At 45.2% G+C, this 72,089-nt stretch overlaps 1 protein-coding gene across 1 annotated transcript; it reads right to left on the bottom strand.

Annotated features, from left to right (window-relative positions):
* Nucleotides 1-30,054: 30,054 nt before the first annotated feature.
* On the bottom strand, nucleotides 30,055-62,882 carry LOC108921838 (matrix metalloproteinase-17-like). Its single transcript, XM_029259553.1, has 10 exons — nucleotides 62,226-62,882; nucleotides 44,146-44,278; nucleotides 43,925-44,060; nucleotides 39,911-40,197; nucleotides 36,727-36,903; nucleotides 35,484-35,583; nucleotides 34,894-34,976; nucleotides 34,041-34,193; nucleotides 30,591-30,848; nucleotides 30,055-30,488 (listed from the first exon to the last, which is right to left on the bottom strand). The coding sequence occupies exons 1-10, from the start codon at nucleotides 62,322-62,324 to the stop codon at nucleotides 30,139-30,141; spliced, it is 1,776 nt and encodes a 591-aa protein (XP_029115386.1). The 5' UTR covers nucleotides 62,325-62,882; the 3' UTR covers nucleotides 30,055-30,138.
* Nucleotides 62,883-72,089: the final 9,207 nt, after the last annotated feature.

The following is a 72,089-nucleotide window of genomic DNA, read 5'->3' as shown; positions in this document are numbered from 1 at the left end:
CAACGCAAAAGTTCCCATATGAGGTTCTGGTGTCGCTGTCATCTGTGCTGACGGTCTCTTCGCGTGGCACCCTTTCTGAACCGTCTAACTGAGTTGAGACTTCCAGTTTTTCTCAATATAGCTTTATGCGATAGGCTTTAACTAGGCTACTTTTATTATAAAAAGAAATAAAAACCAAGAACAATGGCAGCTGGAGCTGGGCGCTTCCTCCTCGGGGGTATTAATGTTCATTGCGATATTGCGTGTTGTTGTGCTCAAGCTCTTTTCCCCGCCGTATTTCATCAGTGGCTAATTGCGGATGTTTTCGGGATATGGATGTGGATCTTTGAACATATCTCGTTGTTTTTTTTTGTTCAAAGCGCACCCAGACAGTGGGGATTTTCATATCTTTTAATCCCCCCCCGTGCTGCTTGTCAGCAACTTACTTGGAGGGAAGCGGAACGTGATCAAAACGCCTTCGGGCAAAAGTGCACCGAGGCAACTGCTTTTGTTTACACAGAGATGGGTTCGAGAAGATTCCCAGAGCTGGGAAATGCATCTGATTTGTGATTTATAGCTGTTTAGGATGGAAAGGATGGATCTCAGAGCAATCGGAAGGCAGTCAGTTGTGTTCTTCTGTATGACTAGACAAATTGAAGATTATATTTCCGTCTCTCACAACAGGCCCCGGCTGTGTCTGCTGTCTTGGCCGTAACCTCTTTGCACGCTGGCTCCTCGTGCTGCTCGCGTTCTTTGCAAATATTCACACCGGAAAACATTTTCCAGATTATTTATTTGGTTATTTATTTATTTTTATTAGTCATAATTTTTTTTACTTAATTTCACACAATGACAGTAGGTGTTGGATAACTTTGTGTTATTTGTTTTCTCGTCCCATCCAAGGTGTACCCTCCTCAGTCTTACAGTCAGGGCTTCCGGGAAAGGCCAGATTGCATGGATGGATGGATGGGTGGATGGATATTTGTTCACTCAGGTGCCACATTTGCTTTGAAACCTGAAAACATTCACTGTGAAAGATTTGCAACTCGAGAAGAAATCAGGTAAATACCTTTTCACGACACTAAGTCATCAGCTCATGAAGGATGGAGGTGTTGCACTCTTCCTGCTGCGATGCCCATGTTTTGCGTAGAAGCTCCGGTCAATGGGAGCCCATAATTGACTCATCGGTTCTCATTAAGAGCAAAGGCCAGAGCTTTAGTGCTTAGCATTTAGCAATGTAACGTTTTGCATTAATTTTCAACAATATTGTTTTTGCTTGGCTTCATCACACAGAAAACAAATTGATTTTCTGCTCTCCCCTTTGTTCTTTATCACCTGTCCTCTAGTGACACAAGACATTTTTCAGCCAAATAATCCCATACTCACATTTCAGGTTTCATAAATACACACATGTGGTTCAGAAGGAGCAGCAGGGAGCACAGCTGTTAGAGCTGCTGTCTTTGGTTTTGAAAGTCAGAGGATCAAATCTCATGTGTTGCTGCAGTGCCCTTGACCAAGGTACGTCCGCCCATGAAAATAATGGCCTCCTTGTACAAATGGGTGAAAACTTGTAGGTAGGTCACTGCTGCGATTTGCTTAGGAGAAAACTGCGGGATGGATATAAGTCCAGGTAATGTTTCTCAATAAATCCAGCCCACATGGCCTCAGGTCCAGTCACTCCCTGAACGGAACACGCTTAGCATGCCGCAATTTCCTTGACGGTTATCAATCTGGACTCAAGATCTGTCGTCCCAAGGAGACCGCCCTCCCCGCAGCATCAGAAAAACTCGAGCTGGACGGAGCTGTTTCCTTCTCCTCGGACCTCATTCCACTCCTAGATCAGCCTGGAATCAGAGAATTTCCATGGATGTGGTTTGAGTCTCACCTTCCTGTTTGTGGTTATTGGACAGCTTTTGGGTCAACAAGTCTAAAGCCCCTCTCTTACCAGGCATCAGGAGGTGAATCAGCCATGACTAACCATAACTAGCTCTTCCTGTGAGTCTTTTCCATTCCTTGCTTGGGGTGGTCAGATTGTCACAGTGACCTTTGCAAGAACACGGATTCTATCACATTGGAAAGGTCTGCGTTTCCTAATTGGGGGTTGGGGGTGGAGGTGCCGTCCCTGACCCCACCACGAATCTTTGAGCTCCAGAGATTCATCTGGATCACGTTTCCCACCTGATGGCTGGAGACCCTGTTTCCGGGAAGCCTGGTGAGCTCGTGCAAGCTCTTATCATATTTTCTGCTCATAGAATCAATTGTAATAGATTCCTTCAAGTGAAACACTGAGTTAAAAAGTGACATGGGAAAAACTATACCCATAATTGTATTAAAAGTATGTTCTTCCTGTTTACTTCATTATCTCTCTCTGTTTCCAAACTGTACCATAAACAGATCCAAGCTGTGAACAAATTAGTTTCTAATTTTTCTGGGCCAGACTGCATATTATGATTTTTTTCCCCCAATTTTCATAATAATAGCCTGATAAGTTTAATTTCTTTAAAAATGAGAAGTGGACTGTTAGCGGTGATGCTGCACCGCTAATGAACAGTTTCCCACATAATGTGTTTATAATACAATAGAAGCCTCTTAAGCGGCAAGATAATGGCAACAATAAATATGAATCTCAGAAAAGCCATAATGGCTTTTTAATACATTCATCTAGTGTTGCACACATGAACAATGTTACTCAACAAAACTATTTTAATTACATTTTGGAGTCATTTTGTCAAGTGTTGTGTTTAGCGTTGTTCTATATGGGCGACTGACTCTATGTATGAGTGCAAGACGAGTCTCATTGACTTGGGGTACAAAAGGACACAAAGAAATCAAGTAGAGATGGACAAAAAGTCTTTGACCAGTAAAAACACTGTCTTGTGGGATATGAAAAAAAAGGATCTTGGCCCCTAAATCTGTGATAATTAAAAAACCATTTCCAGTAAATCCTACTGTACATAATGTGCACTATTTACTGTAGGTCCAGTCATCCTGCTAAAAACATTAATGCACTTCAATTAGAGCATGAAAGTCCACTTTGTATGGACTGGCGCAGTGAATTTATCTGGTGTTTTTGAGCATATACCGGTGCATTAATGCCATCGGAAGTTTATTTTCCCGTAGATTTAGCGCTGTTCACCTTGGCCTTCGGTGCATGTCTGCCTCCAGCATTTTATTATGCCCTTTATATGCGTTGTGCGATTTATGTGACCAAGAGCAAAGAGATTCTGTCTGAGCTGGAAAGCCTTGAGGAGAAGGAAGTGTCCACTTTCCTGCGTTCTCACAACACCGTGGTCCCAGGAGTCAGATGCATAGTCACGCTTTGCATTAAAAAGCCGATTTGGCATTTTTCTCCAAACTTGGGAGCGAACCATTGTGGTATGTGACACGCGTCAGCTGAAAGCCTAACTTGGTACACAAATTTCCTCCTCTTTCCTCAGCCAAATCGTACCACACATCTCACCATGGTCTACGATGCCAATATTTATTTCCACAAAGATGCGTAGCTGTTCTCCTCAAGGGCTGCAGATTCAGCTCATAATCGTATGTAAGTAGTGAACTCTGTAATTTACTGTATCATCTTACCTGGTGTCACAGGAGTGGGTGAGGAGTGAATTAAAATGAATCATTAAAGACCTGCAGCAGGATCAGAGTCCCCCGAATAACAAAGGGCACTCATATCAAGAGATGTCGAGACACTTCCCTGATTCTTTGTAAAGGTGGACGCTTGGACTCGTCCTCCTGGAGCTCAATACCGCACTTTATTTTCAAAAAGACACAGTGGAACGTGGTTTGGGGAAAAAAAAATCTAAATTAAACATGCAGAGAATTGAACTTCTCATCTGTGGTTTCCAGCAGTTCTTTTTCTCCACGTCACTCAGCACTGTGGGACCCGATCCTTTTCACGCATGTTCTCTGGAGTCTCAATAATGAGGCACAAATAAAAAATAATCTATTGAATTTTTGCTGAGTCTCTCCAGATGTGTCCGCTATGCAGATGGCCACCCCACAGTCACCCCACTGCCCCTTACGCACCCCAAACTATCCCTCATCCTCCTGTACCCATGAAAGAGACCATCCACAGAGGAGCATGGTATTCCAGAAATTTCTGAACCAGACAAAGGGAAGGGACCAAGGATAAGGGAAAGCTTACAGGTAAGATATGATGGAGCAAACTTAAAAAAAAAAACATAAATGAAAACCACACACACACACATTTTCAGAACCGCTTGTCCCTTACGGGGTCACGGGGAACCGGAGCCTACCCGGCAACACAGGGCGTAAGGCCGGAGGGGGAAGGGGACACACCCAGGACGGGACGCCAGTCCGCCGCAAGGCACCCCAAGCGGGATTCGAACCCCAGACCCACTGGAGAGGAGGACTGTGGTCCAACCCACTGCGCCATCGCACTCCCTAAATGAAAACCATATAATGAAAAATATAAAAAGGAGTAGGTGAAGAATATTGCATGTTCGGAACCGCTTGCCCCATATGGGGTCGCAGGGAACCGGAGCCTACCCGGTAACACAGGGTGTATGGCCAGAAGGGGAGGGGACACACCCAGGACGGGACGCCAGTCTGCCGCAAGGCACCCCAAGCGGGACTTGAACCCCAGACCCACCAGAGAGCAGGACCCGGTCCAACCCACTGCACCACTGCACCACCGCGCCCCCCTTAAGTAAAGAATGATTTAAATTAAATCATAATTAAAGAAATTGTGAAAAACATAAGGGTTTAAATAGGATAACTGGGAGGCATGACAACTAGATGTTTGTTAACAAGGTGCATGTGTTAGGGAGGCATGGGAACCAGGTGCAGGTATTGGTATGTGCTGGTGTCCCATTGCTGCATGCCACAATGAGTTTATTAATGGATTCCATTATATATACAAAAAATATTAATAGGAATCAAGAACTTCTGAAGTTTAGAAAAAATGCTGAAATAGAGCAATGCAGCACTGGGAACTTGATCCTTCCCAGGTTTTGGCTTTATTCACCATTTAATATGTAATAAACAGCCTTATACTAATTCAATATCAGTATTTATTAGTACTGGAAATTTAAAATTAATTTGGAAAGGTTATTATTAGTGTTATTCCGTATATATTAAAATGATTTCCTGAGTTGCTTCTCATCTGGTTCTTTGGACTGTTAGGAAAGAAAGAAGATGCTCAGAAAAGATGCCGTTGGACACTCGCACCATTTATATTTAAAAGAACAATCAGCCGAGAAGCAATCCTGTGGTAAAGTGGGAGGAAAGGGGGAAGTCTGTCTAATGAAGCTTCAAATCTCTGTTAAATTCTCAGGTACCGCTGGGACATTTGAGCCACTGCCGATTACCCACTTGCCAGGCCTCTAATTGCTTTTGGTCACCATCTGAGCACTTGGCTCATCCTGTCTGCAGACCCCAGATACCACTTTGTTTGTTGGACAACACCTCAAATGCTCCCTTCCTGGATTATAAAACATGGACTCCTGATGTCTCAAGAGTTACATTATTATTTTTTTAATCAGTGTGATGGGATGTTGAGTTGTCTTTGGTGTTTTTATGCAACAAGAGCTCAGCCAACGGTGATGGAGAACAAGCCGGAGTGTGTGGTACAGAGATGATAGTTACACAACTCCAGCAAAAACATCCACTTGACACATCACACAGGCGGATTCAGGGAGGTGATGACAGGGCCGAGGGAGGAGGTGTAGCTTGAGAAGAGCAGAGGGCCCAGGACCGAGACCTGTGGGACACCGGTTGAGAGAGGCAGAGGAGAAGCATAGGAGGCCTACCGGAGCACTTAATAGGATCTGTCGGATAGGTAGGACTCAAACCGCCCTAACGCCGTTCCTTTGATCCCAAACTGACTAAGAGAGGAGAGTAGAAACTGGCGATACCTCACTATAAAAGGACAACAGGTGGCGTAGTGACAGTTCAAGAACATGGGTTCAAACCCTACCTCCTGGTACAGTACCACTGGTCAGGGTACTTACCCTGAATTGATATGGTAAAAATCACACTGCTCCATAACTGAGGAAATGAGTGTTTAGGGAACATACTTTGTGAGTCAACTTGAGGAAAAGAATCGAGTAGATTTACTGTATTACGAGAAAGCGTTTGCACTCCGTGCTGTCATCCAAACAGCCACAGTGGACGTGTTTGAGCGATTCGCCCCAAACTGGGTCGCCTTCACGTTGGTTTTGCTAAGACACTTGTCACGCCCCCATTGGCAAGTCCATCAGCGACACCTGGTGCCACGTAGGCTACTCGCCAATAAAAGGCTGCCCCGGAAGCTCCCCCATCGCGGAACCTCTGCAAAGAGAAACTGCCGTCTTTCGCCAAGAGTACTTTCCCTTGTCTTGTGATTGTTTTGGATTTCCTGACTTGTGCCCGTTTTCCCGACTACGAGTTCATGTTTTCCCTAGTGCGACGGTCGCCCATCGCCTGATCCTTTGCCTGTCCCCGACTCCTCTTCCACCTGACCCCCGATACAATAAAGAAACCCAGAACCTGAGCTCTGCGCCTGTGTCCGATCCGTCCTCGCCTACACACCGGCATGACAACACTGAGGATTTCATACGGATTGTTTCCCTATCCCTGTCTGTGAAAATAAACTCCTGAGCGAAGGCTTTTAGGCTCCAAAGTAAGACTCAGATATCCAGCTATAAGACCCAAATTATCTGCCATTCCAATTGGCTTAATTGTTTAAAAGACTCACTTTCAGATGAAACATGGGAATAAATACTGGAATTTACTGAACACGCTCACTTCATTTCATCATGCTTTATGATGACAGGTGGTTTACTCTACATGAGTCAGTCTGCTCATTGCGTGAGGATGGTTGTTCGGAGGAAAGATGTGGAACCCAAGCTGATCTAGCAGGACGAGCTGGCTGACGATGGAGAAGTTGATTCTGGAGTCACCAGTTCGCTGGAAAGTGGTGGTGCAGTGGGTTTGGCTGAGGCCTGCTCTGCGGTGGGTCTGGGGTTTGAGTCCTGTTTGGGGTGCCTTGTGGTGGACTGGTGTCCCGTCCTGGGTTTGTCCCCTCCTCCTCCAGCCTTGCGCCCTGTGTTGCTGGGTTCGGCTCTGGGACAAGCGGTTGTGATCACTGTACGTGAGTTTGCTGGAAAGGTGCTGAAGATGCGGCTGGTCGGGGAGCGAAGCTCAGGATACCTGTTAGGTTTCGAGTGTCTTTCAAGTTTCAACAAAATACCGATACCGTATGTCCCGAAGCAGGGCTTGAACTTAGCTGGGAGTCACCAGGGTCTGTGGTCAGTATAGGGAACATGGTATTCTCACTGTCATGTCGCAGGAGCTGGGAAGTCAGTAGGAAAATGTATTTGACATCACCTCAGTGCTGTGTGTAAGAAACAGAAAAAAACAAAAATCCATACTGCTGTTTTTATGACCATTTACGTTTATTCATTTAGCCGATGCTTTTCTCCAAAGCCTTATTTCCCTCACCTTCCAGTTTCCTTTTTCCCCATCAATGACGATGAAAAGTTCAGAAAATTTGAATACCTGAATTTAATTCAGTTTCGAGTAGGTGGCCCACTTGACATCAGGAGAAAGTATTTTAGGGGATATGAGTTTGCTGCTTAGGAACCCCCCCCCCCCCAAAATCATGGAGCTTGAGCACACACTGAGAAGTTAAGTAAAATAAAATAAAATAAATGAATTAAAGCCCTACGAAATCTCAAAGTGTTCATGACAGGGTTCTTTTTTTCTTCAAAGTTCTTTTTCTCCAAGCGCTGGCTCTCCGTGCGAAATGGGAAAACACACAGGACCGAACAGAGCGATTGTCCTCAACGCTTTCGGAGCACACAGAATAAACCCCGGCGGAGAAGCAGACGAAGGCCAAACTGCCATCCGCGTCCATTTAATCTGCACCGGGCCTTAATGAAGTGCCAGCTATTAAAGTAATTAGAGGAAAATTATTTATTCTCACACCAGCTGAGCAGCTCAGTCCTGAAAAGTCCACAGTTCGCGGTCTCATCTGCAGCCTCTGCACGAAACACCTGAGAGGCGCAGTAAAGGTGGTTAAATTGAGGTGCGCCCGATAAGACGAGACCCACGCTGCAGTCGGCGGTCGGATGCTGTCGGGATGAAAGGTCCTTCCTCCTCTTCAGCTGCGTCTGCCTTTGTGTCCTCAGGTACGTGTTGAAACACACATGTTCTGTCTCATCTCCTGTGAACCACCCAATCAGATGAAACAACACGTTTACAGGTCAGTTTTTTTTTTTATTTTAAATCTGAAAGTTTCCTTTTTCAAAGTCACTTACAGAGATTGGTACAGCAGGGTAATTTTTACACTATCCATCCAGGGTAAGTGCCTTGATGAAGGGGGGCTACAGCAACGGTTATGTGAATTGTGGGTAATGCAAGGAGGACTTTGCTGCTTTTCGGAATCAGTCGCTGCATCTGGTTTTATCGATATCGGTTTGCTGCTCCCTGTTGAAACACCGGTGACCACGACCACACATTTAACTGCGCTCTTCACCGAGTGGGGAAAACAGCGTGTACAATGTGCAATTAGCTTATGTAAGAATCTCCCCCGAGTGGAACATGCCAGAATTATTCCCAGCAAGACGAGCCCTGAACACGTATCGCTTTACATAACTGCCTCAATAAATCCCGATGGCCAAGGCATGAAGCGAAACAATTTTTCAAGTGTTTAAAAACAAAGCATAAACTGTGTGCTCATCCTGGTAAAACTTATAAAGCGTCTGTCCCGGAGGAGCCCCCCCTCCAACCGTCTTTTCTATACTTCGGTGGAATGTTCGTGCTAAAGAAAACAAACACCCACGGTTGCGGGGAACCAGAGCCTAACCCAGCAACTGAGGGCGTAAGGCCTGAGGGGGAGGGGACACACCCAGGACAGGACGCCAGTCTGTCGCAAGGCACCCCAAGCAAGACTCAAACCCCAGTCCCAGCGGAGAGCAGGACCCGGTCCGACCCACTGTGCCTCCTATGCTAAAGAAATCATTTATTCAAATAACCTAAAGTATAAAAATGAAAAAGTTACATTATTCTTGGGCCTGATGAGGAAGTGAAACATATTTAAAAGATGAACATAAGCATCATGTGACAGTTTTCAGTAAAAACAATAAAAAAAAAAAAAAAAAGAGTTTAACCCAAATTCAAATATTGCCAGTGGTGGGCTGTGATTTGGGAAACACTGAACAGCCAAAGCTAAAAACACACCATGTGCTCATTTTGTCTCCAGTACCACTTACACACCTACCACCATATTTCACCGCACTAAGTACCTGGTTTCATTCAGTAGAAATTTGTACCAAGTTTTGGAGAAATTAAAAATACAACGAAGGCTTATTTTTATTATTTTATTTGTTTCTATACACAGTGGCCTGCATAATTTTTTTATGAACCAGTATATTTGCATTTATCCCTTTTGTTGATGAATTTCTCCAAAGCAATTCATCATACTACCTATAATTATTCATACATTTATAGAGCTGGGTAACTTTTTAACATGAACAATTTAGAGTAAATACCTTGCTCAAGGGTACAGCAGCATTAGGTAACATTCGAACCTATGACTTTCTAAGCCAAGAGCAATAGCTGTAACCACTACAGCATTAGCTACCCCAACAACAAGAGACATTTTTATTAAAATTTTGGGTTGTGCAGTGAGTAGCACTACTTTCTCACAGCACCTGGATGGTGTGACAGGACATGGGTTTGATCCCGGCTCACTCTGCGTGGAGTTTGCATGTTCTCCCTGTGTCTGCATGGGTTTCCTCCTGGTGCTCTGGTTTCCTCCCACACTCTAAAGACATGCTGTTCAGGTTCTCCCATTGTGTGTGTGTTTGTTTGTTATTCGCTGATGTATGAATGAGTGACCCAGTGTAAGTAGTTTATCTAGCAGTGCAAGTTACCCTGGTGAATAAGGTGTGTGGGCTGATAACACTACATAGAGTTTACTGGAAGTCGCATTGGAGAAAAGCATTTGATAAACAAATAAATGTAAATGTCACTGTTCAGGGGGTGTGGTGGCGCAGTGGGTTGGACCACAGTCCTGCTCTCCGGTGGGTCTGGAGTTCGAGTCCTGCTTGGGGTGCCTTGCGACGGACTGGTGTCCCGTCCTGGGTGTGTCCCCTCCCCCTCCAGCCCCTGTGTTGCTGGGTTAGGATCCGGTTCACTGTGACCCTGCTTGGGACAAACTGTGTGTGTGTCACTGTTCAGACCAGCTACATTAGGCCTTGAGTTGATTCTCCTTCTGACAACCAGCAAATGGTGTTTGAGACTAACCCTATAGAAAAATCATAATATAATCCAGGCTGCAATGATTTTGTTACTTCTGCAGCAGAAAACCACCTTCTTGTGATTTTACAGACAACAGCAAGACATTGAGAGGGCACCTAGTAGTGTAAGGCTCTGCGTTGCTGCCTGTGGACTCAAAGGCTGCGGGTTTGAATCCCTCCTCCAGCTGTAGTACCCTTTAGCTAGGTACTTACCCTAGATTACTCCAGTAAAATTATGGGATAAATAATTGTAAGTAGCTGAACATTGTAAGTCACTTTGGAGAAAAGCACCAGGCAAATGAATACATGGAATGTGTGATTATATCAAACTGGCAGTAATGCCAATAAATACACAGAACAGTTATGGCAGACACTGAAAAGGATGTGGTTCAGTTCGGAAATGGTGAGAAACTAGATCGAGGAAAGTGCCAGAGGGGTACAGAATATTTCCACATGAACCGCAAAGGGTTACGCCGGTAGCTCCACCATCACCTTCAGCAGCTCTCGGTATATTTGTGCAAGCGCAAGTGTGTTGTGCACATAGTGGCTGAATGTGTCGTGAGGAGCTCCCCGAGGAAACATGGACTTTCATTGGGCGGGAGGGAAAATGAGCTGCGCCGCTGAAGGCGGAGAAGTGAAGCACAGTAATTCAAAGTCAAGTACCCCTCCCGTCGGGAAAACAGGGTGACATTGTACGAGGCGGCGCTGCCGCCGACCGGAGGTATAATTGCCTTTGTTAATGGATCTGTTTGCACCTCCTCTGCCATTATGTATGGATCAAGACCGAGCAAAGATTACTCAGCTCGCTCGCATGGCAAAAACTCGATGGCTGCCGGGAGACCGCAGCTCTGCTGGGGCGCGTCTCGAAGAGCTGAGCTGCGGTAAAATTTTATTAGGTGGTATCCATCAAGAGCGGCTCATCGTGATAAAACGGAAGCATTGCTGGGGGGGCGGGTTTCGATGAGGTGCCCATCTTCTGCGCTGCACATGAGAAGCTGATGGATCTGGACAGGCACAAGGCCCCTGACCGTTCACAGACACACAAGTGCATCAGCGTATTCATATATTCACAAAGGACGTCACATTTTATCAGCTGTAATGTTTATTTCAAGGACAACAAAATACTGACAAAAGAACTAACGCATCGCAGCATCGTTGCTTCGTGCACAAAATGGTCTTTAGATGCGAGTTTCTCCTGGGCTCTTAGACGTTGGTGTGCCGTATAGCACTTATCTTCACTACACATTTCAACTTTTTTTTGTTCCTGCGCATTTATGTCTAAAATACTGTTTGTGCATTTTGCAGCATATATATCTGAAAATTCCATCCATCCATCCATCTTCCTCCGCTTTTATCCGGGGCCGGGTCGCGGGGGCAGCAGTCCGAGCAGAGTACTCCAGACCTCCCTCTCCCCGCACACCTCCTCCAGTTCCTCTGGGGGAACCCCAAGGCGTTCCCAGGCCAGCCGGGAGACATAGTCTCTCCAACGTGTCCTGGGTCTGCCCCGAGGCCTCCTCCCAGTGGGACAAGCCCGGAGCACCTCCCCAGGGAGGCGTCCAGGAGGCATCCGGAACAGATGCCCGAGCCACCTCAACTGGCTCCTCTCGATGCGGAGGAGCAGCGGCTCTACTCCGAGCTCCTCCCGGGTGACTGAGCTCCTCACCCTATCCCTAAGGGTGCGCCCAGCCACTCTGCGGAGGAAACTCATTTCTGCCGCTTGTATCCGCGATCTCATTCTTTCGGTCATGATCCAGAGTTCATGACCATAGGTGAGGGTAGGAACGTAGATCGACCGGTAAATTGAGAGCTTCGCCTTACGACTCAGCTCCCTCTTCACCACAACAGACCGGTACAATGACCGCATTACTGCAGACGCCGCACCGATCCGTCTGTCGACCTGCCGCTCCATTTTTCCCTCACTCGTGAACAAGACCCCAAGATACTTAAACTCCTCCACTTGAGGGAGCAACTCCCCCCTAACCCGGAGGGAGCAATCCACCTTTTTCCGACTGAGAACCATGGCCTCGGATTTGGAGGTGCTGATTCTCATCCCCGCCGCTTCGCACTCGGCTGCAAACCTCCCCAGTGCACGCTGCAAGTCTTGACTTGATGAAGCCAACAGGACCACATCGTCCGCAAAAAGCAGAGACGAGATCTCGCGGCCACCAAAACAGACACCCTCCGTTCCCTGACTGCGCCTAGAAATTCTGTCCATAAAAATAATGAACAGAATCGGTGACAAAGGGCAGCCCTGGCGGAGTCCAACATGCACCGGGAACAGGTCTGACTTACTGCCGGCAATGCGAACCAAGCTCCTGCTCCGGTCATACAGGGAACGAACAGCCCGTAGCAACGAGCCCCGAACCCCATAATCCCGAAGCACCCCCCACAGGATGCCACGAGGGACACGGTCGAATGCCTTCTCCAGGTCCACAAAACACATATGGACTGGTTGGGCAAACTCCCACGAACCCTCCAACACCCTAGTGAGGGTATAGAGCTGGTCCAGTGTTCCACGGCCAGGGCGAAAACCGCATTGCTCCTCCTGAATCCGAGGTTCGACTATCGGTCGGATTCTCCTTTCCAGTACCCTGGCATAGACTTTCCCAGGGAGGCTAAGGAGTGTGATCCCCCTGTAGTTGGAACACAATCTCCGGTCCCCCTTCTTAAAAAGAGGGACCACCACCCCGGTCTGCCAGTCCAGAGGCACCGTTCCCGAACTCCACGCGATGCTGCAGAGGCGTGTCAGCCAAGACAGCCCCACAACATCCAGAGACTTGAGAAACTCGGGGCGGATCTCATCCACCCCCGGAGCCTTGCCACCGAGGAGTTTTTTGACTACCTCAGCAACTTCAGCCAGGGTAATGGACGAGTCCCCCTCCGAGTCCCCAGCCTCAGCTTCCTCTACGGAAGGCGTGTCGGAGGGATTGAGGAGATCCTCAAAGTACTCCTTCCACCGCCCGAGAACATCCTCAGCTGAGGTCAGCAGCGCACCACTTCCACTGTAAACAGTGTTCGTGGAACACCGCTTCCCCCCTCTGAGTCGCCGGACGGTTTGCCAGAATCTCTTTGAGGCCGACCGAAAGTCTTCCTCCATGGCCTCACCGAACTCCTCCCAAGCCCGAGTTTTTGCCGCGGCGACTGCCAGAGCCGCGCTCTGTTTGGCCCGTCGGTACCTGTCAGCTGCTTCAGGAGTCCCATGAGCCAGCCAGGCCCGATAGAACTCCTTCTTCAGCTTGACGGCATCCCTTACTTCCGGTGTCCACCACCGTGTTCGGGGATTGCCGCCGCGACAGGCACCGGAGACCTTATGGCCGCAGCTCCGAACAGCCGCACCGACAATGGAGGAGCGGAACATAGTCCATTCAGACTCAATGTCCCCCACCTCTCTCGGGACCTGGTTGAAGCTCTGTCGGAGGTGGGAGTTGAAGACCTCTCTGACAGGGGCCTCCGCCAAACGTTCCCAACAGACCCTCACTATGCGTTTGGGCCTGCCAGGTCTGTCCAGCTTTTTCCCCCGCCATCGAATCCAACTCACCACCAGGTGGTGATCAGTTGACAGCTCAGCCCCTCTCTTCACCCGAGTGTCCAAGACATATGGCCGAAGGTCAGAAGAAACGACTACAAAGTCGATCATCGACCTCCGACCTAGGGTGTCCTGGTGCCAAGTGCACTGGTGGACACCCTTATGCATGAACATGGTGTTCGTTATGGATAAACCGCGACTAGCACAGAAATCCAATAACAACTCACCGCTCGGGTTCAGATCAGGGAGGCCGTTCCTCCCAATCACGCCCCTCCAGGTATCACTGTCGCTGCCCACGTGGGCGTTAAAGTCCCCCAGTAGAACGACAGAGTCCCCAGTGGGAGCGCTTTCCAGCACGCCCCCCAGGGACTCTAAAAAGGCCGGGTACTCTACACTGCCGCTAGGCGCATAAGCACAAACGACAGTGAGAGACCGTTCCCTGACCCGAAGGCGTAGGGAGATGACCCTCTCATTCACCGGGGTAGACTCCAACACATGGCGGCTGAACTGGGGGGCTATTAATAAGCCCACACCAGCCCGCCGCCTCTCACCTTGGGCAACGCCAGAATAGTGGAGAGTCCACCCTCGATCGAGTAGAGTGGTTCCAGAACCCAAGCTGTGAGTGGAAGTGAGCCCGACTATATCTAGACGGTATCTCTCAACTTCCCGCACCAGCTCAGGCTCCTTTCCCGCCAGTGAGGTGACATTCCAAGTCCCAAAAACCAGAGTTGGCGCCCGAGGTTTGGGTCGGCCGGGCACTCGGCCCCGACCACCGCCCAAATCACAACGCACCGGCCCCTTATGGTTTCTCCGGCAGGTGGTGAGCCCACCGAAGAGCGGCTCCACGTTGTGGCTTCGGGCTGAGCCCGGCCAGGCCCCGTGGGCATAGACCTGGCCACCAGGCGCTCGCATGCGAGCCCCCCCCCCAGGCCTGGCTCCAGGGTGGGGCCCCGGTGACCCCATACCGGGCGGGGTAAACGGACGCCTTGATTTTTTTGTCATAAGGGGTTTTTGAATATGTTTGAATATGTTTTTGTTTTATATCTGAAAATTAAAATTTAATTTGGACGGTCAGATTTTTTCAGGATGTTATGAGATGTGGGAGCAGCGTTCAGCATTTTCAGCCGAAATCCAGCGTCCGCCATGCCTTGCTTTTGAAGCAAAGCTAATGACTCCTTGGCACTCCTTTCAGAAGACATTCTTCGGTCCCAAATGGGCGCACATTTGCCATATTACTGTCCTTATTTCTTCAGATGGTCCCGGGTTACGCAGGAGTTACTCAGCAATTTTCACAATGCAGTCACTGAAGAGTTTGTCTGAGAGCTTCGGGTTTCCCGCTTATGGGTCGTGTGAAAAAGTGCTGAACACAAAAACTCCAGGCCCTTCCCCTCACCCTCATTAGAAGCTCTCCACAAAGCGTAATGTTAGACAGCTAAAAAGATAATTATGACAGGAATACAAAAGAAAGGAAGGCATGTTTGAAACCTCCTGGCTGTAAGACTCGTGGACCAACGCCAGCCGCCTAAAAACTTCTGGATCTCTGCTTTTTGCCTCTGAACTGTGAAAAGGCTCACGGTTTGTTCCGTAATTGGTTGTCAAACGATCAACCAGCTGGATAAACAAATTTAACACAATGAAGGGTGAGGTAAGAAGCATCAGAGAGAAAAAAGAAAAATCTGTGTTCCGTATCCAAAACCTCATCTTGCAAGCAATTAAAAAGCAGTTATGAACAGTAGGGAAGCAACTCACCTGTCCCGTCTCCAGCAAACCGATCATCCAACCGCTGAGCTCGTTGACCCTTAATCGCTATCATCGATGCCCAACAGATTGATCTACAGTTTCAGTTTTCACAGGCATTCATGAGTAGTAGTCCCTTATTGTTGGACAAATTGAACCGCTTCACACATAAGCGGAAACAACGATCAAACTAATTATTACAGGTACGAACTCCTGCTTAAAAAACTACACTGGGTCCTTGTGTAATCATCATTCCGGTTACAAATTTTCAAAGGTACAGACCTTTCTCTGTTTATTTAATTGCATTTCCCTCACTTTTTCAAATTTTAGTTATTTTTCCCAAGAAAATTGTTGCCAATTATCACTTGCATTTCTGCATCCAGCCATTACACACAGAGAGTCTGAAACCACTTGTCCCAAAGCGAACCGGAGCCCAACCTGGCAACACAGGGCGTAAGGCTGGAGGGGGAGGGGACACACCCAGGACGGGACACGAGTTGGCAGTCAGATGTACCCAGAGAGAGAAGGAAGTTAAAGTTGACCTAAAAGTATACAATACAAAAGCATAATACAGTACATTTTAATTTATCTGTATCTCCACAACGCGTATAAAACTTACCAGGCAAAGAAGTGGAGATACGTCTGCATTATTACATCTTTATTGATAGCAGAGATAATAGAGCAAGTGGAAAGTGACGAGATGCTGACAATCGTTACGCAAGTTGAGTTAATACAAGATAATAAAAAGTTTCAAGTCGCCTGTCCCATATTTCCAGGATTGGCTCTGGAACACAACAACGCCCCCAGCGGAGCAGCTCGTGAAAAGTCAGCCGATGAAAAAGTCTTACAGCTCAAATTTGGTACAAATACTGGAATAAACAGTCTTCCAAAGCATTTTTTATTCATTAGAGTTTTACCTGAGGTTTCTGCAGATATAGCATTTGAATAAATTGAGGGACATCTGTATTATCAAGCTTTGGTTGCAATGTTGTGGTTGGATTTTTGAACAAACCCCTTTGCTAACAGACTTCCGCTCCAAATTGTTTCCCTGAGTTGGGGATGCAGTGTAAATGCTGCAAGATACTAATTATAGGTGATTATGTGAACACTTTACTCATATTGGAAATATAACCTGGTAAAATTTTGTTCGGAAGCCACAGATATACTTACCTTGTAAGGAAATGGTGTCGGTGAAGCAAATGGGGCTGATGGGAAATTGAGTTTTTAATACAATTGCTGTTTGACGGTGGCCATTTTGTTAATTGCAGACGAGGGAACCGGGTATCAAGCCCGTGCTGTCTTGATTATTTTATGAGTTTATTTTTGTTTGATTAATGTGAGTTTGTACTGCGAATGTTACTTTTGTCTTCTGAGACTGTTTATTAGGATGTACAGACAGAAAAATGTTACCTGATGGAACTGTGAATTGGAACGGTCAGGGGAGGAGCTGCTAGTGGTTTGTTCTATATAGCAGAATATGGTAGATTCCCCACCTGATTTTTGCCAGAGACACAAATATTATCAACAATCTCTATGTCTTCACCATAAGCACTGAAAGATCCGGTCAAAAATGTGTGGTGACTCCAATGCAGTTTGCGTGGAGGTTGAAGCAAAACCTCATAATTTAAAAGAAACTGCACACACGGGTGGTGGGGGAATACAGAGACTCTATTAATAACTTGAAATTTGCTTTTGATGTGCCTTGAAAGAATAGCTTTTGACTTTACGCTTTGGCTGTTTATGAAATTAGATGTTGAGTCTCAGAAATCTGCTGCATTGAAGAAACTCACTGTGGTTCTGGGGTGTTGAAACTTGTGTCAGAGCACAGAGAATCCGGCATAAACCACACGAACGCCACTGACATGTAGGGAAGGAACGTCGGCGAGGACTCGTCAGTTTCCCCGCCGTGTACTCGCACGTCTGTTGACCTAGATCACCCTTCCAGCTCTACCAAATTTGTTCATGGTTCTGAACGGGGCTGAAAAGTGTTTGCAGTGCAAATATTTGCAGTCTGAGCCGTGGGATTAAACCACAGTTGAGGTTTGTGTATGACTCTGCATATGGTTGGTGTTAACATTGACAATACTTTAATAGTAACACAGAGACATTGTGTATGATTACTAATGTATTCAACAGACTTTTGTTCATGGTGAACACAAGAACCAGGACCCTAAACACAACACCACTTCCAGCCCCAGTGAAACATTAGTTATTTGCTAAAAATCCTTGTCAAAGCTGGATTGTAGGCACCATGAAAACAGTACAATGAAAATAACTTTGATTCCCTTCCCGTGGGCGGCAGGTAGGCAGGTCTGCTTGATTTTTTTTTTTTTTGAAAGTCCAGCTCTATAAACTAGTTTTGCTCTGCTTGAGCACGTACCACACGGTAAGATCAACCAAAGAAATGTGCGATTCTGGTACTTCAGCAGTCCCAGAAGACACATTTTATTTATCGCCTGCTTTGAACCAGAAATACCACGTGAAAAGTAAATATGCAGTTAGTAACTTCAATAAAGCAATTAAGAGGTGTTAGGAGAACAGCACACCTTGTTTTTCCAAGGGCCTGAATTGTTTGTACCTGCTGTGCCATTTCAGTTATTGCAAGTATCATAATTTCGCATCCCCAGATATAGCCGGCAGCCCACCTCCTCTTCTTATTGGACACACACACAATGAGGCTGTGGCTATGGTACTTTGAACATATTAAATACCACACTCCGTATTTTTTTTAAACACCGCAATGGTAGACTTTATAAAATTTGAACTTCAGTCTGTAATTCAAGCCATTTATGCAATGTGGCATTTGTCTGAGTTGAATAACTTGCCTGGATCTTTGGGGAAAACTCTTCTTTGATTACCGGGCAACTTTTGCCTCTTGGGATCAAAGATCAACAGCAAGGAAGACACCTGAGACCAGCAGATGCCCGAGTAGCAATGAAAGACCTGGAAAAGATTTTAAAAGGAACTGCATTTCTACAGGAACAAGGATGAGAATTGTTCAGTCAATACCATTTGCAGGAACACGATATGGATGTGACAGGTGGACACTGAAGAAGCAGGACAAGGATAAAAATTTACTCTTTTGAACTGTCTGAACAGAAGCACAAATGATGAGACTGAGGTTGTCACTCTGTGGTCACGTCTTGAGAAGATTGGATTCTGTTGAAAAGATGGTGATGATTGAAAAGTTGGACAAAAACAGAAGAGATGAGCGGAAACCAGATGGATGGACTTAGTCGTAGTGACAGTGGACACGGCCCTTTCAGTACTGCGGATGCAAGCAAAGACGCTTTCTGGGAGGATTCTTCACATGTGCTCAACAAAGTCAACGGCTAAGAGCACTTAACCACGACAACGATTCCTGTGAGCAAATAAATGGAAGGAAAAAGTTAAAGAAATGTAACAATTTACAAGTACTTTGCTATCTTTGCCGGAACTCTCCACAGGATGTATTCTGTTAACCAGCTTTGTGCAAGATGCTTCTTTTGATGGCCTGACGTCAACACTCATTGTATCATTGGCAGTGGTGGTGTGCTTCTTTAGAGCAATTCCATCAATGCTATCAAGACACAATGTCATTCAAAGCCAAAGAACCGAGCACCTCGAGATACGGGTGGCTCGCCAACATCGCCGTTCATTGTCGCACCTCCATCCTTCGTCATTATCGACCAGGCCTTTCAGTCCATTTCCACTGAGAGCTCAAGGTTACTGATGAGCTGCTATTCAAAACTTGCCCGTTTTCACAAACGGTCCGGAACCTGTGTCTGTGTGTTTGACAGGGTCAATGAAAGACCAACAGTTAGTAGCTTTGTGAAGGTGGGTCCTCCTCCTTCGCCCAGAGAACAGAAGATGCATCAGCATTGTGCCAACACCTCCACCTGATTTCACTCCATAGGACAGGATTGCATCAGTGCAACAAAGAGGCTATTTAGCGTGCAACTGTAGGTAGATTTATATCATTCCTGAAGCCCTCAAGCTTCTCGTGAAAGGCCCGCTGTCCATGTCAGTGTCTAAGAGGTCCTGCTGTAGAGTTTCCTGAAGCTCTGCAGAAACCATCAACTTGGACAAAGGAAAACCAATTACCACACATTTACTCCCAGCCATTGCCGGGACACGCTATGGCTGACAACATCCTCTGTGAGCCCAAATAGGAAGTGAACCCATACAACGGGCTAGAGGACATTTAATTTCAGCCCACCAAAGGGAAGAAAAGCACATGCTGCCCATTTTCAAAATGTCGCCTTGAGCATCTCAGCAGGTCCCTAAAAGCAGGTGGCACTGGTCAGGTGGTCCCACAGGTAAGCAGACACTGTGTGCACGGCGAAGACAGGGCATATGAGGTGTCTGGATATTCCAGATATTATTGACAGTTAAAGATCAATACTCTACGAGTCTCCAAAGTGTTCTGTGGTCTGACAACCGGGGATGTGAAAACAGAACCAGAGGTGAGAACTAAAGGCGATGGTAAAAATGAACATATTCTCATTGCTGATTGAATTAATGTTTTCCACACACTCACAAGTAAAAAGAAATCGGAATAAAACACCTTGTTGGAAATGGAAGCCTTAGTAGCCTCAGAGTGTTCAGTCTCTCAGCAGAATGCAGTAACTGTCTCCTGATGTATGATTGGACTTTTTTTTTTCCAGAAATCCCTCCAGATTCATGAGTTACTCTGTGAAGTCATTGCGCAACCCTTACTTAGACGTATTAACCATATTCATTGTGAGGTTGTTCATATTAATGTACTGTTTTTTTGCAAATTAACCATACATTTCTGCCACTTTCATTCATGTGACTTACAGTGTGAGGTTTTTACTCTAAGCTACTTACACTGATTTATTCATTTATACAGTAGAGCAGCATAAATAACAACATAAATATGCTAAAAAACAGCCTTTTAAATAGGCGAAATCAGTGGTACACAGTACATACTGAGCTAAATACAACTGCAAAGCTACAGTTGAAACCACTATGGCATCTTCTGTGTGTTTAAGAAATAAAATACACACACATTTTCAGAACCGCTCATCCCAGAGCCTACCCGGTAACACAGGGCGTAAGGCCGGAGGGGGAAGGGACACACCCAGGTCGGGACGCCAGTCCATCGCAAGGCACCCCAAGCGGGACTTGAACCCCAGACCCACCGGAGAGCAGGACTGTGGTCCAACCCACTGCGCCACCACACCCCACATAAATAAAACATTATACTTAAAAATGTTATTTATAGCACATGATCCTGCTCAGGCCAAGCAGTTAATGGGAATGGATCGATGGATGCATGTTATTCATATTTTAAGGTTTGACTCATGTTCAAGATCACTGTCCATGTACATGTTTAAAAGATAAAAAATTGTCTGTAGGGTCTGGTTTGAAAGATTCCTTTTAAATCTTCCTTGTGGGAGTTGCGCTCTATAGGTCTCCCTTCAGGTATCTCTTTATTCATAACAGCAGGGTCTGTCGATCACGAGAGAATTAGATGTTATTCAAAGGGTAAATTGAATTTAAAACCAGGCATCCGGTTTGTGTTGCGGAGCTGTGTAGTTTTGGTGACGAACAACATGACCTTCCCACATGTCCCACAGAGGTGTGTAAATGGAGCTGCAGCGATGCCTGGTGCTCCCCATAATCCCCGGCTTCTGCTCTCCATCTTCTATCTCACTGAACTTCTGCTCCCAGTCTGGCCCTCAGTAATAATTTGTATTGTTCTGGGCTCAACTGCTATGGCTCAACTGTTGAAAAGTTCAGCAAACTTTGCAAACCTGGAAAGACCACAAAGTGCTGAGTGGCTCTCCAGCGACTCTGGCCACATACAGAGAAAGGAGCCCCAAGGTTCAAACTGCACGTTAAATTCGACTTTGTCATCTACTGACTGAAGGTCTACCACGGTGGATCATAGCTGGCAGGGCTCTGATGGTGGATAAGAATAAAATAAATAAACAATGTGGATATGTCAAGGTCAAATGCAAGTTTCATGAGACAACTGCTGGTGGTCAGAGCCAAAAAGTGTGGCGTGCTGCGAATTAATGAGGTGTGTGGAGGGTCCAGCTAAGAAGGACGGCTGTGTTTTTCCCTTAAAAAAGTTGCAGAGTTGCAGAGGAATGGCAGTTTCCACTATAATTTTGCTGCAGAAAAATATAGGGATCAATAAAGTATCTCTAAGTTGAGCATTATATTTCCAACTCTTGTAATGGGCCCTAGTTGTGGCTCATAACAAATATTTAAGTTACAAATTTTTGAAGAGAGAGTAATTTTCCAGATTATTTCTTTATTTTTCTCGGTTTATTTTTCTATTGGTTAGCCTGTGTTTCCACAACTAGCCAGTAGTTGGCAGCAAAATGCACAAAAATAGTATTGGAGTTCTGGTCAAATATCATTCAGCTCATTTGCATAGTGTTTACAGTTACATTAATTCATTTAGCTGACACCTTTTTTCCTCCAATGTAACTTACAACGTTAAGGCACTTACAACTGTTTACCTCTTTGTACAGCTGGGTAATTTTTTTTAGGGTAAGTACTCTGCTCAAGGGTACTACAGCTGGAAGTGAGGCTCGAACCTGCAACCTTTGGGGCCAAAGGTCCAATCATTTTTGATTTCTGTAGCACATGTCCGTACAAGACCCACAAATGGATGTCAATGAGTGGTTTTACACCGTTGTTTTGCACACACTTTAAACATGTCCCTCTGCTGTATAAATCAAATTGCTGTGGTTGCATGTAGCAGCACTGCAGTGTTTTCCACCTTCATTCCAACACGTGCTGCTTTCCACCTATTTTCTTTATTGTTTATCTCATTTGAGCAGTCTGGTCATTAGGGGGGCCTTGCTGAGGGAGCGAACCCGTTGGCGGCTCTCTGCGGAGCCACTGATCGGCTCACGACGGCTTCTCCACACTTCGCTGCCTTTATTTAGATTGAGGCCATTGCCGGCCGGCTTCGCAAAAATGAGAGTCTCTCGAGGGAATGTCTCCCCTTTTTTCCCTTCATATTTGTATTCACCCCCCCATCTATCTATCTATCTATCTATCTATCTACTTGTAGAGCTGATCCTGCAGCTTTTTCTTCTCCCTATTTGCTTGACTTCTCAGTTCTGTTCAAATTACTGCGGTCATGGTGGGACCAATTGTAAGACCAGTGTGCCATGGCAACCGAGGCAAAACTGGTCTCATATGAACGTGCTGCGAATTAAACCTTAATCATGTCGACATCCTTTCAAAGCTTTTTTCTCTCAGACAACGGGGCTCCAAAGTAAGAACGCAGCAAAGGGCACGAGCAAATTGGTCGGTTGGTTGAGTTTACCGAGAGAGACGAGGGAGCTGCTGTGGGTTGCAGGAACTTGGTCACTTACAGCGACTTGCGGTCATCAGCTTGTGAGATGAATAAGGTACCGTAACGGGCAAAAGAATACGGTAATTAAGCGGAAAGGTGACTGTGACATCATGAGGGTGAAATCATTAAAAATGCAAAAAATAGAAAAACAGAGGCAAGCATCCCAACAGTGGATAGTCTTTATATTAAATATTCTTCAATATTAGTCTTTTCCCTCGGGATTGTTTGGCTGTTGTTGGACTGACTGTCCCCTCCATCCAAACGGTCCAAGTCCCTATCCTCCTCCGGCACACAGTTTGCTGGGCACAACTTTAAATTACATGTAAAAGCTTACACACATGAGCATTTCAATCACATAGCAAACTGAAGTCACCCTGTGTCCTGGTTATAGACCCAACAACCAATTTCATCTGGGATGAACTGCCAGCCGATATCAGAACCAACTCAAGATTTACCACTTTCAAATGTATTTTTTATGAACTATCATTATTTATTCATTCATCTGGTGCTTTTCCTCCTAGGCAATTTACAACATTAGGTTTTTACACTAAGCTACTTACATGGATTTACTCATTTATATAGCAGGGTAATGTGGGTTGCATGGTGGCGCAGCAGCAATGCTGCTGTCTCACAGCGTCTCAGTGGTTCTATAGGTCATGGGTTTGAATCCCTACTTAGTCTGTGTAGAGTTTGCGTGATCTCCCCATGTCTGTGTTGGTTTCCTCACACAGTCCAAAGACATGCTGTTCAGGTTCCCCATAGTGTGTGAGTGACAGAGAGAGTGTGTTTCACTGATGTATGGATGAGTGACCCATTGTAAGTACTGTACCTAGCAGTGTACATAAGTTACCACAATGAATAAGGTGTGTGGGCTGATAACACTATGTACAGTTCGTTGGAAGTCACTTAGGAGAAAAGTGTCTGCCAAATAAATAAATGTAATTCTACTGCGGAGAGTGGGAGTAATAATTTCATTTGTACAAAACAGAGGCATCTTGGAAAGTTGCCTTCATCGGCAGAAGGTACTGTACCAAAGGGGTGATGTCGATACAATGCAGAGACCATGTGACCACTTACGATGTCATCAATGATGTCATGACACAAAGAGCCGAGACAATAATTAAAGGGTGACCATAACACAAAGGCAGCGTGACAAATACGAGGATTATGAGTGCAATAATGTTCAAAGGGGCAGGACGACAACAAGGTCGGGGTGGTGACTGAACTGTGGTGTTGGAAGAGACTTTTAAGGATTTTGTGGACAAGCAGGAAAAGAAAGAGATGGCTGTTGGATCAAATCGAAGCAGAACTGTCAGTGGAAGCACACAATGATGAGACTGATACTTTGGATGAGAAGGTTGGATTCCTTCCAAAAGAAGGAGATGAATGGAGAAACTGTAGGAAGAAGAAGAGGACGAGCAGCACCCAGATGGACGGACTCAACAACAGTGACAGTGGACAAAGCCCTTCGATGCTGAGGACAAAATTGGTAAATAGAACTTTCCGGAAACACTCCAGATACGAGGTACAGAAGGACTGACACTGAACTGAGCAGTTGCTCTCTTGACACAGTGACAGGTACCTGTGCTGCGTGATACTGAACTGTTCAACAGCAGTTAGTAATGAGTGTACGGGTTCCAACGGTAACGCGGGAGCTCATGGTCCAGAGAACAGTGAGACTCAACATGAGTCACCCTGCTGCCCAGACACGAGCGCCGGGGATGAATGCTGCCTCATGGGATGCCCTCGAGGCCATTCCTCAGCTGCACTAAATATTTTATACATCTCACCACTGCTCAGAGTTGCATCCTGTGACATAAAGGGTTTTCATGACTTTTTTTTTTTTTTCTTTTTTTAATGAATTCAGCCTGGTTGTTTTCAAGGAGTCTCACACAACATCCAAAGAAGCTTAATTTTCATATATATAACATATATATACTTTCTTTTTTCAAATTACTCCCTCTGGAAATTTCTGGCAAAGCCTAATTAAACAGATTTTTTGGACTGATTAACTGACCACCGACACAACATGCTGGCGGGTTCCAATGAGCTCAGAGCCCAACAGCTGGATCCACAAAGCGACCAAACAGCAGTAATTTTTTGGCATAACAGGCGGCATCACGTTCTCCCGTTCCCTGCTCTTTATGCAATTCAGCATGGAAAGACACTAACAATGACATTATTTCGAATGAAAACATATGAAAAATGGTGTTTCAATGTGGATACAAAGCCTTTGCATGCAAACCGCCACACACATTTTGACAGCAGAACAGTGAAACTGATTAACACGTTAGATTAATAATTTTTTTGGGGTTCTGCAGTTAAATTATTTGCAAGAACTGATGCGTTTCAGGAAAAAGCGAAATTTGTTTGACAGAAAAAGAAATCTTCTAAATGTTTCCTCTGCTTTTCCACGACATTCTGTGAACAATCAGTGTGAGTTATGGCTCTTATTAAATGCGCTGGATGGTAACACACACTCAGCCCCTCATCCTGTCAGTACGAGAGATGTTACATGTTGTTCCCAGTTTTCTCCCCATTTATACATGAAACTGCATTTTGAATCACAAAATCACACTTATTCTGCACATATTTATTTATCACGAGAGAAAAAGAGTGATTGTTTTTATGGCAAATGTGCCGTACAGAAGCTAAGGGTTAGGGTTAGACAACATGTGCAAGGTCATGAAAAATGTCCTCGTCTTTTTCTTGTAGAGCAAGATTATTTTCTAAATGCACATACATCTGAGAATATTTAATGGTATATAAATATTCACATAGACATTTTCCCTTGCTGTTCCCAGGGGTTCCACTGTTATCATTTATTGCATTTTCATGGATTTTGGCTGCACTGAGACTCTTGCTAGAAGCAGTGAAGATGTGAGATGAAGATGGTTCATGATGAGATATCTCAACTAGCCACATATAAATTGTTCTAATTAATTTTCTCACCAGGGCGAGTGCCCCAGATCCCCCCCCCTCGTTTTCTGGCTCCACTGAACGCCACTCAGCTGACCTGTCAAAGGTAACAGTCTGTGAACCGATAACCGTTTCCAATTATATGTACTTAACCTTTAACATTAACATTTTATTTCCGCTGAACTGACCGCCACATAATAACCATTAGACATATTAGGAAAATTTCAGCTGATTTGCACCTTCAGTTACTCAGCTGACTGGTCCGGCTGTATAAAATACTCCACAGCTAATAAATCTTTGCTTCAACATACAAGTCGCAGAGAACTGAAACCTTCACCTAACCCTCTAACCGTAACCCTGTAACCCCTCAGCCTGAAATGTCAACTTTACCCATAACCCCCAGTGAGGAGACTGTGAGAATGACTATTAGTGTTTAAATAAAATTAAACAACATCCATGACTCACTCACACACTATATGTAGAATATAAATATACATCATAAACATATGCAGGGGGCATGGTAACGCGGTAAACAGTGTTGTTGTCTTACAGCACCTGGATGGTGCGAGAGGACATGGGTTCCATTCCTGCTGGGTCTGTGTAGAGAACACTGCATGTTCTTGCCCTGTCCATGTAGTTTCCTACGGGTGCTCTGGTTTCCTCCCTCAGGTTAAAGAGAGTGATTCAGGTGAACTGGTGACTCTTGCCATGGTGTGTGTGAGTGTGTGTGTGCAAATTACATTGCTAAAGTATCTAGATGAGTGAGCGGCTGTAGGTACAGTACTGTACTGTATTTAACTATCATTTTGGCTAAAAAGGTATCAACTAGATTCTACATTGGATTCATTTTAAGTCATGTTGGAGGAAATCTGATGAGTTAATAAAAGGTGTGTGAAACCCAATACGCCCAGTTCTAATTTCCCTTTCAACTGTTTGGTAAGATATAGCATGAGCAAAGTTACATTATTATTTCTTTATATGAAATATGAAGAAACATATGAAACCCCTGAGGGCACTCACAGAAAACTTGTTTTTGTTACGATGCACAGTCGACACACAGGATGTTGGAGCCAAGTGCAGGATCTGTATTGCAATGCAGGAACGACAAGGCAAGTTTTGCTGCCGGGAAAGGGCAAATGGTCGGGCTGACTGGCAAAGGATCCGAAGACGTGGTCAAAGAGGATGAAGCAAGAGGTGGTAATCGTGGAGTAGGGCGAGGGAGCGAGGCGCGGGTATGGAGGAATCGTGAGGGCTGAGGGGACGGGTGTCTCTGTTAAGATTCGCGACTGAAAGGCTGTGGTTCGGTGCCTTTTATACAACACTGTGCAGAAAGGTACCAGGTGTTCCCGTCTGGGCTGCGCTCCAGTTTTACTTCATTGGTCGTGAATCAATTAATCAAGTGGACACACAATATTAATCAAGTAGGGTGTTAATCCAGATTGGGCAACTGTGTCAGAGAGCTGATGCTTTTTTCTTTCTTTGTTTTAAATAAATATTACTGGCTTGTTTGCTTATTTGAATATATTCTAATTATATGAACGAGCCAGTCGATAGTTACAATACATTTGTTTGTATGGCTAATATGCAGAACGTTCTAACAGAAATCATTCATTTTAACGGTTTTAATTTCATTTCATAATGAAGTAGCACTAATGAATCATCAGGAAAGTTTGAAATGTGCCAAAAAAAACATTTTCCGAAATGGAAAAAACCACTTCTGAAAGAGACCCAACTACTATCGGTCCCCCACCAAAAAAAATGTTAAAAAATTAAATAAATAATACACCACTGAAATGAAAAATGCATTTTAAAAGGACTGTGAGTAGTAACCCAAAGCAGTTTCTTGCTTTCTTGGCTTAAAATAGGAAGTAAAGCACATTATTTTGTTGGATTTCACATTATGAACAGGGAAGTCAGAGCAACTGTCAAATTAGTATCTGAAAAACACTCCTGTGACACCTTTCCTGTGGCCAGTAGCTCTCTGTGACCGTAGCTCATATCTCGTACCTCTGGAGGTGTGTCTCAACACCTGGCTGCACTTCATTAATGTAATTTCTTCAAGAGAAGGAAGCTGAGGAGAGGAGGACAGGGGGGTGATCAGTCTATCCATGTGTGGACCAAGCGTGGACCAAGTGGACTCCAACTTGGGTCTCCAGACATGTGTATCAATGTATGGTTTCTTATGCTCTCAATACTCCCAACTGGGCTTCATCTTCAATTTTACCCAAAATCCAATGAAAACATCTGAACTTTGAACTTTTCAGGAACCCCGTTCTTCTCCTCACTTCTGGTAATGAATGATAAATGGACAGCTGAAGAGTTATCACTGGAAGTATGTGGATGGAACACAGAGCTGCTTAAATACCCTCTTTGTGGTGGAAGTGGCTTTAGATGAAAGGTGACTGGTTAAAGGTGACTGGCCTGCTCCTGGTTTTGGCCACATCCATGGTAAAGGTGTGTGTCCTCGGAGCTTGAATGTTGTACATAGTTTCGGAATGAATTGGTGGGCGATTGGCGTTGAAGAGCAGTTTATGGAGACATCGTATTCTTATTTCCAGGAGTTTTTTTCCCTAGTGTCCATTTCAGTGTAGCCCAAAGTTAATGAAAATATTAACAGTATTTTATTTATTGCAGTCGTACCCAAGGTTTTTACAGAAATTGTGAATTAAAGAATAAATTGCGGGATGTTTCTATATTAAACTTCTACAGACTGTGACTTTGGAGTTACAAACAAAAACGAGTTACGAACAGAGTTTCCGTGCCAACTGTGTTTATAATTTGAGGAGCCTGTGAAATTAGAAAAACATTATTATAATTCATTATTATAATATTATAACATCATTATTATTACTTTATTGAGCTAATGCTCTGTGCGGTTTCCTTATTTCTTGCAAAAACACTGATTCTTTTTCATCTGTTTCTCCTGTTTTTTTTTTTTTTTTTTTTTTTTTTTTTTGCATCAGCTGCTTTAAACAGCACTTAAAATTGTGCTTATGAAGCTTTTCTTCCAGAAAGTAAGGATTGGTTTTGGAGCAGGATGTAAATAATGAATATTCATACGCCCTATAAATTTTGCAATGTTGCAGACACTACTGCATTCTTGAAATTGTTTTGAGATGAAATGTTTCCATTTAGTTTTTATCCCAGGTTCTTTGGGACGCAAAATCATTTCACTCTTACCACACATGCTTATTATTATTATTTGTATTAAAAATATTACAGAAATTAGAAAACACTTGACATGTGATCTCTCTTTCCTCATAAATATAGATTTATATTTCTTAATAGTAACAGGCTCTTATAACAACTTATCACATTTTCGATATATTGTCCAGAGCTAAATTCATACAGTTTCAAATTTTTTCAATGGAAAAAAAAAAAAAAGTCAGTTCCCCAGAAAATGGTAAATGCCGCCACTAAACCGGAACAGTTTGCCAGGCATCGTGACACTGCAGACAAGCATCAATATAACCATTGAGGACAGATGATGTACATTCCCGTCATCTGCTGCACAGCTCCGTCCACATCAGTAAAACAAAACACATATTAATCGAAAAAGTTTTTTCCTCTAAAGATTATAAGATTGCTGACAGGCCCAACATACCAAAGAGATAAACTGAAGAAACAAGACACAAGTCTTCAGGTCCAGCTAATTGTCCCAGGAGAACGAGCACATGTAGACAAGGCAAAGCGATACAAAAACTTTGCATCCACTCCTTTTGCCTGATGATATAATTAATAACGACAAATATCTAATTGAAAGAAGATTACAGATCTTGATCTCAGATGTACAATGTGGTGTAAGAGGAGGGAACTCCAGGTTACCTTTAATATTGCTCTGATCTTCATAGATTTCATGTGATTCTCTTTCCCCTCTTACACTGTAGTAATATTCCATTTTACGTTTTCACTTTTTACTATCCATCCATCCATCCATCCATCCATCCATCCATTTTCCGTAACCATTTATCCAGTGCAGGCTCGTGTTGGTCCAGAGTTGCCCAGAAGCACAGTGTGTGAGACAGAGGACACCCTGGATGGGATGCCAGTCCATCCTCTTCAGCATCTTCACGATACCATTATGACCTTGTGGTTATAAATGCCACCACAGGGCAAACATCTAAAGCTTTTCAGAAAGTATGAATGATTTTTTTTTAGATTTTACTTTTCAGCTGATATATTTAACAGTAGAACTTGTGAAACTTCAGAATGAGTAAGTATGACGATAAACCTGAATGTACACTCATTTTAAAAACATTTTTGCACAAGTGTATCAACAATAACTGGTAGTGCTGAGTCATGATGCTGATCCATATTGCAGAACAGCAAACAGAAGCAAGCAGAAGGTACCAAGCCGGGATGATTCACTCCGTCTGGGGTTGTGTGAGTTCAGGAGGCTCCCGTCACACGGGCCAACGAATGGCCGCTGCTATCGTCCAGAGAGGGACCAGCAGTCCGAGGGAGGAGAGCTGGGCCACAGGCAACAGTGGGGCCTCAAAGAGGCGCGGCCGTAGGGCCGTGGCTGAGTCGGAGGTGCAGGAGCACACCTCATAGTTGCTACCTGCGTGGCTGGCACGGTGCCGTCCCCGAGGGTGTGTCTCTGTGCCGTTTGTCTCCGGGGCAGGAGAGTCTGACAGCATATCTGCACACACCAGCCAGTCCTTGCCGATGGGCCGTGGGTAGCCGTCCTCCACTTCCATGCCGCTGCCCGCCACCCGCCAATACTCAGCCCCCTTGAAGAAGTAGGAGGCCCCTGGGGAGCAGATGGACAGGGAGAGAGAAGGAGTAAGTCTATGTCTTTGCTCTTTGGTTTCTCTAAGGCTGTGTTATGTGGTACTCTATATGGCATAGTCACCGTCGGACCAGCGCATGGCGTCGTCCAGCTGGGGCGGGACCCCCTTCCACAGCGTGCTGTCCTTGGGGTAGCCCAGGTCCATGCGGTGCACGTAGTCGTCGTAGCGCCAGTAGCGACCGTCCTTGAAGAAGTAGGTCTTGTCATTGTGTGGCCACACGAAGGCGGCGTCCACACCATCTGTGGGCAAACCGAAGTCGCTGATTGGCCGGGGGTAGCCCTCCTCCACATTGTTATCCTTGAACACCCAGTACTTCAGCCCTGAGAGCAGAAAACAACCATCTGTCATTCAAATTATCATTGAACACTTGGCTCTTGAGCCTAGAGGGTGAAGAAGAGCCATCTGTCACTCGCATTGTTGAAGAATGCTTAGTACTTCAGCCTGAAGAACAAGCATCAGCCTGAAGAACAAGCATCAGCCAATAAAATTATCATCAAACACTTAGTACTTGAGCCCCAAAGGCAGAGCACTACCATCATTCATAGCACCATTGAACTCTTCATTCTAGAGCCTAGAGGGTGGAGAACAGCCATCTGTCACTCTCGTTGCCAAAGAACACCTAGAACCTGAGGCTTAAGGGCAGAGAAGAACTAACAGTCAATGAAATGACCCTTGAACACTCAGTTCTCAGCCCCAAGGGTGGAGAACAACCATCAGTCATCACTGAACACGAGTACTTTGCCCCAAGGGTAGAGCACAACCATCATTCACAGCACCATTGAACACTCGGTCCTCTAGCCCAGAAGGTGGAGAACAGCCATCTGTCACTCACAGTGCCAATGAAGAGCCAGCACTTCAACCCCCGAGGGGGCACCACAACCGCCAGCCATTGACATTAGAAAACAGCGGGCGGTTCCCAATCTTGTCGGACCGTGTCGATGGAGGGTCTTTCAGCTCTGCTGTTAATTAAGCCGCCGCGATCGAACCGTTCACTGAATAAATCTCACAGCCCAGACAGAACCCGCTACTTCAATCCTGTTAAATGGAACCGGTGTTGCGGAACAGCCGACCCGTTACAGCGGTGTATCAGAGAAGTTTTTCCCCAGCGGATTTACGGTAATAAAATACGTTTCCATTTTTTGGATCACGTGTACACACTTATACTTATTCCCCAGGCTATTGGCCTCAAATGAGTGAAAGCTTTTAGTTTAGCTTAATGTGAATTGTGCCGTTCGTTCAGAGGGAATCCCAATCAATGCTAATTAACGAGCATCTCAGTTCGGTAAATGTGGCTCCACACGAGCAGGACGTCAAACCCACGCTGAGCCACAGCAGAGAGTGTTAATCAGTGTCTGTCAAACTGGTGCTCGGATCAATAAAAGTCTGCGGTCCTTAGTGCGGAACGTTAATTCACGCCCAGCAAAGTGCTTCTGCTGATTGTCCAGGGAATCCCAGCTGGACTGGAATAAAAACCACACGGCTGACGTGACCAGTTCAGTGATATTTTCTGGGAATACGTTAATGTTGTAACAGGGGCAGCCTTTCGCTTCATTTACTGGTGCAATTCTTTTGTATTCTTTATTGACATGGCTTAGTGGATCCAATATGTACCTTGTTGTACCATTTTTTTTACTTTCAGCCTCAGTTTTTTCTGTCCAAAAACATTCTCCTGTACACGGGCTTCTCCGCTTAAAGTCACAAGTGGGGCCCGAAGGCTGATCTTAACTTTTTTTGTTTGTAACTACAGAGCCGACAACAGCTTAGTAATACAAACACACACACACACACACACACACACACACACACACACACATTTTCAGAACCGCTTGTCCCATACGGGGTCACGGGGAACCGGAGCCCAACCCGGTAACACAGGGCGTAAGGCCGGAGGGGGAGGGGACACACCCAGGACGGGACGCCAGTCCGCCACAAGGCACCCCAAGCGGGACTCGAACCCCAGACCCACCGGAGAGCAGGACTGTGGTCCAACCCACTGCGCCACCGCGCCACCCCTGTAATACAAACATTCTTGCCTTTATTTTTCTGGTTGGGTTCTGTAACAATTTCTGGTACAGCCATATAAAGCAAGCTTAAATACACACACACACACACACATTTTCAGAACCGCTTGTCCCTTACGGGGTCACGGGGAACCGGAGCCTACCCGGCAACACAGGGCGTAAGGCCGGAGGGGGAAGGGGACGCACCCAGGACGGGACGCCAGTCCGTCACAAGGCACCCCAAGCGGGACTCGAACCCCAGACCCACCGGAGAGTAGGACTGCGGTCCAACCCACTGCACCACCGCACCCCCCAAGCTTAAATAATGATATATAATATAAAATAAAAACGTCATATATTAAAAATAAGAATGTATTAACTTTGAGCTGCATTAAAACTGAACCTAAATGATTGAGAACAAAAATATCATCTCCACAAACTCCTGTTCGGTGCTGATTGCTGACAGATTCATCTCGTGAACATGTGCAAAGTTCCCCTTGTTACTGATCCACAGTGTAGCACGATCAGAAGCCAGCACACACACAACCCTGCTCATTGAAAGTCCTTGAAAAACAAGTAGAAACTGAACTAGGGTAGATTATTATTATTATTATTATTATTATTATTACCACCATCTTGGGAAAAGACCTTGAGAGTGGACGTGTGTGTAATCACTACCCAAAGTAGATCATTCAAGGCTACAAGGACATGTCTTACCAATGCAATAATGTATAAAAGTAACGTTATTTCAAAGCAACATTTCGAACACATCAGGTACACAAAGGAAACAGTACGCAAAGCTGAGAATGTGTGAACGCAAGCTGGAAGTATCGCACGCATGTTATGTGATCATCTGCATCATATTCTGCGAGTCGTGCAATAAGACGCTCAGGAGCCATTCCTGCAATTCCGCCTTGTTTTATTCCGTTCATTCCGGAAACATAATTGCATCATAACACAAAGAGTACGCACATTTACTTATTTCGCTGACACTTTTCTCCAAAGCGACAGTGTTAAGTGGCAGTGTACCAGCTGAGGGTCCTGCAGCAGGAGGTGGACTCTGACAGCAGCTCTAACCGCTGCGCCACCTGCTGCCCACCCAGAGCTGCACATGCTAAGAGGAGCGATGGATCAGATGACCATCTTTTCCAGCGTGAGTAACGGGATGCAAGGCGGTGAATTCAATCACAGCTCATCAATACAATCTGCATTTATCGGCACCTTAATTAAATTCTTTGGCGGCCTTTCACTCAGGGCTTTTGTTCCAGAAAAACACGCAAACAAGCTGTATTGACGGGTAACTAAGGTGCACCAACTCAACAGCACCATTTACAGCAATCAGTCATGATTTATAGTGTTCCCAGAAGCGTTTTAGGGCAGTCAGAAAGCGCACGGCTGAAATAACTGAGCAAGGGCTGAGAGGCACCAGCGCTACCCGCTGTGCCACTGCGCCGCCCTATAATTTAAATCATGTGGGACAATTCATTTCGAATGTTTAATTAAGGTGGGTACCTTTGAAGAATACGATCCTGTGGTCTCCGGGCCTCTCGTACACGGCGTCCACACTGTCCAGGAAAGTGGGCAGACCCCTCCAGAAGCGATGGATCGGCACCGGGCGCAGGGACACCAGCTGCTTCTCCCTCGTCAGGCGCCAGAAGTACTTCCCTGAGGGTCGGACGGAGGGAACGCGATGGGAAAAGCGGGGGCATCGGGGCAAATCTGGTACCAGACGTGCGAGGCGTAGTGGTTAGAGCTGCTGTCTCTGGAGAAAAGCACCGGATCAATAAATGCGTGATGCTGAAGTTCCTTTCGCTCACCGCCCGGCGAGTGCTGGAGTGTAACAGTCTCTGGAAAAGCACACAGGGGGTGCCGGGGCTTCCTATAGTACAACGGGAGGGGCCGACGTGTTTCTGGGGTTCTGTCCCATCTCCACGTCGGCCCATCTTGTGCAGATGTGAATCAGCTGAGGGGCAGCTGCCCTGCGACCCCCCCCGGACCTGTGGCGGTGGGTCAGGTTCAGCAAAGGTGCCCTAACATTCGGGTAGAGACACGTCTTCAGGAAACTATGAGCTCTAGTGTGTGTTTCTCACTCTCAATGTGTGTATGTGTGTGTGTGTGTGTGTGTGTGAGAGAGAGAGAAAGAGAGAGAGAGACTCTTATTTCGTGAACTCCAACAGTCTAAAGTGAGGACATAAAGTTCACCGAGACGAGAAATGGACCTTGTGATAAAGGAGGATTTTGGGGGGTACTGAGACTCACCATGCAGGGTGCGCGTGCGTGTGTGTGTGTGTGTGTGTGTGCGCGTGCGTGTGGGAATGGAGTAGCGGCCATTGATTGCGCCCACCTTGCCCCCTCCGGGTCGTACCTTTAAAGAAGAAAGCCTCTCCGCGGATCTGGGCCACTGCGTCAAAGTGAGTGGTGCACCTGTTGGGGGCGTCGCGTTCCGGCCTGCAGTACAGAGACGAGGAAGAGGATGGAGAAAGGAAATTTCCTCAAAGAGCCGCTACACTCTTGTGTGCGTGTGTCCGTAAATCATATCTAACCATTATTAATAATCACAATATTAGGTATACACATCACACTGCTTACACTGATTTACCTGTTCATACAGCAGGGTCATTTTTACTCTATCAATTCAGAGTAAGTACCTCGACCACAATTTACTGTGGAACTGCGTTACAGTGGGAATGGCACTGAAATGCAAGTTTTGAATGTTAAAGTTGCTACTTTGCATTCAAATCACCTCCTGCCGTAGCCCCTCGATCCAGGTACTAACCCTGAATTAATACAATAAAAATTACCCTGCTCTACACTCTTTAAAGTCTCTTTTCAGAAAAGGTTTGAAGTAGTTAGAGAACAAGGTGACACCTCTAGCTGCTGCCCTCGTGCAAATTATTGAGTTTGTGTGTTTATAGGCATCAGTTTTATTTGTGTGTGTGTGTGTGTGTCACTCACAGGACAGCGGAGCGGTTCTCCGGCAGATCCAGCAGTACAGGGGGGTCCGTACCGCGGGAGGTGTTGGGTTGTGCCGTGTGGGACACAGAGTCTCGAACCCCTGGGGGGAACAGGTGGAGAGCGGCTTCACGCCCGTATTTCATAGCGCTACAACAACCAGGAGGAGTCAGATCATTTCTTCTTACAAATAAACGCGTTACGTGAACATTCGTGCTAATTATTTTGCATTTCCAGTTATAGGCTTTTTTTTTTAAATCTATTTAACCTTCATGTAATTTTCAAAGTAACACGGTAGAGAAATTACCATCTTTTTACCCCCAGAATCCGAACTCCTCGTTCATACGTGCAGGACTGCTGAACAAAGATGCTATTTATATTTATATAAATATGTATTGTTATGCAATGAATATGTAAATAAAAATCTGTGAAGTAAAAACTGAAAATTATTTTTTTTTTTACTTGTCTTTAAAAACAGGATCAAAGAGTTTCGTGCAGAAATGGGCAGAACCCATTTTTCAAGACATTTCTTCATGTTGTTCTTTTTTTAAAAAAAAAAAGAAAGAAATTGCGAGAAAAACTATATTTTTCACTGAAGAAATATTTAAAAGCACAGGAAGGTAAACAAGGAAGAGGACCCAGTTTAAAAATAAACATACATAAACACTCATACAAAATATTTCAATTCCTCAATCATGGGCTTTTCTGTCTTTAACTTTGGGGAACTTTTCAAGGTAACATGGAAGACAATTGATAAATAAATTATTATTTATTTACATCTTATTACCCCCTGAATCTGAACCTCTGTTTTGTACACCTGCACTGGACTGGAAGACGCTCAGGGTTTTTACCTGGATTTACATCTTTTCACAAAGAACATGCAAATAAATTAGCATTTTTGCAAATAAATCTGCAAATACAAGCGTTTAAAGTAAAAACGGGGAAATCATACTGTCAGCCTGGGTTTCATAAGGGGAAAGCAGTTTCACACAAACGGACTACAGTTGCATAACCCGTTATTGCACTATTTTTAGTGTCTTTCTCATGGAGGGGGCAAAAGAATGTTTTTGACAGTATTTTTAAAAGCCCGACTAAGAGATACGTGAGGCCCGAGATGCCCTTCCCAGCGAGGCTTCCGCTCCGGCGGGCTTACGGACGCCGCGTAACGCCGCCGGGAGCATTTCGAATGTTCGCTCGAGGGCCCGGGTGTCCGTGCTCCCCGAACGGCGAGAGCACGCCGACGTACCGTAGAGCTGCCAGACGCGGACCTTGTCCTCGTACGGGAGGTGGTACTTGAGCGGGTCGCCCACGGGGCCCTGGTAGTACGGCCTCATGATGGACTCGACGGCCGAGGTGTGCGCCAGGCCGATGGCGTGGCCGAACTCGTGAACCGCCACCGCGAACAGGTCCATCCCGTGGGCGTCTGCGGGTCAAGGGTCAAGAAGCAGAGCCTCAGAGCCGAGTCCAAGAGGCCCGCAGACTGCCGGCTTTTCCCGGAAATGTTCTCCGAGGGCCGGCGGGTGGTGCAGCGGTTAGAGTCGCTGCTTCGCGCCCCGAAGACCCAGGCTTGAATGGCCAGCAACATTTTGCAGTTTAGTCGCTTGCTTTTCGCTGCATTTTCTCCACCCGTCGGCCGTAGTCTGTGTTTCGCGGTTAATGAAACCAGGAGTGCGGAACCTCCTCGATCCCATTCGCATCTCCTCGTTTACAGCTCGTGTCCGGTGTTTGCGATCGATAAAAAAATGGGCATCGCTGCTTCTGCACGGGATCTACTTATGGGCCAACGGTCGAGATCAAGTCCAGGTTCGTGCAGGTGGCGTGTTATTATTTTCATTTGTTTTCATTTAAAAGTCAGTTCTTCATCTTAAAGTTAAGAAATAACATAGTACTGTATTTATTACAGCTGCATCTGACACTTTTACAGAACGTGAGTAAACCGAGTAAGTGGAAGTGTGTTTTTATGGATGGTGGTAAAGGGGATTTTGGAGGTACAAATAAAACAAGTGAGGAACGGATTTCTGTCTCTGTTGGGCATGTGTCACAGACAGAAATAAATTAAAAATAGACACAGATAGATAGATAGATAGATTTCCTGTTAGCCACAGGTTCAAAGTACGACTGACTGTCATCCTGAATTTACCCCCCTCTCTGGCTTCAAGTGAACTAATCATTGTTTCATTGAGCTGGAAGATTCTGGAAATCGACCTGCTGCACCATTAAACGAAATAACTAAGTAAGAAAGTAAATAAATAAAAGGGCGGAGAGTCGAGCGCCTGGGGCGGCGAGACCACGTTTCATCGCCGGCGCTGTGATGTTCGCACACTGCAGTTCTGTTCTTCATCGATTATTGACGTCCGCCGTGCCGAAGGGCTCGGAGAGGGAGAGCTACTGTCCGTGAAGACGTTTGGACGGGGAGCTCGCGCCCACTGATTTCCCAGCATCCCTTGCAGACTGCGGGCCTCAAAACGGGGAGGAGCAGCCGATTAGGTGCGATCAGGCTGCAGCTTTTTCAGTACAGCTTTATGCCTCCTTTAAATTTACATGGAGGACATGGGTTCAAATCCCGCCTCCTCTCGCAAAACCCTTGATCAAGATACTTACCCAGAACTGATACAGTAAAAATTACCCTGGTGTATAAATGAGTAAACCGGTGTAAGCTGCTTAGCGTACAAATGTCATTTTACAGAAAAGTGTCAAAGAAATGAATAAAAAAAAAATAATAACAGCTCAGTGCCTAGAGTGTTGTGTTATGAAGCTTAGTATTAATACCAACAAATTCAACGTGGGATTTTTCACATAGAGGAAAAACACAGAAGAAAAATATAATGGGTAAAAACAATAAATGTTATGTACGTTATATCAACATCGATATTAATAACATTTAGAACTCATTTGTCCAAGGAAAATTAGAAGGTTATTTAAAAAATAAAAAAGAAAAAAAACACAAATAAGAAAACTATAGTTATTGACCTGTTAATAGGGCAGGGTAATTTTTACAGTACCAATTCAGGGTAAGTATCTTAATCAAGGAAACTACAGATGAAGGTAGGATTAGAATCCATCGCATAAAGGACACGGGTTCAAATTCCACCTCCTCAGACTAGGGAGGACCTGTGGGATGGAGCCCAGGTTGGGTTGCCCTGGCCGACGGGGGGTCCAGCCGGGCCTCCCCAACGCCGACAGCGAACCGGCGCGGTATTAACTGAGGTCCTGCCGAGAGGAAGAGGGACGGAGACACTTTTGGGGACTCATTTTTCTCTGAAGTGTCTTCAAGAAGAATTCATTCTCTGAAGACTTCTCTGGTGTCTTGACCTCCAGAGCTGGTAAATAATAGAGGGATTAACTGTATTATTAAAGGAATTACAGTCTCACAGCTCCGGGAGTGTATGTCAGTGTGCTAGAGCTTTCCATGAGTTTGTGGCAGTATGTTACACCACTGGGAGTGCGTGCAAAAGTGTTACAGATCTGAGTGTGCGTATCAGTGTGTTACACCTCTGGGAGTGTGTGTCAGTGGCTTCTGCGTCGCTGTATCCTTTGTCACTGTAAAGAAGGTTCCGGAGCCCGATGCTGCTCTGTGCTGTTGCTTCATTGGACCGTTCAGCGGGTACAGTATGAACCATCGTCTCATTTTCACGCGTCACCGCAGGTCTCTGTTCACTGTGTCCTGAAGACTTATTAATGAATCTTGAATCTCATAGACTGAGACACTCATTATTTATTCATAAGCATTGCTTTGTTACCTTAACATCAACGTAATTTTGCATAATAGATTTATTATGAGCGCTAACAAAAAAGTAAGATATAAAACTAATATTCATTCAACAGTAAAACAAATTACATCTATTAAGTTATTTTCCAAAGCAACTTCATAATGATTTACCCTTTTATATAGTTGGTTCATTTTCTCTGTTTCAATCCAGGGTGAATTCCTTGATCAAACAGATTGCAGCAGGAGGGGGATTTGAACCCAAGTCCTTAGAGTGGCAAGAGAGCAGCGCTAACCACTGCGCCACCTGCTGCCCAAAACAAGGCACTGATGGGCCATGTGGTTTGTGGCATTTGAGAATCTCCATGCTCGTGGCTGGAAAGCTGGGTGTCCCCAGTGACCAGGGTATTTTTTGGTGGACTTGAGACTTGAACCCTCTGTCACTCACAGCTGCTGAATTCCTCCCATCACCATTTTCTGCTACGATTGTCTATGTATTTGCTATTTGAATGTCACTTCTATAGGAACTACTGGAGGGATGTGAACCAGCAACATGGTGGTGTCTCACACAAGCTGTGCCCATGAACTTTTGTCTGCGTCTAAAACTCTTTGTCTGCTATTGTCGCCCTTCTATTTCAACAGATTTACTTCCCTTTACTCTGATTTACTTCTGTCTACTCTGAGAGAAGTGTCTGCTAAAGGCAATCTGATGCGGTGCCCCTACCTGGTGACCTGAAGGTCCAGGCCTCATCGTCGTCGAAGTGCGAGTCCCCGGCGGTGAGGCGGTCCCCGGGGTAGAAGGCGTGCGCCACGGTGCCCCCGGGGCCGTCGAACGGGTAGCCGTCGTTGTGGTCGGCCTTGGTGAAGTCGATCTGGATGTCGGCCTGGTTCCCCGCCACCTCGTGGAAGTCGAGCGGCGCGATGTCGCTCCACACCTTCAGGGCGTAGTACATGAGCGCCCGCACCGTGTCCCGGCCCAGCAGGTGCGACTCCTTGGGAAAGGTCCGAATCCTCGGGGACGACATGAGAGAAAAGAACCACGACAACAATATCGCAACGAGGAAGGGAGACGGGTCCTGGTTGCTGTGGTAACATTCTGGTGCCAATCAGGCCTCGGCGAATCGAGAGCAAGAAGTGGATCGCGGGTTCTAATCCCGGTTGGTTTGCTGTCAGCCAGATGCTACAAAAGCTACTCAGCTGTGGCCGTTTGCATCAAAATGCATAAAGGGATTATGGGTAAAAAAAACTGTAAGGTGCTACAGATAAAGAGTGTCGGCTAAATGGGCGATAAAGTGTGGACTCATGGGAAATTAGTCTGTCCGTGACATTTTATTCATAACCGGAGGGAAGGTTTGAATAAATCTGGCGAGGAAGGTGTCCTGGCCGACTCCGATTTCTGATTCCCGTGGTTTACTTTCCATGATGTTGTAGTCTGTTTGTGATTTATCATTTATCTGGCACGGGGGGGAGCTGGCAAAAAAGTTTGCTTCGTTACGTCGCGATCTGGACGATTAATGCTTGATACTGAAGAAAAGACACAGTGGATTTTAGCAGCAAAAGGAAGCTGAGGTGGGACGTCGGCTAGAAACACAGGCGATGAAATCGAAAGCGTGACCTTTGACCACAAGGACGTCTCACATTTGGGGAATGAGGCTGCGGTGCCTGCGGCACTCAGATGTGGACATTACCCTTTGTTTTACACTGAATTACTCTAGTCACTCTATACTTTCATCTTCTTAATGTGACTTTTCCCTTCTAAAGAGCGACTTAGTGTCCCCACATTGGGACGTCCTGTATTTAACCAGCCAATCAGAGACAAGGATGGCGAAGACATTGCACATGAACTCATTACCTTCAGGTAAAGGGGGTTGACTGTGGGGAAAATGCTGGGATGGCACCTGAACATACACCAGAGGGGTATAAATATATTTCCCTTCATTGGACACATGCCAAACCTGCAGAGCACAGGTTCGAGTCCCACCTCCAGCTGTAGTACCCTTGAGTAAGGTAGTTACCCTAATTTGCTCCAGTTAAATTACCCAACTGTGTAAATGGGTAAGTAATAATAAATAATTGCAGGTATGCTAACATTGTAAGTTGCTTTGGAGAAAAGTGTAAATGACAGCTGGACGTCTCCAGTGACATCCACACATCAGAGCCTCAACACTGTCATTGTACAGATGAGTAGCTGGACTCTTTCTGGACGCTCTGTGGACTGTGTCCAACACAAACGGACAGACAGAATGGTGTGAGCTCTCCGAGAAGAGTCGCTTTAAGGTGCACAAGAGCCCCTCTGGCCAACAAGAGATAACGTGGACACTCATTGCACGTCCATCTCCGTCTGGTCCAGCCTGGAATGGGAGTCTGGCTTGACTGACAGCTTTGACACTCTTCCTTTAACGGAGGATTGGAGGAGGATGGGCGACGTCCCCGGGTCACGAAACACAAGCCCGAGAACAGTAACACCGAGGGAGGGCTGTGTGAACGGAGCCAGAGCTGAATTGACGGAGGAAGAAATACGAGTTTATAGATACAAACACTTCCTAGTTTTGTTTTTTTTTTTTTCACTTCTGTTTATCTTTTTCTTACGTTAAATTTAAATGTGTCGCAGAGCGGACGCCAACTGTGTTTACCCTCCAAGCTGCAGATCCAGAAGGCAGTAAAAGACACCAAAATAGAGCAGGAGTGTAGGCCCACCTTAATTCAACTCACTTCCACAGTGTTTACAGCTCCTGTCGGCTGCAGGTCATCAATAAGATGAGGAAGGTGGAGTGTGTTTATGAAGAATCGGTCTCCACCGAACAGGAATTTTGCGGCAACAACATATTTAAACATTAACAAAAAAGTAACAAAAACCGTATAAAGTCTTGGAAAGTATTTTTATTTATAATGCCTATAATTGAGATTTTTTCTGAATATAATCAGCGAATAAAACTTTTATTGACGGTGACTAAAGGGTAAAAGTGGAGCTCAGAACAAAGAGTTAAAAACAGTTCTGGTCCCAGTTGTGTTTGTGCGCTGAGGAGTCGGAGCAGTTCACAAAGCGACAGCTTTACACCGTTTTTTACTGCGGCAGCCGAGGAGATTCTGCTCCAGGATACGACAACAGAGCATCTCGGGGGATATGAAAGGACAACATTCAGGTAGCTGGTCCAGTTCCGGCACGACAAAAAGCCCTGAGGCCTGTGCTACTTCTGTCTTCATTCATATTTAAAGATAGCAGTTAGTGACCCTTTCTTCATAAGTGCGCCGTTAGGGCCCCTGTTGTGGACACTGAAAGTCCCATCGGGGAACATGAGCACATCTATGTGAAAAGCAGCTTCAGCTCTCAGCTCTTTTATTCTAGTTTCATCACTCCAGCACTCCGCGGTAAATCATCCGCTCTACACCACACCTGCGTTTCTGGCCCAAATTACAGTTAATGTGCAAAAGGTCGAACCTCACGTGCCTGTCCAGCGTATCGCAATATTATTCTTATATTTATAATGTTACACAGTTTTCAAAAAAGAGGAAAATAGCAGCCAAGCGTTACACAAATTGTTCGAAAATCCCTTCATTTCAGTTTGAAGCGGTTTACTTGCAAAAAAAATGTAGTAATACTTAATAATGACAAATATTTATTAGCTTTATTGTCGAATGCAGATTTGTGCAGTAAACATTGCACCGTGTTCCATGGTGTCGTGGTCATTAGTAATTTTTACTGCAGACTGACTGACTAATCAGCAAAATGGAAACTGAAATTGAAAAAGCAAAAAAAAAGAAAAATCACTTAATTTGAATATTTAAAGTGATAGGATACAAGAGTTAAACAAAACATGTATATTTCTGTCATATTTTTGCTCATATTCTGCTCTGTACACGATTACTAATATATCAAAGTGATATTTAAAAAGAGTTTTTAAAAAGTTACACTTGATGCACTGTAATGAACTGGATGCCCCCTCCAGCCCCTCATAAGTCCAGTCATGCGACGATGAACTGTTGGACTTTTAACTGACCAGTTCTTACTTTTTGTCTTTCTTTTTGTCTCACATTTTTCATTTGCATCCCGTCCTGGCAAAAGGAAAACAGAGCGCCGTTCAATTTATTCCAGCAGAACATTTGAAAGCTCCGTTGTCCATCCACTTTGCATTTTAAGCACCGCATTAAACCGTCGGGCCCCCGGTGCTCGACCGCGTCTCCGTGGCGATCCATATAAGAGCACCTGCTCAATAAATAACTAATATTATCCACATAAAACTGTCTTACTCTAAAAGTTTCACTTACACTTTAATTCCGAGTGCCAAACACATAAATCAAGCGTGAGGGCGTTGGGGGCAGAGTCCCACAAGTTGGCACACCAAGCCGCAGTCGCCACAACTGTTTATGTAATTTTAAAAATGTGTTTGCTTTGGAGTCCCCTTTATGGTCCAACAGCTGAAAGTGCTAAAGATAAGTGTTCTGTGTTTACGACCCTTCGGTGCCCAGAATTTCAAAGCTATGGCTCAGGATAGCAATGTGGAACAGCAGGGCCAAAAGGTTGTTGGTTCAATTCCTGGCCGTTGAACCCTAGAGTGAAGTACTTAATACACCAACGTGAAAGATGCTAATGATGGTGATATGAGTTAAAGACTGTTTGGACAAAGCAGAACAGGCTTTGAGCTCTGGAACATCGAGTGTGGACACAATTATGAAAGATGAGCTTCCATTATGGCCCATGTCCATCAGAGCTCCCATCATGCCTTGCTCTCCAGCTTACCTCCAGGACAGGTGTCTCTTGCTCCACTTGGACTGGGAGGGCGGCGCACGTCTCCGTCGGGTCAAAGGTGATTCAGACTCGGAGAGGTCGGGTAGAGAGCAGCGTGGAGTCTTCATCAGGCCCAGGGTCTCTTCGTCTGGGGATGGGGAACACGCACACAGAGTCATACGCACACACGCTCATACAAACACACACGGTCGCAGAAAGTCACACACGCTAACCCAACACGCCGGTCTCCTCCAGGCCTCCAAACTTCTGCATGGCTTTGATGGCTTTGGTCAGAGCCTCCTTGGTCTGCAGCTGTCCGGTCACAGGGTCCGGCGGTGGGAGGTACCCAAACTTGCTCAGCCAATCCTGCGAGGAGGGGGAGGAGCCTATGTTCACTCTTCAAAAGTCTGGATCAGTCAAATCACCGAGTTAAAAACTAGAAACACCACCCAGTGATACTATCTCTACGGTGACGGTTATGATTTTCTTGACGTGATGGTGACATTTCAACATATCCGAGCTGTTATTCCTGCCTCTAAACACTATAATTTAGTCAGGAAATGTGTGAAATTTGGCGATATTGATTTTTACTGGATTTCACTGGGCATTGAACCCGTGTGTGTGTGTGTGTGTGTGTGTGTGTCTCAAGCTCTCTCTCTCTCTCTCTCTCTCTCTGAGGTGCTCTATGTCTGAATGCTGCAGGATGGATGAACAGGTGCGGAGGGGTGTGTAATATTGTCAGCTGGTGGCGCAGTAGTTAGAGCTGTCGCATTACAGCCAGAGGGATGCATGTTTGAATCCTGCTATTCCTGCAATGCCCTTTATCAAGGTACTTAGACTGAATTCCTGGAGTAGAAATTAACCTTTTGTTTTAAAGGGTCCTTTAGTAAAAGTAGCTGAACACGTTAATGCTCAAGTGCAGCTGGTAGCGTTGGGGTCGGAGCTGCTTCCTTTGAGCCTAAAGATTGCAGGTTTGGATTTCACCTCTGGTTCTACTACCCTCGAGCAAGGTACTTACTCTAAATAGCTCCAGTAAAGTACCCTGCTTTATGGTACGGGTAAATAATTGTAAGTTCATTTTCATCGTACATCACTTTGGAAAAGCACATAAAATGAAAGAACAAATAATCTACATTATTCCTTTAAAATTTTTTTTTTTTTTCTGTGATGTTATTTTTTATGCAGTTTTAAACTGGAGCAGCAGGTTGTGTGATCACTATAACTGCTGTGTTTAGACACAAAGGCTGCAGGTTCAAATTCCCCCACCAGGTCTTGTATCCTTAATCAAGGTATTTACCCTGAATTGATATAATAAAAAATATCCAGCTGTTTAAATGAGTAAATCAGTGTCATCTGGGAGAAAAGGATCATCTTAATAAACAAGAGTAGGTTCTAATGTATATGGGCAGCAGATGGAGTGGGAGGTGTCACTTTGCTCTTGAAAAAGACCCAGGTTTGACTCCCACCTCCTACTGCAGTATCCTTAATCAAGGAATTTACCCTGAATTGATACAGTAAAAATTACCCAGCTCTATTAATGGGTAAATAATTGTCAAGTGCTTTGGATAAAATTTTCAAATGAAGGTAACATATTTTTTTTAACTTTTTTAGGCTATTTGCACTGAGCTCAAACCTCGAACCTCGCCCTGCTCCTCAAGGTCACCTCTTTACATGTGACACTCAGCCAAAACGGAGCTGGAAGGACATCTCGTGGTACTAATGCGAGTGCGATGGGCTGAGCTCCGTTCCTGCAGACACACACACACACACAAGGAGTGTAAGGAGTCAAGTGAGGACACTGTGTGTCCACAAGCAGCCTTAAAGGGAAGCACATCACCCTTTGGATGTGCTGTGTTTATTCCTCTAGAAGATGAATGGATCCCTGCGCTGCCAGCAGACACAGATAAATCAGCAGCACAAGACGGGACGCAAACCCAGAGCAGCCCATCGGAGCACATGTTCAGGACCATGCAGACAGGGGTGCGAGCCTCAGATTAATTGATGATGCCTGATGATATCATTGATTCTGACCTGCTGGTGAAGAGGACTTTTGATTTGCAAACAAAGCAAGTTTTGAACAGACTTGTTACCAAAAGCTACCGGACTTTTTCTCTTTTGGAAATGCAGGAACTCTGAAACAGACAAGTTTCTGTAGGTGTGAAGACTGTTACATTTATTCATTTAGCTGATGTGTTTCTCTAAAGCAACTTACAATGTTAAGGTTACAGTTACTTACCCATTTATACAGCTGGGCAATTTTACTGGAACAATTCAGGGTAAGTACGTTGCTCAAGGGTACTACAGCTAGAAGTGAAACGTAAACCTGCAACCTTTGGGTCCAAAGGCAGTCACTCTAACCACTACACTACCAGCTGTCCCCAGGGTGCTGAGGTCAATTATTGCCATGGCCCACAGCTCACGACCTCCGTATGAAACCCTAGGTGCTCTAGTTTCTGCCCACAGTTTGAATACATGCGGTTCAGGTGGATAGACTGGTAAAAATTGCCCGTCATTGGCCTGTTGGAATTGATGGTAGTTGTGTGTGTGTGTGTGTGTGTGTGTGTGTGTGTGTGTGTGTGTGTGTGTGTGTCTGTGGACTGGGGTTACTGTATCACCCCCTATGTTTCCATTACAGGCTCTGAACCACCCTGCATTAGACAGGCAGGTACTAATTAATTAATTAATAATCAATGAATTATAATGCGCATTGAAAGAATGCCTTATATATTCCCCCACATCAGCATGAACGTACAAAAATAAGAACAGCAGTTCATTTGATCATTACATTTCTGTGATGTTTCGGGGAAAAGTCCCCTGGGCCGAAATGTGGCGCGTATCAATACGCTCTCTGCCATATGTTGGTCTACTTTTAAGCAATTCTCGCGATTATGATGATTATTTTCATCTTTACTCGGTGAGAAAAGCAATAATTGAAAGATTTTGTAGCGCAGAACATGGTACGCAGTTCCGATGCTAAGACCGCTGCATTAATGATGGAATGTAACTGTATAATTATTTATAATTCCATCTGTTAAACAGCTTAACACTTCAAAACATCTCCAAAGCTACAGCACTTGTTGCTAGAGATGAAGCACATGCTCTGTTTGCTGTGTTTCCTGTGGAGAATTAGCCGCAGCTGGAAAGTGTCGACACACACAGCGGTGAGCTGTAGGATCGTTGATAAAGGGGCCGAACCGAGACCTTCACACTGGGTGCACAGAGGCACCGAAGCCAGTGGACACTCAGCACGGTGGGACGCCGTCGGTCCACATCGCAACTTTTCTAGCTGCTTCCTCCCTGACGTCAAACCGGCTCTTCGTCTCACGAACACAACAGAGACCACAGAAGTCTGTTTGGAACTTGATTTGTTCATAACTCCAAAGTCATGTTGATGGAAAGTTTTATAATGCAGATGTCCCTCAATTTGTCTGTGGGTTCGATTCTGTAAAAATTATACAGTAAACTAAAAAAAAAAATACATTTCAATACTTTCAATTTGAATATTTAATTAACTGGGACAGCCATCACTGTCTTGTCCTTGTTACTTGGAACTAATATTGCTTTTTACATCCATTCAGAGTGTTTCTCCAAAGCAAATTACACTGATTTACTCATTTCAACAGCTGGACACTTTTAGTGTATTAATTCAGGGCAAATACAGTGATCAAAAGCATTTCAGTAGGTGAGATTGAAACCCAGGTCCTTTGAGTGCAAGGCAGCATCTTCTACCACTATGGTACCTGCCGAGAGCCAGGACACACTCTGTACCAGAGGGTATCCAGAAGTACTTGGGCTGACAGGGCAAAGCGGATGCTGCATAGGTCCAATTTAACTTCACAATCAATGAGATTCATTTAAAGTTCCTATGTGGTATTTGCATTCAGGAAGTAACGTGCCCAGCAGAGCGGATGTTTCCTGATCTCATCGAGGTGTTCTCATCATTCTAAGTGCTCTTCCAGAAATTCAATTTGCATTAGCAGCGCACATCTGATTGGCTTTATCCTTCAGGGTTCAACATGCAGCTCTGTCGCCGTGCACGACGCACGTCCCCAAATCCAGGTTTTGCACCGCTGTCACGCAATGCGTCCGCTTTTGGCTCCTTCCTTCTCCGGCCACTAACCCTGCACGCTCTCAGACTGATGAATAGAACCGTTGGAAAAGACATCCTTTGAGTCCACAGACCCAAATTGTTTCCAATCGTCTTTAAAAGATCTTGGGGCGGATGAATTTAGGCCCCGTGACACATCCCGTGAATCTCTGTGTCTGTGGAGCCGCAGTCAAAGCAGCAGCCTTGTCTAAGAACATTGATGGCAGGAGGTCCTTCTGGGTTCTTGGGAGCCAAAAACGAAAAGATAGGAGAGATGCTTAAAGCCAGGACACCTCTTGATCACAGCAAGACAGCAAACCCCCCATCTCCTGCCCCAGAAAGAAGAGACCACCTGTGCCTTTGGTCAGAAAATACCTCCTGCTCCTTGTCTGCTAACTGCACCATCACTGCATGTAAAAAAAAAAAAAAGAGAAACACAGATGTACATGTTCAGCTAAAGTTTTTCTCAAAGCACCTTGGAGTGATTTACCTGTTTATAGAGCAAAGTAATTTTAATGATCGGTGCTTAAGTACCTTGAACCAGCATACTGCAGCAGGAATTGGGGTTTAACCCTGACTACTTCAAGTTCAGGGCAGCAGCTCTAACCATCACATTATTACGAATTCACCTGCTGTCCCAACGAGTATTAATTGACTGATGAGTGCAGCAGGACAGATCCCAGGAACACTAATGTCATCAATTTACACTACATTTACATGGATTCATCAAGCAATGTACAGAGAAGAGTAAACAAAAGAGCATCAACAACAGATAAAGAGCTTTAGCTGCTGACGCTGGATAATCAAAGCACAGCGTGTGTGTCTGATGCCACCATGTTGCTAGGTCACATCCCTAAAGAAGCCGCCCACAGAGCTGACATTAAAATAGCAAATATATAGATAATCATAGTAGATGTTGTGTAGCTGTCAGGAGGTTGGGAGAGAAGTTGCTCTCAAAGAAATGGTGTGAGACCCTTCTTGAATGTGGGAGGGATTCAGCAGCTCTGAGGGAAAGATGTAGCTTATTCCACTACTTTTTGGACAAAACTGAGAACCGAGAGATTATTGAATTTGGACCCTTCGTGAGCGGGACCACCAAGTGGACAGAGGTGGAGGAGCACAGCGCCTTTCCTGGAGTGTAAGGAGTTATGAGGTCCTGTAGATGCTGATGCGGAGATCCTTTGACCGCCTTGGAGGCCGTAACCAGAGTGCTGAACTTGAAAATCTCAGCCCATAGAAAATTCTCCCAATCTGAGGTACGGTCTGAAAGCATTACTACTGGGACTGTCAGTATCTCCCACAACAAAGCAAATCAGAGCCCTGACACTGCAGAAGTCCAACATCACATAATATAGTCTGAAGCGGCATTCCCACAGCATCAGAAGAATTAAGTAGCTGCATAAGGGATCCATGACAGCTCGGACTGATGGACCAGTATTAATCTATCTATTTATTTTATTCATGGGAAGGAAGGTGTGAGTCTGCATTTCTTTTTGTAGCAAAGAACTCATCCCGTCAAAGCGAAACCCTGCCAAGTCCAGGATGGGAGGGGACAGCTGCAAAGAGAGACACTGGCCTTAAGTTTTGGTGAAGGCTGATAAACTGCCTGCAAAATATGGTCACAAAATACCACAGAAGACTTCCTGCGGAGAAATTAAATATTTTATTAAGTGTCTGTGGGTAAGCCGTGAAGCCACCAGGGCATAACTTCTAGTTTCTTCTGTAAGCCTGTAATGGGGCAACTGGTAGTGCAGCACTTAGCACTGTTGCCTTTGGACCCAAAAAGTCACTGGTTCAAACCCTCTCTCTAGCGCTAGTGTCCTTGAGCAAGGTATTTCCCCTAAAAAAAGGAAAAAAAACTGCTCCAGTAAAATTACCCAGTTGTATAAAAGGGAAAATAATTGTAAGTTGCTTTGGCAAAAAGCATCAGCTGAAGGAATACATGTAATACCGAAGGGAATCACTTGAAATTCGCAGCAACCGCAAGCTGGTCCCAAGGCTCTCTCTTTGGATTCTGACTGGTCCTGCTCTCCATGGAGAGTCTTCCCCCGCACTTTGATTGGTGCTTTTCTCCTGTCCGAGCAGAGGCCTCCCTGGGGACAGCTCAGCCATCTCCATACATCTTCTGCACTTCAGCCCATAGGCGACGGTAAAAGGACTGGGATGGTCCCACCACCCATTTCACAAGTGCCCCTGGGGGAACCTCCTGTCAAAATGATAAATAACTCCTCCATTAGAGACCCCAGTAGATGAGCACGATCGTAGCAGAGCGCATTCAAACACTTTCAACGCATTGCACCTTAGCGTGTGTGTTTTCATCCTGTCTTCAGCGAGCTGGGATCTCTGATGTGTTGCCATCTTGTGTGTTTGAGGTTGGGCCTGAATCTCCGGTCAAAGTGTGGATTAATAAATGTGTCATGCGAGGTGCTGTGCAAACAGAGAGCAGGAGCAGCTGCGCTACAGAACGACTAATAAATTGCAGCCCTTGGCAGATGAGCGAACGGTAGGTAGAGCGGCAGGACGGGACAACCGCGAGTGTTCAGGGCTCAGGGCTGAGAGAATTTCGCTACTGGAAACCAGCGGCATCTCCCACGATGAGACATTATGAAAACAGTGAGCCAATAGGGACTTTTGTTCTGGTGTTTTTTAAATGTGAGCCAAACAAACGTGTAAAGAGCACTTTGAAAAGAGGCGCACTTTCAAAAGGCCGTTTTCAAAACCAAGAGGTCTTTGTTCCATTTTCTGGCATAAGAAAAAAGGCTGCGAGTGTTCGCTGGCTGGTTCAGTCCGTGCCACGTCATTCGGCCCTTTTCGTGAGTAATCGATGTCCAGGATGGGTGGGCAGCCGCTGGTAATTTGCAACCCCCCCAACCCCCAACCCCCACAAGGTTTATTTTTCTCTTCTTCTTCACAACTGGGAATTTTTTATTAGCCTCCCTTCGGCTGCTGGCTGACTTATTTATCGTTAACTTTAACCGCTGCTTACATTACTATCTTCATGTTGACCACTCGGTCTCCAGTATCATACGCTGTCACACTGCATCGTTCCTTGTAATATTATTCACCGTGGTAAAAGGAGCACTCCATAAAAACTGCACTGAATCAAACTGAGCTGAATTATAAACCACAGCCTACTGATCCAGCCGGTGAGAGACTATATAAGAGACGTCTCCTCTTCACATCCAAACCTCCAAACATTTTTCTGTCTCTCACTCATCTCGGTTCCACCCTTCAAGAACCCCTTAAACATTCATCATGAGCCAAGCTCGCTCACGTACCTGACCTCCACAAAGTCTGAATTATTCACAGAAGAAGCTCGTGTATACCAGAAAGCAGAGAGATGTTTAGGGATTTCAAGTTGTGGTTGAAACTTGCAAGAGGGCTTTGCTGCAGAGCCTTAAGTGCAGTACTTAAGCAGAACTACTTTGCTAAGTAGTAAAAATGAGTATTTGCAGTGTAACTCTGAAAGGCAATGTATGCGGAAGTGCTGGTTAAGCACGAGGACAATGCGATGAGGTTTCGGAGCGTTTCCTATTTCCCTCTGATCCAAGGGCAGCAGCCTGGAGGTCTTTTGGAATCGAAGCACACCCCCGGTGAAGGCACCGATTCGAGCTCAATTCAGCGTGAATTCAATTTGAAGAAAGCGCAAGCTGTAGAGTACGAGGATGATCCGTCAGGCCAGCAGTGTCTCCCCCAAATCCCACCCCCACCATTCTTGCAGGATCAACGCCACGCGGCCCATGAGGGTCCCGGCATAACGCAGCCGAGTAATTATCTTCACGCCATGTCCCATTGCCCACTAGGGAGCCAAAATCCTCTTGTTTTGCTCTCTTCCACTGGTCTGTCAAACACATTTGCATCGAAAGCCGTGGGGACCAAGGACCGTGCTCTGCGGGACAGACTCCAGCGGTTCTCGCCTCATCGACTGCGCGCCGACGAATGGCTTTTCCCTCACCTGTGCAGCTTGGAGTCACTTTTCTTTAACTCATTTACATTTATTTGATTAGCTGACACTTTTATCCAAAGCAACTTACATTGTTAACGTTACAGTTATTACAAGCTTGCAATTATTTGCTCATTTACACAGCAGGGTAATCTTACTGAAACAATTTAGGGTAAATACCTTGCTCAAGGGTACTACAGCTGGAGGTGGGGATCGAACCTACGAGGCAGAGGCAGTAGCTCTAACCTCTACTCTGCAAACTCATACCGAATGGTCATGTTCCTGCTCTTTGATGGCCTGGTCTTTAACCATAAATTAAAAGCAGTAATTTTGGGCAGGACCAGTGACACAGCGACTAGCGCTGCTGTCTCACAGCACCTGGGTGGTGCAAGAGGAGAGGGATTTGATCCCCACTCAGTCTGTGTGGAGTTTGAATGTTTGAACTGCAGACGCCATTTAAATCGAATCCAACACCATCTGCTATGATTATCTATGTATTCACTATTTTAATGTTACTTCTACTGAACCAGCAACATACCGGTGTCCGACGCACAAGCCGTGTCCATAATTTGTCCTTCAATCCTGTGTAAATGAATAAAAAGCACAAGAGGAAATGCAAACGTTATGTCGTAAATGTGAGTGCTGACGGTGTGGGTCATCTTGCCGTCTGGCATGTGGAACGTGACGAGGAGAACACGTGTTTGTTCTCCGTCCCTGACTGGGGACCGCCAGCGTCGGGCGTTCAATGCCGAGCAGCGTGGGCGCCGTCTGAAGGACACGTGACATTTTCATCATTGTTTCTTCCAGCACCAACAACCTTCCTTTTGCAGCATAGCATCAAGGTAATAAATCTTTTCTTCTTTTTCTTTTTCACTCTAAAGGCCCAAACTTCCTTTGTCCTTCTTGGTTTCATCAAACCCTGGAGGCCCAGAACATGATAGTAGAGCAGAGTAACTATTAACTCTTTACTACTTCCTCTCCCGAGAGGGGGTGCGGTGGCACAGTGGCACAGTGGGTTGGACCACAGTCCTGCTCTCTGGTGGGTCTGGGGTTCGAGTCCCACTTGGGGTACCTTGCGACGGACTGGCGTCCCGTCCTGGGTGTGTCCCCTCCCCCTCCGGCCTTACGCTCTGTGTTACCGGGTAGGCTCCGGTTCCCCGTGACCCCGTATGGGACAAGCAGTTCTGAAAATGTGTGTGTGTGTGTGTGTGTGTGTGTGTGTGTGTGTGTGTACTTCCTCTCTGCGGTGGTGCAGTAGTGCAGTGGGCTGGACTGGGTCCTGCTCTCCGGTGGGTCTGGGGTTTGAGTCCTGCTTGGGGTGCCTTGTGACAGACTGGCATCCTGTCCTGGGTGTGTCCCCTCCCCCTCCAGCCTTATGCCCTGTGTTGCCAGGTTAGGCTCTGGCTCCCCACGACCCTGAATGGGACAAGCGGTTCAGAAAATGTGTGTGTACTTCTTCTCCGTCACTCGGTTTCATTACTCTGTCCGTTCCATATCAGTAGCTACTTGTCCAGGGAGGGTCACTGCGGTCTAGAGTGTATCCTGGCAGCACAGGGCATGAGGCTGAGGACATGCCAGTTCATCACAGGGCAATCACATACACACATTCTAGAGTCTTCATTTTTGGACTGTGGGAGGAAACCAGAGTACGCTGAGGAAACCGGCACAAACATGGGTAAAACATGCAGACACCACACAAATTGAGCTGGATTCCAACCCACATCCGAACCGGCAGCCCAGGACTGGTAAGGCTCCATGGTGCCACAGTTTGTTAGGACACTGGTAAATTCCCTGGTCCCAGGAGCGTGCTCTGTGCACAAGTGTATACTTCCAGCTCACGAGCACGTTGGTTTTGTGCGCTTCATGTCCCTCCAGGATACGTGACAGATTTTTGTTATTATAACAAAACCCTTTTCTCCATCCTCAGCACCCCTTACTTGGGTGGTGGGGCAGCCACTGGCACTTGGACCCACAGTGGTTTTTTTCTTCCTTGACTTTCAGTTGGGAGTTTTTTGTTCCTTTGCTCCGGGGCCAGCATGCTTCCTTATGGCCTTAATAATGGCAAAGTTACTGCAGTAAATTAACGTAAAGCCAACCTTTTATTTGTATTATGCCTCTGATCCTTTGTCCAGCGCTCAGTGTCACCATGCGAGAAGAGCTCCTTAAAAATAAATTGAATTGAATTGAACTGTTTCTGTATGCACACAATTTGAGTGCTCGCTGCATGATCGGTACCTCCGGAGCCACGGTGCAGGATGAGATGTTTAAAGATACTGTGGGCGGCGAGGGAAACAAACAGATGGATGTGGGATCAAACCAACCAGGCTTCTCACTCCAAGCACAGATGATGAGACTGATGTGTTTCTGCTTTGAACATGTCATGAGAAGGGTGGATTCTCTAGGGATGATGGGGATGATGGAACAGCTGCAGGAGAAAGAGGACGAGCAGCAACCAGATGGATGGACTCAACAAGCGATAGTGGACACAGCACTTTAACTCGAAGGACACAAGTGGAGGACAGAACTTTCTGCAAACAAAGATCAATTTGATGAGTAAACATCCTTCATTCTTCATTGAGCATGACTGCTACTAACGCTACACTTTTCGTGCCATCCTGCATTCCTGCCCTGCCCTTTTTGAGCTTTCTGACTCGACGTGTTGCCAAGGGCATCAAACAAAAATAATGAAATAATGGTTAATGGAAACAAAATTGAATTAAATGCAATTACTTATAGTAACAGGGGGCAGGTTTGGCCGGGTCCTGCTTCTGGCGGATCTGGGGTTTGAGTCCTGCTTGGGGTGCCTTGCGGTGTACTGGCATCCCGTCCTGGGTGTGCGCCCTCCCCCTCCAGCCTTGCACCCTGTGTTGCGGGGTTGGGCTCCGGTTCGCTGCGACCCCACTTGGGAAAAGTGGTTTCAGCCACTGTGTGTGTGCTTATAGTAGCTCCTTTCCATAAACGGTGACACGTGGAGACGGGATCAGCCAAGCGAGCTTAGCGCAGCCTCACCATGTGACAGCACTTACATGAAGACGCAAACCCGGGATGAATGAATGAATACATTGCATCCCAATAACAGAAGGCTGAAATAAACACATTAGTACCACTTAACAGGCTTGTGGCACCATTATTACGCAAGTTCCTTATTGCACAAATTCGGTCCTGTGGGGAAATATTCACTCTTTGTACAGCTTGTTATTACTGCCGACTTTTATTGCACCAGACCGAGTTTTGGGTCTTTTAAATGAATTAAATCTCAGCTTATTCATAATGAAAAAAATCTTTTAAAAAAAAGGGTAAAAAGGAAAAAACAGCACACAGTTGTTCATCTGATGATGTCAAGTGATGCACTCAGGTACTTAAATGCAAGTTGAGTGAAGATTGTTAGACAGGTTCGGATCCCTCACCCATGGCCCCCCTCATTGCCCAAACCACTTGCCCTTGCTGGGTTCGGAAAGTGACTCCTGAACCGGATAATGTTCAGATATTTTAGAGCCAGAACCATGTTAGCTTAATGTTATCGGATGTTTTAGGGAAAAGCAGCAGCTAAATGAATAAATGTGAATATAATGTAAATATGACATTATGAGCCCATGATTGTCTAGGACTGTAAAGGGGTGTAATAAAGTTTTTACACTACGTTGTGGGTTATGAAATTAGAGGACAATGAATAGGAGGAGCGTGTGTTTAGTGCACAAAATAAAGAAAACCTTAGAAAAGTGGACAGAATGTAAAGGGTGTTCAAAAAACGAAGAAAAGGCTGAACTACCATAGACAAGACACTTCATAACTCTAACCAAAACCAAACCGGTCAAAACCCAAAACAGTCACCTTCCTCTCAAAACTACTGTTATACTATCTAAAGAAAGAAAACAAAGGAACAAACAGGTGAACCAGCAGTGGACAACTGACACACAGGAAAAAACACAAAAATCAAGAGAGACGAAAGCACAACGAAACAACACACCCAGAAAATAAATAAAGAAATAAATAAATAAATAAATAAAGGTCTGTTATTCCACAGACAAACTCTCCAATGGCCCCTAGGAAGTTGCTTTTAAATTAGATGTAAATGGAAGCAAGGTGTCTAGCGAGCTGGTGGGCGTTCCAGCCAAGGGGGCTGAAAGATGGACAGCTCCCAGGGACCAGTCCCTGCCGTCTTGAATTACGACGACCAGCTGCCGGCCTTAAGGACCAGTTCTAACGACTGCAAAAGGCAGCTGGCCTCAGGACTCCAGGGCCGGTCTTTGGGGAAGAGGAGGCTGAGAGTTTTGTTGTGTTTTACTTTAGTTGTTGCCTTATGCCCAGAAGGGCCTGTTTTTCTTCCTCTTGGTTTATGAAAGACCGCCGTTTTGGTTTAAAGGTGACACATGGCAGCAAAGAAACACCTGTACAACAGGTTTCAATTACTTTATTACTTTATACTACTCAGAGAAATCTAAATGGAATTTATATATGTCTTCTACTCCATGTCAAAGGTACAGAACGCATGAAGGGCAGAGGGGGACTGATATTCTGAAGGAAAACAAAATCTTTACCACAGGAAGCCCCTAATACTCTATTATGTATTAACTGGAATGTCATGAACTCCCACAAGTTAGACTGTGGAATTGTGGCTGCCAGGCCTTTCCCATATTTCTTACAAAACTGCATCTACAGTAGATTGTAATTAAAATGCATATACTTGTATTTCTGCAGGCTGATCTAAAGAGAGCACCAGCTAAATCAGCTTAAGTACCTGGAGACCTAGTAAACACATATTATGCCAAATGAAATTCTTTTTATGAGATGGCAATTCAATGAAGAATAATATCACACACACACTTTCTGAACCGCTTGTCCCATACGGGGTCACGGGGAACCGGAGCCTGACCCGGCAACTCAGGGCATAAGGCTGGAGGAGGAGGGGACACACGTCAATCACAAGGCACCCCAAGCGGGACTTGAACCCCAGACCCACCGGAGAGCAGGACCTGGTCCAACCCACTGCGCCACCGCACCCCCCCAGAATAATATCAAATCTGGCAAAATTCTTCTAATTATCAATCATTCGTTTATCAGACTCTTTTCTCTTACATGAGCTGCATTGTTATGTTTGCATACCGTACTGCTTACACCGATTTACCCATCTATGGTGCAGGGTAGTTTTTACTGTATTAATTCGGAGTAAGCAGCTTGATCAAGAGTCTCACAGTGGGAGTGGGGATTCAAACTCGCCTCGAAATGCAGCTAACAAAGCAGAAATACACAATGCAAGTTCTCAGAAGAAGGATGCAGTGTCTGTGCGCGAGTGTGAATTTCTGCTGTATTTGCATCGCATTGTCCCACTGTCTTTCTACCCACTTTTTTCCACAAATACTTTTCTGCTTCAGCACCAGGTAACTGCTCTCTTTCCCATGTGTCTGCAGGCTCTGAAATAAGTTTAAGCTGCACAGCTGGCAGGACTCCAGCTTCCCCATGCCACCGGGTCCTTTCTGAACTCCCCGATAAGATGCGGTGTCAATTCCTCTTGTGTCCCTTCCATTTCTTCTACAAAAGCCGAAGCGCCGACTGACGCCTAATCCAGGAGGCTGCTGGCCCAAGGCAGTGGAGGCGGCCTGCTCCAGCTTTCACAGAGCTGGTCCCGAATTTCTGAAACATTCCCGAGCCATTTGAAGTAGGTGCAGGAGCGCCGGCTATACCGAACGGTACTCATCACGACTCACGCTGGGCTATAATGAGAAACTGCACGGCTTCCGTTCCCACTCCATTTTTCCCTCCATTGTGAATGCAGGTATCTTTTTCTTATTTCCCCAGGGTGAGAAAGAAACAAACTTCTTACACAAAAATTCTTCAGTTCACAGGTGGTTTCCTTTCAGGGCCGCCTGTCGCCCTCAGAGATGCCTTTCCCATTTGCCCTTATGAAAAAGCAGCACATTTTTCAGCAGACTTCAGTGATATTATTGTCATAATTGCTTAGTTCTAAACTAACCCACTTCAGTGCACTTAAAATGGATGTGGTTGTGTTTTTTTTTCTTTTTCAATATGCTTGACGCATGTAAAAATGAACAGCATAGGCTGTACAAAATTATGCTTGCAGTATACAATTAATTTTCTGTTTTGAAACCGACATGCGTTGGGACACTTTAAATCGCCAAATTGTAAATGCTATGGTAAAAGTGTTTTGATAAAGAAGTGCAGTTTTATGAGTTATTTTGTTTTAGTTAGCTAATGACTTTGTTGAAGGTCAGGGAGCATAGTATAAAGGTGCTGCCTTTAGCCCTAACATACCCAGGATCAAATCCCACCTCCTGCTGTAGCACCCTTGAGCAAGGTGCTTACCCTGAACTGGAGCAGCAGTAGTTGTTACCCAGCTGTATAAATAGGTAAATCATTGCATGTTTCTTTGCAGAAATGCATGAGATAAATTACTTCAAGCAAACACATACAGTATGTGAGGTGCAAAGAGCTTAACATACATCAGCTGGCTTTAGGGAAAGTGTCAGGTAAATGCAATGACAAATATAAGGTATGAATAGTTTTCTTCCCATTTTAGTGTTCATATACTATATGATCCATACATTTACATACATTAACATTTCTCCAAAGCGACTTCCAATAAACTCTATGTAGTGTTATGAGCCCACACACCTTATTCACCAAGGTGACTTACACTGCTAGATACACTACTTACACTGGGTCACTCATCCATACATCAGTAGAACAGACTCTTTGTGTCACTCGCACACTATGGGTGAACCTGAACAGCAAGTCTCTGGACTGTGGGAGGAAACCCACGTAGACACGGGGAGAACATGCAAACTCCACTCCATGCTCCTCATGGTGCAGGACCCCCAAACCTTTCAGGACTGAAGATACAGTATTCATCTCCCATAGATAATAAAACTTCTAACACAAGGTTTTAACAGGGGCATGAAAACAACGAACATCGAGGATGATCTGATGAGCACAACAGATATTCCAAGAACCCTTGATCTACACTTGTATGAGCAGCAGCACGTGCAGGGCAATTAGAGGCAATGTGAGGATCAGAGCGATGCTCACAGATGTGGACTCCTGCTGCACATGCGCACTTTTGCTTCTCCAGTTTACGACCATCTCTGAGAGACAAAAACTGGGCAAGGACACTCTTCGCAGCCACAGCATCCGGCCTCTGTTGGCCGTAACTTGCAGCTAATGATGTTTCACATCACATCCCTGTCGATGACACATCAGGGATATGTGTTCCGGGAGTAACAGAGACACCATGACGTGTCTACACCAGCCAAGCACGAGAAAGAGCTGTTGGCTTAATGAGTGAGTCAACGTGAATAGCATTTTTGCACAAACTGTATGTCTCAGGTTTATGATGCAGGTTAGATTTACAATTACTTGACATTTTTCTCCAAAGCAACTTACAATGTTAAATTGCTACATACCAATTTATATTTATTCATTTAGCAGAAGCTTTTCTCTGGAAAGACATACCTCTGTATTTATACAGTTTGGTCATTTTACTAGAGCAATTTAGGGTAAGTACGTTGCTCAAGGGTACTAAGATTTGAAGTGAGACTCAAACCTGTGACCTTTGGGTATGAAGAGAGTAGCTCTGACCACTATGCTACCAGCTGATGTAAAGTAGAGCTAAAATAGATTCAGAAACGGCTGTCCCTCAGCTCGACAGACACATTTTGTGATGAGCGGGAAGTCAGCAGCTCAGCCCCCACAGCGCATGGCTGAGCAAACAGTAAGATGAGTGCTGTTGACTCAACTCAGCGGAGAGTTTACACTGTCCTCGGTGTTCAAAATGACACATCTCACAGTGTCGGTTTTAAAACAACAATTTGACTTTATAAATGCCTTGGTGCCAGGCAGCCCACTGAATGACTATTAATCACTAGCAGCAGATGACATAGTGCTTCGAGAAATCATCTTGCAGTCAAAGCACCTTGGTTCAAATCCCATTCCTATTGTAGCATCACTGATCTAGGAATTTTCCCTGCACTGATACGGAACAAATCACCTAGCTGTATATATGGGCAAATAATGATAAATGGACATAACTATCAGTGCAAGCTGCTTTGGACAAAGATGTCAAATAAAATAAGTAATAACATTAAATACAGTGATAACTTTGTTCTTTCAACTTTCCCTATAAGAGAAAACTGCAAAATAAAGCTCATTTGCAGTATATTAAGGAAGTGTAACATACTCTGTAAACAACCAGATAAATGCTCATTTCAAACTGGTCTAATGGCATTAATATTTTACCCTGTGATTGATAAGCATTACCCTATGATGGACTGGCGACCCATGTGGGATGTACCATGTCTAGCCTAGCAACTTACTGTATGTTTCCAATACAGGCTCCAGGCCACCACAACCCTGGCAAGGAGAAGCAGTTATCAACAGTGAGCGAGTGAGTGAGTGAGCAAGTGAGTATTAATATGTAAAATATTGCTCTGGTCTAGTTTTTCCTTTACATCAGTAGGTCTGAGAGAATAACCATCTTACGTCTCTTTGCAATTTTGGATCCCTGAGAAAATCATGATCTCTGCAATCTTTCAAATGTCTATTTCTTTCCAAGTGCTATCAAACCTTGTCTGAAAATAGTTTGATACAATTACAAAAATGTTTCAACAACAATAATATCGGAATTCATGTTAAAGATAATTCACAAAGCACCTTTCATACAAAACAGTAGCTTTATAAAGGGCTTTGTCAAGAAGGAAAGATAATGAATGGTCCAAGTGCTTAGAGCCCGAGAACAACAAATTCGCAGAAGAAACCTGGTTATGTTGCATTATGTGCAGTGATCAAGCAAAGCGATCTGCACTCAAGATAAGGAGGTCGAAATGTTGGAATTGACTTCTTTTGATGTCTGGGTCGAAACCGTCACTATGATTCCTTTACAAGTCTCATAGAAAAAGTGCTCACAGTAACACGAAGAACAAGAACGTCTCCAAACTCCAAAAGCTCTGGAAAAAACAGGACCCACTGGGTCCTCACAATACACTGGTTAAATGAAAGTGAAGTTTACCAAAACAACACACTCCTGCAGGGAGGAACCAGGAAGCCTCCCTCCCAAACTTAAAAGGCCATTAAAGTTCCCTTAACTACTTCTTTTTGTTTATTCATCAGGCTTAAAATGTTTAGCATGCAAACCTAAGACTTCAGTTCAGAGCTCCTCTTCCTTTGCACAATACAGTGGTGGCAGAAGTGGGATACAGACACAAAAATTCACACCATCAGTGACAAGTATGTTGCTCTGCTTGCCCCTGGGATACAAAAAACTGAGTGTTTGCAATGTGATTGATTTTAATTTAAAAAAAGGCAAATTATTGCATTTTTACAGATTTTAAACATTTTAAAACTGACTGATTTTTTTTTTTTTAAAAAAATGAATGGTGTGAGAATTATTTTGACTGGGATGTTCAGATATATTTAAAACATTTATATTTATGCATCACAATACTACTACCTTGGGAGAATCATTTAAAAAACTAATCAAATACATGTTTTTTTCCCATTTTTTTATATGAAAAAAAGCTTAATTTTCATTTTATTACTATTGTTGGTCTTCAGATGGGTATTTCAATGAATCATTTTGACACTCTTCAGTGGCAAGATATCTGTAGGTCCTTCACAGCACCACATCCTGGGTGTGTGTTGATGTGTCCAACAGAACATTACTGCACTAGGTCAAGGTAAATTCAAAAAGACCTCAGTGGACACGCAGCACTGCCATCAAAGAGCAAACACCAAGAAAGGGACCGTTTTCCAAATTGGACCCCAAAAGGACAGGAGAGGCTCAGTGTGAACCGTTACTGCGCACCACAAATTCGGAGACATAGAAGCGAACGTCCATGATTACACTGTGACTGTAAAAATACACAGCTCTATTATTATTATTATTATTATTATTATTATTATTATTATTATTATTATCTGAATCACGTGGTGTTGCAGTCCATCATCAGCGGTGCACCCACAGATTTAGCCCAGACTGAGAAGAGCCAATCTCACAAAATGAAGTGTCCTCTGCACATCTCCACACAGCAGTCCCACCTTGGACAACGTGGACACGGAGTCAGCAGGACCGCAGACCATGTGTGGTCGCGGAATAAGACCCACTGCTGATGCGCGCGGGATGACTGAGTGACCCACCTGCGGCGGGTGTGCGCTGTGCGCGTGTGTGTGTGTGTGCTGTGAAGACACGCCGCGTGCTTGGTGGTGCGCAGGGACAGCTTTGGACCGAATCGCCTTCCCTTCCGCGAGACGCGCGCCACGCACGCGCCACTCACCACCCCCGTGTCCAACTGCTCGTCCGTGAGCGACGGCGCCGCCACCGTCCCCGACAGGAGCCACAGCAGCAGCAGCAGCAGCACCGGGAGCAGGAACATCTCGGGGCTGATGGTCCGCGGAGATCCGGCTCCCCCCTCCTGCGCCTCACAGGCAGGTGTCGCCCCGCCGCCGCATCCCCCGGCGCTCGCAGGCGGGCATGGTGCGCGCGTCCCCGAGCCGTGTCAAAGCATGGACGCTTGGGGCTGCGAGATCTGGGGCGCTGGAGCCCGGGACACACCAGCAGATCGAGGTGGAGCTGGAGCTGGAGCTGGAGCTGGAGGAGCGGCAGAGCCGTGCCTGTCAGATCCGGGAGCTGCTGGAGATGGAGCTGGAGATGCCTGGACGAGTCCTCCTTGGTCCCGTTTTTTTGCGCGTCGCTCCAGCAAATCCTGGAGCCTGAGCGCTTGAGAAGCGGAGATGGATGGAGAGGTGGTCCTCCTGGAGATCTGTTTGGTTGGGGGATCCGATCGTGCTCGCGAAACAGTTTTCTTTTTTCTTCTTCTTCTTCTTATTTTTTTCTTTCTCAGCAGCTCAGCCGAATTTTGCACCGGGAGAGCTGGAGAGCTGGAGAAGTGGAGCTCTGGAGAACTGTACCTGGAGAAGAGCTCTCTCCTCCTCCTCCTCCTCCTCCTCTCTCTCTCTGTGTGTGTGTGTGTGTGTGTGTGTGTGTGTGTGTGTGTGTGTGTGTGTGTGTGTGTGTGTGTGTGTGTACGTGGTGTCACAACCCGGAGCTACGGTAGAAGCTGGAGACCTGGAGACAGACAGTCCCGAAGAGATGGAGATCTGAGGAGCTCTGGACGGAGAGCTGGAGATTCCTGTGTGTGTGTGTGTGTGTGTGTGTGTGTGTGTGTGTGTGTGTGTCTGTCAGACAGATCCTGGTCCAGGAGCTCCGTCCTAGAGAAAGAGAAAAGACCCCAAACCAACCGGTTGAACTTTATCCGACGCCGTTAAATAAAAAGTATAAACGAACTCGAGAGGAACCGAACCGAAGCGGAGCTCCTGTCGCTCGCGGACAGCGCGCGCTCCACGCAGCGAACACGCGACGCAGCACGTGCGCTGGAGCGTCGCCCCCGCGTCTGACAACTGCCCCTCTGTTCGGCAGCGAGAGCGCCCGACGTGTGCGCGCTGCGCGCTCCCGGCTGCTGGATCGCGGCGTTACGGCGCGGCGCGAACGCGCAGGGGAGGTTTTTTGTGGTGGACTTGGGGGGGGGCAGCGCGCAGTCTCTTTTCCACTGATATTGATAATGTTAATATATATATATATATATATATTACAATAATAATACCGACAGTATAATGACAAAGCGAAGCAGGAAGAGTCGCAGTTTTTCTCACATTTTTCAAAAATATTTTTACTCGACATACAACTGAAGCGCTAAATACTGTAGTTACAGTTACCCCGATTACCCGCTCTTTTCATTTTATTTGCATGATTTACACTTCATTTTAACATAAATTCAAACTGAAGTCATTGTCTCATACGTGTTATTTCTACTGAGTGTTACGTCCTTATAGTTTCTCTGTGTGTGTGTGTGTGTGTGAGAGAGAGAGAGAGACAGTCCCTGCCTCATGCTTTACGGTCCCAGGATAGGCTCCCGACCATCTTGACCCCGCACTGGACAAGCAGATCCTGACAATGGTGATGAATGACGAACCTCATAATGTCCTTTGTGTTCAAAGTAATTTTTTTATTCTCTTACAGTATTGGTCGGGGCTGATGATGAAGATTCTTACCATGAATTGATACAGTAGGAATATACTGCTCTATAAACAGGTAAATCAGGGTAAAGTTGATTATTTTACATTGTAAGTCACGTTGGACAAAGGTATCAGGTAGCGATGGAGTGATGATTGATGTTTCCTGTTGGGCAAATCGCTGCATTCTCTCTTTTATAGACTCCCTGTTTCCGGAACAAAAAAAGGGTTTGGAACAAGTCTCCTCCTGTTTTTCTCACCTCAACCTTTTCTGTCTGAAAGATACATCAGTGTCTGCAAGGAAACTGCTCATCTGTCCTTCTGTCCAACTGTCAGACAAAAGTGTCACTGCACCTTCACGCTTTGTGTGTGTGTGTGTGTGTGTGTGTGAGAGCACCATCTGTCAGAATACATTGAAAGATGAAGAAGAAAAATGCAGAAAAACCAAGAATAAAACATAAATGATGAGGTCCTGACTTGCTGCTTGATTAATTCTGAATGGAGAGGCTTGACATCAACACAAAAGTTCAAGATCCACATGAAACAAAGAGGAACAAAGAAACAGGATTTGTGGATTTCACTAGATTTCTCTTATGGTTTATACTTTTCGTAGTATCGCATTTGGAGTATGTGCACCATCTGTGCATTTCGGAGTCCCGGAAGCGCGGCTGAGAGTCGCCGGAGACCCGCCGCTGTCCACGTAACCATGGTGCGTCTCACAGATTGTGCGACAGGGGCCCTCGAGGTCAAGTGGGATGAGAAGTTCTCTGGACTCCCTGCGGCTCATGGAAGCTCGGCCTTGTGGGAAACGATGTCCGACGAGAGTTTCTGGACCGGCGGGAGGTATGAAGTGCTCTGTCTGACACCCATGTACATCCGTAATGTTAAACTAAAAACAAACACACGTTCTGCTCTTGCTTTAGTGTCTAAGTAAGGAAAAGGAGGTGTTTCAGCTGCATCTCTGATCACTCTATGATCTTCCCGTTCCATCATGCTCAGGTACCGGCATAAAGTCTCCCCGCCTCTCACCAAACTGCAGAATTACTCTCTGGACACACAAAATGCATTTTCTTTACCGGACACCTTCCTCTGAGGAGACTTACAGCGTGAGGTTTGTACACTAATGTACTCGTTTAAACATGTGGGTAATTATTACCATATCAATGATCAGTTCAAGGTAATTACCTTTATTAAGGGTATTACAGCAGGGGGTGGGATTCAAACCTGGAACTCTCATCTTATAACGCTATGACTCTAAACACTGCGCCACCTGCTGTCTCCTTTGTGTACCGTTTGGTACACCTGGGGGGTGACTATTCTGGCACTTTCCACCGATGGATCTGCCTCTCTCTCTCTCACCCACACTGACCTGCCCCTTGTTTTTGTGGACGTTTTTTATCTCCAGGATAAATAGGGGCCCTGTTTTCAGGAAAGAAGCCCATCATTTCAGCTGCTTTAGTGTTCGATTTCAGGGCACCGAATGGTGTCAAACACAACCGAACTTTATTTCTCCCTCCGATTCTTCCCGCTTCCAACAGACGTTGCGAACGTACACTGCACTTTAGCTTCATTTGAATTGCGGTTTAATTTCTCCAAACTCGTTAAAATGCGGGCAGGAAGCGAAGAGCGATGAAATGATGCGGAGGACCCCTGAGGCCTCAAAAGCAGCCAGTCGGTTATGATCGTAATCATACTTTTACACTTCATCTTCAGCTAAATGTATGGTTGTTTACAGAGCTACAACTGGAAAATGTTTCAGTTTTCACATAACAGAAGTAACTTTTATTTTGATCTCCAGTTCTCACTTTGGTAGCGACTCCCTTCATCCCTCAGAGCTGCTGCTGCCCCCCGTCGTCCAGTCCAGGGGCTCTAAGAACATGGTATTCATGACGTCCAACTCTGTTCCGCGGCGTCTCCATCAGCAGCCGCACATCCCTGCAATAATGATCCGCACTTCCACCTCTGGGCTCGTATCCCAGCATCCTCTTCTGCTATCCTGCCCTTGAGCACCAGCACTCGTCTCCTCTCGACCCAAGTTCATCCCTCCAATTTTCCACACCGGTGTGTCCACCTCCTTATATCTGCTGACCTTTGTCTCATTGCCCCCCTGCTCTCATACACCCCCAGGTGCGCGACCTTTCCATCAGAGAATCCAGCAGACCACCAGCTCTTCTGCCACTGCAGTAACTATTTACCTCCTTGCTTTTGCACTTGTCCATCTCGCTATCCTAAGGAGCTTCTTCATCATCTGGGTGTTGGCTGTGATTTCTCGCCTTTCCATCTGTGAGCAACAGCAGAACCGAAAAGGGCAGTTTTGACAGCAGAGAGCCAGCAGGTGGTGTAGTGGTTAGGGCCCTAATTAAGGTACATACCCTGAATCAACACAGTAAGAATACCCTGGGATATAAATCATGGCAAATCACGGTAAAGCTGACTGTCTAAGTCACCTTGGACAAAGGTGTTGGATAAATAATAGCTAATAATATGACCACAGTGCAGCATAATTACTAAGCGCTGCCTGCATTTCACTTGGTTTCATTTGGATGACTGAGATTTAAAAAAAAAAACACATTTACTGTATCTATTGCCTTAAGCAAACACCTTGGACTGAATGTTCAATATTTAAATACACACATTGCAAATTTAGCATGGTGATATTTAAATAAATATTTTACACAAATATGTTGCTTGTTTTGTACGAATTTTGAGGAGAGGGTCAGATAGCAGTGAAATGATGAACTCTCACGGCACCACGCAGGTGAAAAACAAGAATTTGAACAAGGTACATTTTTAAGTATGAAACAAATAAACACGAGGCAACAATAACAAGTGCGAGTGAATAAAGGTTAACAAAAAGGTTCCGCATCCTGAAAGTTACCAGCCGACACTGTGCTGGTTATTTGGATGCTTAGCACCTATTTTTATGGTAATACCTGAGCAGTTACCTGGTCCCGCGCTCATCCTCTCCGTGTGGGAGGTGTACAGAGGGAGTCGGCACACCTGAACAAACACACTTGGAGAAGTCCTTCCGCCACCCATGAGATGATGACTAATACAGTAAAGCGACGTGGAACCTCACATGTCAAACCCTCTTCTCTTGATCTACGAAGCTCTGAGCGGAGATGTGAACCCATCCGCCCCCAGGTGTTGGTGAAGGATCCATCCAACGGGAGCCTGCTTTACTCTCGGGGTCTCTTATTATTTGAAACGTACCATATGATGTCATGTAAAAGGGAGCACTTGTGAACAGAACAATCAAAATAGCCAATGCAAAACAGCACAGCGTTACCCGGAATTTAAAAATGGGGCAGCTGGTAGTGGTTAGAGCTGCTCACCTCCAGCTGGAGTGCCCTTGAGTGAGGTACTTACCCCAAAGTGCTCCAGTAAAACTACCAAGCTGTAAAAATGGGTAAATAATTGCAAGTAACTTAATGTGGTAACTCACTTTGGAGAGAAGTATTACACAAATGTAATTGTCTCTGAAGTTGATGAGTGAAAGGAAATGATTCAAACCAGGCCCCACAAAACAAATATGGAGTAGTGGGTATGCAGTCCAGTGTCCAGCTAGAGGATTGTGTCCTGAAGTATTTGGGTGGAATAAAAGTTCCTTCCATTAAACCTTTGTCCATTTTGTTGGGTTGTGTCCGCCATCACCGACTGAGTCCATCCATTTGGATTCTGCTCATGCTCTTCTTCTTTCTCCTCCAAGTTTTCCAAGCATCTCCGTCTTTTCCAGAGAATCCAGTTTTCTCATGACGTGTCCAGAGGATGACGTTTATTCGCGATTTTGTCAAACGTGATCTGAGTTTTGATGTAGGTTCCATCGAGGCAGTTCCATGAGAGCATGCTGCATGCAGAGCCTGCCATGCATTTAAACCACAAAAAACAAAAAAAGAAATGAATGATTACCTGCTAGCAGATGACATTGGACATGCAGCTTTCTGCATTTAAAAACTGAGTAATAAACAGCAGACCATGCACCCTCTTCCCGATGAACTGATGAAACTGTGATAAATCACGCTGTCAGGAGATGTAATGAGCTCACGGCTTTGGTGACAACCTGCCACTGATGGATCAAAGACCACAAGATCTCATTCCATTACAGCCTGTCCAGGACTGGATCAAGAATGGATCGAGAATCGGTGAGTTCTTGGACTGTCTGTGCTGCGCTGTTAAAGAAAACAGCTGCTCTGTGGAAGTAGCTGCCTGTAGATTCAAGAACAAACGCCGCAAAGACTCATTCATAGGGCTGTCAGGAGATCAGGAGAGAAGTGGCTTCGAAAGAGACGGTCTGAGATCCTTCTTGAGCGACGGGAGGATTTCAGCAGCTCCAAGGGACACAGGGAGCTCGTGTACTACATTGGGGCCAAAACTGAGAACCCGTGGACATCCGATTTGTTGAGGTGCGATCCTTTGACCATCCTGTAGTCCATAACCAGAGAGTTGAACTTTATAGGGAGATATACAGCCACAGGAAGCCAATGCAGATGGAGGCGAGGACAGGAGATAGATGGGAACTCTTTGGCAGCCCCAACACAACATGTGCAGCAGCGTTCTGTATCAGCTGTGATGGTGGAGGCTGGAACAGCAGACAGGTGGGAGGTGCACTAGTTCAAGTGGGATATCACCACAGCCTGTGCCAGAACTTGCGTGGAGTGCATTGTGAGGTTAGGGCAGAGCCTACAGATGTTATACAAGAGGTATCTGTAGGACCAGGTTTTGACTTTAAAGTGTTGGGAGAAGCAGAGACTTGAGTCAGTTTTCACTTCTAGACTCTTGACCGATGAAGCCGATGAGATGAGCGAGCCGTGCAGTACTTACCCTGTATTCACTGAGCACTTACCCTGAATGGATACAGCAAAAATCACCCAGCTGTATAAATGGGTAAATCGCTGAGAAGTTGATTACCTGACATTGTACATCACCTGGGACAAAAGTGTCAGGTGAATGAAGGTTAATAGTAAATGGTGCTGTAGCAGGAGGCCGAGTAACAGCTGCGTTTTCTTTCTTTTTTATGAACCTGTGTATTGTGGTCAAGCAGTGGTTATACACACTTATCTTTTCAGACACATAAGAGCTCACTTTCTAAGGTCACCCCTTCCGCTGGAAAGCATATCGGCTCCTTCTCTAGCAGATCGTCTTCTTCTTCTTCTTCTGACCTATACACCTCATTTACCTGAAATTGTACCACTTGTGTGTGTGTGTGTGTGTGTGAGAGAGAGTGAACTCCTAGATCTGGCATTTGATACTCTTTACCCTTTATTATAGTATCACCCATTAATTTCTTACCACGTTCCAGATGTACACAATAAATGAATAAAAACATGTGAAGTTCAATGAAACTGGTGACTGTTAGTTTTATGTGCTCAGATGCCTGGACTGGAGGATGTTAAGAAGAGTTATGGCGACCAGATGAAATAATCCACATTTTTGATGGATGAAAGTTGTAGATGGACCAGTTTGACCGGAACACAACCTGGGAGTTAAGTGAACCCAACAAGCATTTCACCTGGTGACAGAATGAAGAGCAGCAAGTTGCAAAGACTGACAGAAAGTATAAAAGCTTCAACAAACCATCCCAAAGGAAAATGAAATCTAATGGTGTCAGAGGGTTACAGGTTTAAATAGGACAGCTGGTTGTGGAGTGGTTAGAGCTGATCCCTTTGGATCTCTAGGGTTACAGGTTTGATCCCCACCTCTGGCTGTAGTACCCTTGAGCAAGGTACTTACCCTAAATTGCTCCAGTAAAAAATTACCCACCTGTATAAATGGGTGGATAATTTTTACCTTAACACTGTAAGATTCTGTGGAGAAAAGTACCAGATAACATGTGTCCAGCCCTTAGTTATCTGTTTGAACTTGAAACTCATTTACAGTTTTTCATTTAGCTGATGCTTTTCTCCAAAGCAGGTTGTAACATCAGGCTTCTCACACTTTTTTGAATATTCGTAGACTGAAGCAGTTCTTACTGGAGCAATTTAGCATAAGCGACATGACCAAGGGTGCTAGAGAAGGAGGTGAGATTTGAACCTGCACCCTATGAAGGTATGAAGACTAGAGAGCTACCCACTGCAATCAGCTGTGGATGAAGGAGTGGACACCGGTAGTAGTTATGAAATTGTGACCCATATCTTCACGTACAAACATTAAAGACGTCATCAGCACTTCATCATTATAAAGTACATCATAGAAGATCTATTTATTGTACTTATTTCACTATTTATTCATTATTTAACTCTTGTACTTATAGACTGAGTTGGACGTTTTATATTAATATACAGTATATTGTCCGGCATATGTGTTATACAGTGTTACATGAAAGTATGTGAACCGTGGTAAGGATTGGTTATACTTGTATAAAATATTAAAATGACCATGGAAAATTAATAAGTTACTATGATTTACATGTGTGACTCTGTTTACCTATGTGGTGTAACCAATGACACTTGGGCTTCACTGATTTTTACACCTGCACTACTTGTGTGTTTCTACACACACCGTTTCCTCTAAAGCAACATATGGAATTGGTCATTACACACCTATTATGTCACATCAGAAACACCGATTCTCATTCGATAGCCGTTTCGTGGTAGAAGTCAGGTACCTAGGGGTTCGCATACTTCAAGCAGCCCTGTACATGATGGTTTGTCAATGTTTTATGTGTAACCTTGTAACAGAGCGCTGAGACTGTCCTCAGGAGAGAGCGAATTTAACAATGTCTTGTATTGTATACTTAGATATAAAAGGTGATGCTCTGCTGATGTTCTCCATTCATCTTTTCATCTCCATCAGAAATTGCTTGAGCGAACACCACAAAAACTATTTGACTTCCCAGTCAGAAGCCTTACGGACGTCGCCGAACGTCTTAATTACTCCGAGATGCAATTAAGATGTAAATGTTTACACCGTGACCCTCAGCTCTACGAGCGGATTTGAAGATGGGCGGATGAATGGAAACGCAGTGATGAATGCAAATCTAATTACAACATGATCTGAAGTGCAGTGACAGGGTGACGACAACTTTTTTGAAAGCAACGTCGATTTTTGCATGAACACACACCTGAGCACAGGTCAGTGAAGAGCAAAGAATTGTTTAAAACCTTTTTTGTTTTCTGCTGTGAATTCAGAAGTTCTTCAGAAAATCACAGTGCATTATAATCCTATCAGAGAATAAGTTTTGCTCTTTGTCATGTGACATAACAGGTGTGTAATGATTGATTCCATATTTTGTTCCCTTTACAGGAAATCATGTGTGTAGTAGAAACACACAAGTAGTGTAAAGGTGTAAAAATAAGTGAAGCCCAAGTGTCGTTGGTTAAACCAAGTAGGTGAGTTGAGTCGGGTGTAAATCATAGTCTTTTATTCATTATATATGTTTATTTTAATATTTTATACAAAAACATTGACCATCCCTAGAGTGTTCACATACTTTCAAGCAGCACTGTAGATTTTGATGAATATTGCATTGCTCTAAGACTGTCAGTGGCGCAGTTTAGCGAAGGCTGCAAACACGGTACTTTTACAGCGCTCTACCTGTGGCTGAGGCCAATAATGTTGAATTTATACATGCGAATATCCTGCAAGCTGTAAGCGTTTCGCACAGAGGCCATGAAAGTGATGTACAGCCCTTAATAGCACTGCTTAACAGTCGAGTTACAGTAAAGAGGAATCAATAAGAGGCAAACAGCTCTGAGCTGGACCTTCTGCAAGACAGGCCTTGTGGGATGGAGCAGTGTAGTGTGTGTGTGCGTGTGTGTGTGTGTGTGTGTGTGTGTGTGTGTGTGTGAGAAAGCACCGAAAGAGCCACATCGTTGTCAGCATGAGAGAGGAGAGCAGTAGGAACAGGTAATTCACTAGGGTGTGGAGCACACAGCAGTGCTGTAATAAACTGACTCTTCAACTTACACCTGTTTGTAACTCATTTAGTTTGTAACTTCATAAGTCACTTTCACTACTAAGAAACAATCAATAAAAGGTTAATAATACAAGATAAGGGTGAATGCTAGTGAGTGCAATTTCACTCATGCAGTTTTCACAGTAAAGGTGAGTACATTGACTTATTTATCAGACACTTTTTGCCAAAGCAACTTCCAATGAACTCTATGTAGTGTTATCAGTCCACATGCCTT

The sequence above is a fragment of the Scleropages formosus genome, chromosome 17 (genome assembly GCF_900964775.1).
Source record: "Scleropages formosus chromosome 17, fSclFor1.1, whole genome shotgun sequence".
Taxonomy (NCBI): domain Eukaryota; kingdom Metazoa; phylum Chordata; class Actinopteri; order Osteoglossiformes; family Osteoglossidae; genus Scleropages; species Scleropages formosus.
The sequence above is the reverse complement of the archived record's forward strand: the minus strand, read 5'-3'. Positions and strand labels throughout refer to the sequence as shown.

Bases quoted from the DNA above. Each gene is read 5' to 3' on its own strand.
- LOC108921838 (XM_029259553.1), bottom strand. From the start codon at position 62,324: ATGTTCCTGCTCCCGGTGCTGCTGCTGCTGCTGCTGTGGCTCCTGTCG. The intron at 44,279-62,225 runs GTGAGTGGCGCG...CCCTCCTCGCAG, and splicing joins AGCAGTTGGACACGGGGGTG to GATTGGCTGAGCAAGTTTGG. The intron at 44,061-44,145 runs GTTAGCGTGTGT...CCCCATCCCCAG, and splicing joins GGAGGAGACCGGCGTGTTGG to ACGAAGAGACCCTGGGCCTG.